Source organism: Sinohyriopsis cumingii, chromosome 5 (genome assembly GCF_028554795.1).
Source record: "Sinohyriopsis cumingii isolate HCF-2022 chromosome 5, ASM2855479v2, whole genome shotgun sequence".
In the NCBI taxonomy this organism is placed as follows: Eukaryota; Metazoa; Mollusca; class Bivalvia; order Unionida; family Unionidae; genus Sinohyriopsis; species Sinohyriopsis cumingii.
Window position 1 is genome coordinate 125,373,697 of NC_142965.1, and position 72,089 is coordinate 125,445,785.

General features: G+C 34.2%; 1 pseudogene; it reads right to left on the reverse strand.

The window, feature by feature from the left end:
• Nucleotides 1–10,283: 10,283 nt before the first annotated feature.
• Nucleotides 10,284–20,204, reverse strand: LOC149800131 (toll-like receptor 4; annotated as a pseudogene).
• Between the last annotated feature and the right edge of the window lie 51,885 nt (nt 20,205–72,089).

A 72,089-nucleotide genomic window follows, 5' to 3' on the forward strand; every position in this document is an offset into this window, starting at 1 on the left:
TGTGTTTGGCTTCTAAAATAATATTGCGCGCATCTCTGCAAAACCTCCAAATGCGACTAAAAGGAAAAGTATACAAAAATCCCAACGCGTGTTTTTAAAGTTGTATTCAACTCTATAGAAATGCAGAGCTGAAATTCCGGTTGGTATTAATGATCATGTCTTCTACATATGTGCCAACATAGCCTGTATGATTTTGAGGTCGTCTAAAATGTATATGTATCATGATCTGTATTATTGGTTGTATCCTTGATAAATGCCACAGCATGGGCATCAGAACTTGCGTAATTGTCAATGTATCTGGCAATGTTGTCAAAATTTTCAAGAATAGCTCTGATTTTCTTTCCATCGATGGAATAACGTGTACTGCCAAACAACACCATGATATCATTATTGACCAAACCAACTCGGGTATCGTCATATAATCATTATTATAGCTTTGTAATAGTTTTCTCTCAATTTCTATGAAAGCTTCACATGGAAAAAAACCTAGATGTGACCTGCAAAAATTATGTTTTTAATAGTCAGTAGTCCCTATATATATGGATGTGAATAATACTGAAAATATATTTTGGTTCAATCTATGTCAAATGCAGGATCGGATGTATCTTTGAATACAGCTATATTTAGACATTATTTGTTTTGTTTGCTACCTTTGTGGAGACTTTGCTGCTCACACTGAGGGCGAGTCCACAATTATAATCTAGTTCCCATTGTTAAATTTGAATCACTAAATTATCTATATATTTTTGAGTGGCCTCATTTGCGAATTCAGTAGTTGATGAGGGCATGGTTTCTCTTGATGGGAGAGTAATTGCCCTTTGTTCAGTCTTTGGTTGTCTAGACACTACTCGTCGTAGTTGACCTCAGACTGATTGAACCAAATGTAATCCCAGAGTTATAGACCAGTTTGCAGCAATATTTTAATTGCTATTAACGAAACGCACTGCACATTGCAATTTGTTCTCAATCAGTGCAGCACGCAAAAGCTATACTGCAAGCAGCTTTTGGTGTACATGTGAACAATCCCTGGAATAATTTTTCCCTGGACCATTTCCATGAAATGTCATGTAAACGGGTTTGCTCACTGTGATATTAAATGTCCATGTATAACTGGCATTCTTTTTAAATTTCAGGTTAATATCTAATGTAGAGTTGCATTGCGAAGATCCATAGAAGTACTGTAAAACAAACTTGTGTTAACCAGGGATTGTGGCATAGAAAGATACACTGGTTCAGCATGAGTATTCAGTATAAAAATATCACCTTGTTCCACATTTGGTGAAAACCCCAAAAGTACGTTATCTTGGAATGCTACAATCACTTTGGTAACTGCAACTCATTGTCTCAGGTTAAATTGATCTTAATCGTTGAGGTAATCCTGACAGTATCATGCGCGATACAGTATCACTTATGTAAAATTTGCTTGTCCACGGGAATCTCTTCAGAGCAAGCGATAATTATTCTTACTGACATTAATACTAACCACATATTATGTATATAATTTTCCTTTTCTAAAATAGTAATATCATTTGTAATTTGATCTTCCTGTTGAGCTTCTTGTCTTTTCTTATACAGAGTGTAAGAAATGTTTTTCTCTTATTTTGAAGAAAAGCACTTTGAAAAAATAATTGGTCTTTAATAGAGTCTCAGAAGCTGTAGTTGGTTCCAAATTGGTTACTTTGCTGTGGGTGATATATATTTGTTCAGGCACTTTTTAACTGAGTCCTTTACAAGCGCTATGTATTCTAAATCTGTCAAAAGATAATTGTAAAATTTCCAACATATTCTGTGTTTTTCTGGGTTTAAAAAAAAAGTTGGACAAGACAATGGTCTGTTCCATAAAATCGTTTAAAATTGTAAAAAAGAGTTTCTGAAATAAGGAAGAAATCTAACTTTGTCTTCTTTATGGCGTTATTCTTTCTCCAAGTGTATCGTCTTGAATCAATATTTCTGTTTTGCCAGATATCAATTAGATTACAAATCTTAATTACTGCATCTCATGTATTTAGTGAGTTGTAATTATATGTATCAAGAGCTTTTTTCATAACTAGACTTAAGTCCCCTCCAATAATTACATGCTTTTATTTTAAGTCCTCTATATCCTGCCTCACTTCAGAGTAGAAATTTTGTGTGTCAACATTTGGACCATAAATGTTTATAAGTGTGTACCTGTAGTCTTGAGGTGAAATATCTAAAACTATCTTGTTGCCATTTACATCAACTTTTACTCTATGTAAGGTACACTGAAAGTTACAGTTTAATAAAATAGCTGCTTACCTTTAATTGGATGCAAAAGAATCAAAGATACATTCATAACCCAAGATGATCTAATCTATGTCTCCTACTGTTTTATAATTACAATATTCTTGTAATAGATATATTGATTATTCCTTCCTGTTTATGTAATACCAAACATCATTTCTGCTGTGTCCCCCAACCCGTGGCAATACATATAATTAATTTTCAATGAGTCATTCATTATCTCTATTATTAAAATTCTTCATATTTTATTTGATATGTACATTACTTCTAGAATTTTCAGAGACATTCTTATCCATAACTGCAATAGTGAATGTTTGATTCATTAACCTTTGGTTACATATAAAAAGTTCATATTGTCACTAACATAGAGGGTTCAAACACTAGCTGAGTCATACCAAAGACATAAAATTGGTACGAACAGCTGCCACGCTTGGTGCTCAGCATTAAGGGGTTAGCATTAGGACTGACTGGCCTGGTAACGTGACTGTGTGGGACATCATGGTGCATGTCTGTGGAATGATGCCCCAGTGCTAGCCATCATTATAAACTGCCACACTGCAAACATTGTAGCAAATTGACTGAAAAATTATTAAACCTATGTTAAATATTAATAATCACACCACACACACTAAGAGAGAGAGAGAGAGAGAGAGAGAGAGAGAGAGAGAGAGAGAGAGAGAGAGAGAGAGAGAAGAGGAATGAGAAAGAAGTAAACAGCAACAGGTGATGTCTGAAACAAAATGTGACACAGATTGTCAAAGGTCATTCAGTATTATTCAGACAACGAGCTAAATGCTCCAGAAATCTTTCAAAAATAATAAAGCCAAACCCAGCAATTCAATAAGAGTATTTTTGTATTGTCTTGATTGTTATTTAGCTGTAAAAATATGCACCTTTTTAAGTCTTAAAAACATTGCTCTATAGAGTTTATTTAAAATATCTTTTGCCTTCAAAATGATGTAGCTTGTGTAGTATGCTTCATTGTTGTACACTACTTCAGGTCGATTATCTACATTCAATATTTTAAAACCACAGGTTAGAAAAAGAAAGAACATTCCAATACGCGAAGAAATATAGTACACAAGAACAAGGTAGGGCAGCACGTAAATAATTGGTCTACACATGTCATGAATACAAATACTTGTCAATATGCACGTCATTAGATGATGGCCACCATAAAGCGTACGATGTATCATAGCTATTCCAAAAGCACAAGAAATGGTCACATTGAGAAATTCTGCCTGATGCGGTATTCAGCTGAGATGACCAAAAAGCCCCCGATGCCTAATCAAGAATCCCTCAAAAGGACCCATACTCTACTGGCCATAAGTAATTTCCAATAATTCTATATATGATGATTTTTTCCTTTTAATGCATAGTGGTGAAACAAGATTTTCAAGAAGGTTGCTATTGAGTCAATAATCAATATTGGACCAGTGCCATTTTCCTTTAGATATTGTCATTAGTCATTTAGCAAACTCCCCATGTTAATATTACAATCAGTTCAGGAGGAGTAGCAATTACAACAGTTTCAAGATGGCCACTGTGGTGGCCTTATTGGATTTGCAAGTTGCATTCTTTTTATTCAAGACCACCTAAACATCATAACAAGTCTTCTGGTGAAACCCCATGGTAATATTACTTTTTATTCGCGAGAAGCGATGATAATTTTCACCATGTCTGCTTTGGTGGTCATATTAGACCTTAGATCAGCACCATTTTCATTTAGGACTAACTACTCATCATAATATATCATTTGGTTAAAATCTGATTCGAATATGACCATCCAATCAGGACGAAAAGAGATAAGATTTTCAAGTTGGCCACTTTGGTGGTCAAGAAGCAATAACATGATAGCAGCCATGGCTACTGTGGTGGCAATACTGGATTGTGAGATCGGAACCAATTTAATTTAAGACCGACTAGAAGTAACTTATTTAGGAAACGCCCCATGGTGATTTGACCATCTGCTCAGGAGGAGTTGTGATAAGAAATTATTCAATTTAGCAGCTGTAGCAGCCATATTGCACCTCAGATGGGGACCATTTTCAATTAGGACCAATTAGACATCATTGCAAGTCTGTGAAAACCCCATGTTGATATAACAATCCATTTAGTAGACTAGTGACAAGATTATGAAGACGGACACAGTTTCAGGACTCACGGTACTAATTCAGTTCCCATTGTAAACCTATGCAAACACCATGATATTTAACATTCAATAACTTGAAATATCTGAGTGATCTTGATCAAACTTTTATTTATCAGTATCGATGAAACCTGGATGTCGGTTTCTGTGTACAGAAAAGGATATGAGCTGCGGCATCTTCTGGACCTGCATGTGTTTGAAATATGTGCTTTCAATTCCACACCAAAGAGTCAGGTGCTAATTTCAGCAATGGGTGCTGCAAGCTCAAGACTATTAAAGGACTGAAATTCCATCAATAAAACAATGTCTCTAGTTTTTCAGTTACAACTAGCATAAGCTCTCAAAAGATTCCTTCTCCTAAAAAATAACTTACATTATTAACCTATCCTGGCCAGCCAAAACCATGTATACTCTATTTTATGTTCACCCATATCCAGGATGGTTCCCATTGTTCCATATAATTACTACCCTTTTGTCCTATATCCACCCTTGATTTTCTTTAGAGGCCTAGGAAAAGTAGTTCAATACATAGGTAAACAATGTGCATAATTCTGCCTGTCCAAGATTACATTAGTGAATATTAAATTATATTGCGCGTTCATGTTTCAGGAAATATTCAAGTATTTGAGCTTTACTTAAGAAAATCAACACAAAAAATATTAAAATAAGTTGTCGAATAAGAGTTACCTTTTCTAATATCACCATTTATCTCTCTTTAATTTGATACTGAAATATATTACCAGCCTTGTCATACTATGTAATTAATGAGTAAAAGGTAAAGGTGGCCATCTATATGTACATGTACTATTACAGAAAAGGAGATTTAAATAACAAAAATGACCTAAAATTCCCCCCAGAAGACATATAATTTAAAACTTAAGTAAGGTGGACATTAAGTCCATTTAAATACAAAATCTGAAGTGAGATGCAATGTCATGACAGGTCATCGACATTAAGCATGGTGGAAGAGACCTAAGTGATCATATCTGAAGCAATATGTTTCAAAACACAACTAGTAAATATCATATTGCTCACCATAATTACTCTATAAATGGTAAATTGTATAAACTTTATATAAGTAATTTCATAGATATAAACTAATGTGCAAAACACTCAACCTAACATAGTCAAATCTACACACTCTACACACTACAACCCCTCCACCATTTCTTGTCAACAGTTGATATTTCTTAATTTCACGTTTGCTCAGCACCAGTTCGTAAGTCATGTATAAACTAAAGTATTATTACAAGCCATGTTTTGATGTCTGAACATTGCCACAGGCTAGAGTTAATCTCTTGTACAAGTTTACAGTGACCAGAGAGAAGACTAGCATCTAGAATCGGCACAGCCATTAGATCGAGCGACTTCCCATCTGTGTTACAGCTTTGTCCAAAGATCAGAGGAACCAGCGAAGAACGGGGCGTGTTCTACATCCATCCCCACATGGACAGACAGCGAGAAGGACATTGTCCACTAAGTTTGATTGGACTGGGTCAAAGCGATAACAAGTCGGAATTGAGATAGAGGATGTCGTAACAATTTCGATCCGAATTATAACTTTTAACTAGCAAGCAAAAATTTAGTCTTGCCTAGGTAGAATCCTGAGCAATATAGAGTTACTCTGAGAGAGCAACTCGTAATATGGCGGTAAAACTTAGAGCAGAGATTCTAAGGAAAGACAAAGCTTTGTAAAGGCCAGTAAGTTTTTTGCTCGAATTTTGCAGAATATTACGGCATTGTATTTTCTCGTTGTAAATATCAGCACAACTATAATGATCAATCGCTCAACATATTTTCACTCAGCAGGTGGTTGAAGCAGGACTGGCAAGCCCTTGAATTTGCTGTCCAGCAATTGTGTGCAGAAGAAGAACTCCTGCATAAGTGATTTTCTGTATCCCAGATATAAAAAAAATTGTGTCTAAATATGTGTGATTAAGTGTTTCTGAGATCTTTGATGTGTTTAAGACATGTGCTTTCAATTCTGCACCAAAGAATCAGGTGTTAATTTCAGTAATGAGTGTTGCAAGCTCAAGACTGTTAAAGGACTGAAATTCCATCAATAAAACAATGTCTGTTTTTTTCAGTTACAACTAGGATGAGCTCTCAAAAGATTCCATTTCCTAAAAAATAACTTACATTATTAAACAATTCTCATCAGCCAAACTCATAAATACTCTATTTTATATTCACCCATTCCCAGGCTGGTTCCCATTTTTCCATATAATCAGTACCCCATGTCCTTCGGCCTTGTTGGATGTCACAGGGCCCACCATTTTCATTTATGAACAACTATGTGATGAATCTGTGTGTAAAATTTCATGGCAATCCTCCAAGTAGTTTAGGAGAAAATGTAATAACAAACATGTGGTACTGGATGGAAGACAGAGAACAGATCATCCAATACGCTCTTCTGATTTATGACCAGTAGAGCTAAAAATTGAAGTGATTTGTCATCTTTATAAGCTCGATATAATATACAGAGAACGTCATGATGCTCGACATAATAAACGTATATCGAAAATGTCATGATGAGCCATCCACTGAGTTCACAATATTTTGTATAAAACTGCAGAAAATCATGCTCCCTGGAAATATGGGCGACTAAGCTGTCAACAAAATGTAAACTTGCAATCTTTTTAGATGTACACCGAACGAGAGTAATTTTAGGATTCTGAGATGATCGCTCAACCCAACCGAATAATTATAGTGTTCTAGACTCAGTCAAATATGTTGATATCATCCTGATAAAACAAACCCCTACACATTCCGAGTCATGTGTTTTATTGCCCATAAGCACACTGTTCATTAAAGGAAATATCATTAACAGAAAATACATGGATGTACATTATATATGTCCATGTTTCTTCAGGTTTATGCAACATTGTATTTTAGTTATGTCACTTCACATGAGCACAGTAGAAATTATGCTTTGGAATTAACGTACACAGGAGTACCTTAATTACATGTGTGTAAGTATAGAAGGGTATAAATAGTTGATCAAGTCCTATGGCCGCTTTAGGAAAAGATGTTATGATGTCATCATGTTACATTCAGGTATCCCCCGAGGCACAAGTGAACAACAAATATAGTGGACTGTATACCATACCATGATGTTGTGAAAACTGACAGAGTAGCTGGAACAACATAACTAATATGAAATTTTGCTACATCACCATTATTAACATTGTCATAACCATCATCATCATAATGATGTTGCTGAAGCAGCAGATTAGTAATGTATGGGACCAACCAGTCACTTTTTTAAGGGCTCTTTGATTTTGAGAAAAATAGCTTGAATAAACTACTCTTGCTCTGACTTGTAAACGATCTAAATCCATCATATTTTCTTGGATATTTTTTTAATATATATCTTGAGGTCAAGGAAGAAAACAATATATGTGTCTGACTTGAATTATCAGTATTGGGCCATAATTGAGTTCATATATTCCTTTATGGGAAGATACCAATGTATGAGAAATAAATAGAAACAATATAAATATATCATTCTTCTCAACTTGCCAGTTTGGCTGTTGCTTTAGAAAGGGTTGTTTTAAGACTAGCCAGTGTCGTTTGCAAGCTATCTTGTGATTTGAAAACTGTTAGCTGGCTTCATGGGTTAAAGTTTGTGATAGGATCCAAGGAGATTCATTTTAATACCTGCAAAAGAAGCTCGCATTGGACAATACATATTAGAGCTTAACAGGCATGTTGCAACATTATTTCAGTGCCAAAATTTCTCAGAATGATTGTAGGCAAATTTCTTTAATCCCCCATTCTCAAGAATTCTGCTGCAGATTACAATATCATGCAACTCCTCCAATGACTCAACATCTGTGCACGTACATACAATCATCCTTTTCCACACAGTTTTGTCTCTTCATCTCATATCTACTTTATATTAAAAATAAAAATAACATTCTCTGATCATCTATTTTTTTATCGATATGCTCTTACTGCACATGATAGATGCTACATTGTGTATATTGAAAGTGATAAATACAGCTTCTCTATAGAGAGAAATGACTAGATTGTACCTCAAGTGCAGACCCGTACATAAATATACATGCCAATCCCACCGAGAGGTACAAGCGTAATTATTGCTGTTATAAGTGGCAAAAAAGGACAATTTATGCATAAAAAAGTAATCTATAAATTACACGCCAGAATTAAGGCACGTATGAAAAAGATACATTTGTACTATTAAGCTAGTTCTGCAGCTGGTAAAAATTCTTGTCACAAAGATTAAAATCCTTATGAATTAGAACCAGAATACAAACACAAAATATGCTGAAAAATTATGTATATTCATCACTCATTTCAAATAGTCTACATGTGTAACTTTCGCAGAATGATCATGAACTGGAATCCTGCAACGATCATGGTGAGGTGCTTAGTGTGCTGATTTACCTTACTCTCATATTCTTCATTGAAAGTTTGTAAAGCGGTGTTGATTTGTCCATTTTTCTGATCTGACATGTTTTGAAGCTTGAAAAGATAACATCCACAACTCACACTATAAAGCATAATTCACTTAACATCTGGTGCCATTTTATTTGAAAATATAGAATGGCTCACTAACTAGCATATCAATAAAATGAAAATGTTAGGCAAAGTTCAGTTTTGAGGAAACCCATCTGTTTTCTTGGAAAGGGTTCACATAGTCGCTATAAATAGGAAAAAAAGAAAGTGATCTTATATTATTCATATACAGCAGTTACCTTTTACGAATATTCTCAAATTTATATGAGTAGAATTAAATAGATGATAATAAAAATGACAAAAATAACTTTTATTGCTTTATTTTCATTTTATTTTTTTAAAGCAGCAGAAAAGCATAATCCATATACTGTTTAGCAGAAAATGTTATTTGGTGAAAAAAAGCATAATAATTACGATAAAAGTGTAATGGATGGCATGTATGCATAACTATGTGAAGCAAAGCCATCTTTTCTTAAAGCAACCACGGGCAATCGCAATTTTTTCCTTTTCAAAATTTCACCAAAAATTTGACAGTCCAAAAGATTCACATTTACAATGCTGAGTTTATGCATCTGTAACAGCAGTAATCTTGTGGTTTGAATAGATGAACACTATAGTGTGAAGACATATGCATATACTTGCATTTAGGTATTATAAGGGTTGTTTGAATCTAGTTGGAAATATTTTTGACTGTCATTTCCTGGTAAAAGAATCAATTGCTCGTTCTGGTGGGAGCTGCATAAGTATTTTTGTTCCTATTTGTAATTGGATTAATATAATCCAGACAGGCCCCTTAAGAGGCTGCGAGAGGTCCAGGCCACTAGAATTTGAGGCCCCTAGGTCCTGGTTATATTGAAATTTTGGAAATTAATTAAATGCCAAACAAGCATAATTTACAATCAAATGATTTAAAAGACAACTAATAAGACAATGATGTATATTTATCATTTTCAGACTTTCAAGGCCCCTTAAGGGCTGGGGCCCAAGCCATATGGCCTACCCCCTCTGATCGGGTCTGAATCTAGGTATGCCTATCAGGTAAAACTATTTACAATTTATAGTTTCTGCTGTGCACACTTAAAGTCACAAAAGTCAAAATATATTGCATGTCTCTTTATCCAAATGTGCACACTTTCAAAAGTGAATACATATGAATATGATACATTCATAAATTTAAAAAAATATGTTGAATGCTTAAAATTTTCACCTTGAGTATAAAATAATGCTTACAAAAATGTTAAATACAAATATGCATAATAAGAGAATTAGAACAAAGTTAAAAATAATAGAACCCAAGGCAAACAGACAGAGACATTACACCAATTTTCAGTATTTCATCTTTCTCTCCTCATACATACATAGTAAACACTGAAAAGAACTAGTTTTCCAACTACTCTAAAATAGCATCCTTGATTCTGCCACATATACCTGATGTATCAATTACTTGAAGATCGTGTGGAAGTTCTATGTACGTATTCCTATGGATTAAGTCCAACAACTCCAGTGGAAGCTTACTTTTGTCTATTCCTTCCTTGACAACTAGCACCATAATATCTTCTCCTCTTCTCGAATAAAGGCTTTCCATTCTAGCAATGTTTAGCTCATACATACACCAGTAGCTGCTAAGAAAGTCATCATCGAGTAGAACTACCGTCTTTCTGCTGCAATGGATAGCATTGGCAATATTAGCAGAAATTGCCTCTCCTGGCAGAAAATCGCGGTGGTGAATACACATGTGAAGTCCTTCATCCTCCAGTTTTGAAAGAAGTGTGAATCTTACCAGTCGTAAATTGGTTTCCGCATAGGACAAAAATGCATCGTATTGATAGTTGTCTGAGTCGACTTCATCAAAACTAGTATAACCTCTGTATCTTCTCTTGGTCATGTAGTAAAAATAACGAAGTTTCCACCGATGTCGGTACATTAGTCCTATTACTGTAATTATTATAAAAGAGCAAAGCAGATAGAGGCAATCAAAATGACTGCAGTGTAGTTAGCACATTTTTTATCTAAATCGTTAATGAGAATGGCTAGGTTGCGAAATGATCTAATGATTCCATTGAAATTGCAAGTGTTGTTGTAAATGTTGACAAACATTATTTGACTTTTTTCGTTATCTATCCATTTCAGAAAATCTAAGGCATCACAGTCACATTTAAGTGGATTTCCCTCCAAATAGATGGAAATATTGTTAGATTTTACATCAGAAAGGTGACTTCTTATGTTAGCTGGGATTAAACTCAGTAAGTTTTGTTGAAAGTCAAGTTGTGAAATTTTCTTCATGTGGTTGATCTCAAAATCGACTGTTTGCAGAAAATTCTTGCTGACATTAAATATCTCCAGGTTTAATAAACCCAAGAAGAACTTTGAAGGTATAAATGAAATCCTATTGTCTGATATGTCTAATCTTTTGAGAGACTTCAAGTTGTCAAAAATTTCTCCGTCAATATCCTCCTCAATTACATAGCCAAGAAGGTTATGTCCAATGAAAAGAATCTCAAGACTATTGAAGTTTTCAAAGAAATGTTTCCCAATGTCGGAACAAAGGTTGTTTGACAAATCTAATACTTGGAGATTGTTCAGACCAACTATAGGCCCTGTCCACTTGAATAGTGCATTTCCTGATAAATTTAGTGTCTGTAGCGAGTTATTCAAAAGAATTAACTCTATAATATCATATCTGAGATTTGAACTTTGGAGATAAAACTCTTGTAAGTCTGGAGGAAGACGAAAGTGGAAACCAACAGAATATATTTTTTTCAGAACTTGCAGCAGAGTCTTTTTCTTTGCCACTTGCCCGAGTACTTATTAGGCTTGAAGTCTGCTCTATGACTTGACGAAAACTGTCCCTCCTTTGTTTGTTTTTGTTCAAATGTATCTCATAAGCTTGAGTTATTGCTACATTGATAGAGAAATTATACTGAAAATTTTCCTTAAGTACAGCATCTCTTCTGAATAACATTTTTTTTCATCTGTACATAATCACTATCAGATGTGAAACTTGCATCTTCTGCATTCTTTTCCACTGCAATCATTTATCTGATGAAGAAAATGGGCTATGTGCCGTGTTCTGTTGATCCACATAAAAGATTTTCATGCCACTGCAGCTTGTTAGTTCAAATAGGTACAATCCAAAGGAAAACCTATTGTCTCGAACTGAAAATATTTCTAATGAACTGGGATAGTAGTCGGCCCAACCGTTTTCGATGATCTGAAAATTATTACTGTCCGCGTATAATTCTCTAATATTTGTATTTTGTAAGAATTTAAATATATTATTTTTTACAAACACTCCAATATGGAAAGTTGGGTAAAGTTTTCTAGCCTTCAGGATGGAAATAGAGCTATTCTGGAGTCCAAATGTTGCATTCAACAATCCATCCATACCAAGCTTTTCATTGTTAGACATATCTAGATATTCAAGTTTATGCAGTGGAAAGAATGTGCCCGGTTGAATGCTTTCAATGTGACAACCGTTGATGTCCAAATAAGTTAAAGACATTAAATGAAGAAACGTTTCATTTGAGAGGGTGTTCAGAAAACATCTTTTTGGCGTGACGTTAAGGACTCTGAGCTTTGTAAGCTTGTTGAATCCAAATCCGAACATTGGATGAGGAATTCCATCTATTTTTAATGTTGTCAGTGACGTTAAATCACCAAAGGCATCGTCTGGATATGAAAGACTCTGACTAATGTCTTTGATAATGTCTTGCATAGAAAGATGTGAAAGGTTTGTCAAATGTCGGAACACGCCCTTTGGAAATACCTGAGCTGATAAGGGAAGAATATTGCTATCAAGAATTAATTCCTGCAAGTTCTCCAAACCTTGAAATGCATCCAGTTCGATTACTCGTATGTAATTAGATACCAATATAATAACTGAGACAGGGTGGAAAAAGTTCCATTCCTCAATACTTGCAACTCATTGTGGCTGAGAATGAGAATGACTGCATTTCTGGGAAGCTCAGGGGCTTCCGTGTGCGTTGAATGTGAACAATCCACGACCAGACGTTTCTCTGAGTCCTCTGAACACTTGCATACTGTTGCATTTGATTGGTTGCATGAAGCGCCAGAAGTGGTGACATGTGAGGTCGTATGTAGCTGCTAAAATAAGGCCAACCAGCCAGTACACTGCCACTGTAATCTGCAAAAGTAGTAAAGAATTCAAAAGATATTATTATTTATATCACTCTGAGGAGTAAACATGGTAAATAGTGACATTTCCAAGTTAGATACAGCAGATTATAAAAGAAATTATACTGTAACATAATAATTAAATTTGTACCATAGTTGCAAGTCATGGGATATATTTTATGTTCCGTATCACCGTGGCCGCGTGTATGGAGATTCCCTAATTCTCAATAAATATGCATACAGCTGCTTAACCAATTACAGTAAGCGCAAGGAATCTTTGTCTCATTGTGGTCAAACATATATTCACGCTGCATGAATAAACCAATCTTTCAGTTTGTCTTCCAAGTACATTCACTTACTGATTAATCAAACTGGCACTTTTAATGCTGTGCAGGTGGTGTAATGATGTGCAGGTGGTGTAATGTTGTGCAGGTGGTGTAATGATGTGCAGGTGGTGTAAGGTGGTGTAATGATGTGCAGGTGGTGTAATGCAGTGTTGGGGATGTATATTTGTTTTATATAATGTTTACCCATGAAAAACAAGGAATCTCTGCACTGGAAGCCACAGGTGATGAAGGCATGGAGCAGATTATCAACAATGGATTGCAATGAAGAATTTATACATGTTGTAAAACCAACATTTTCTCACATTCCAAGTGTGCAAGTTGCGATGGAGTTTACACATTTGCAGACTATTCCACCATAGTTTTCATTTCAACCCTTGTCATGTAAGCACAGTTTGGCAGGAATATCAAAAGTTCACATAAAACACTGCTATTAATGTTTGGTTTTTCTACAGCATCATCATTATGTAATACTGAGTTTATATGGTTCATTAGAAAAGTGTTGTAGATAAAGGGTGATAACTCAATTTCATGGTTGTGATTCAATCATACTAAGTTGGTTCCCTTCCTAATTACCGGTGTGTACCTGACTTGGACTGACCTCCTCAGGGAGAACTCTTTGGTAAGAAAATTCAAAAGAATCTAAAATATAAAAAAATAAAAAATAAAAGAAGAAACACTTTCAGGAGTATTCATTTTATCCCTTGACCAATTAAATGTCAGCATGTATTTGTATCAAGAAAACATTGGAAATGAAGAAAACAGACAAAAAGATTTCGAGTTTGATACCAATTGCACTGTAACTGAACCCAGATTAAAGACACGTTTTAAATCCTGCTGAATATAATAATGATCATAATGAGACTTCAGCACTGCCATCATCTGGACAATGGTTACAGTACAAGTATGACTAGAACACAAACTGTTAACATTCAGCAACATGCAAATGGACAATGGTTACAATACAAGAATGACTAGAACACAAACTGTTAACATTCAGCAACCTGCAAATGGACAATGGTTACAATACAAGTATGACTAGAACACAAACTGTTAACATTCAGCAACCTGCAGTTGTAAACGAAATTGGTGAAGAAGTTCCTACATGCAGACATCGACTCCCAGTCAAAGTCTTTACTGTTCTGCAATTGAACCTGCATGTACAAGGTCCAACTCTTATATCATTTTACCCCTTACCTGATAAATCCTAGTTGTTACAGAAAGGAAAACTGAAATTTAATAGCTGAAGAAAATAATTAGTCAAAAGTTGAAGAAAAGTTATATATAAGGTTATGACAAGACTTTCAGCCCAACTCACTTTTTTGTCAGAGCAAGAAAAATGGAAAAGTACTGTATTGCTCTAAATACATATAAAACAGAAGCCCACTGATACTGATCACCAGTAGGCATCATTTGCTGCAGTTTCAACTGCATCAAGAATGTCTCAACATTAAAGTCATATTGAATATTTGCTGACAGATTAACACATTTTGGAGAATCCTCCAAGCAACATTACCGGTTAGTGCTGAATTGCCTCCATACAAGTATTGATACAGATGTCAAGGCAAGATGAAATTGATCAGGTAATGGTAATAATCAACCAGATGTAGCATACGTACATCTATTGTGATTCCAGATGAACCATTAGGCCCACGACTGTGTGCAGTTTTATAAGAAAACATTCAACTGAGATAATAGTGTGTCAGCGTGATGATTCTCATGTGATATAAACACTTCAGCATAAGTAAATGAAGATTTAAAAGAATCAGTATCACATGATAGTAATTGCATAATAAAATGGGAAAAGAATTAGTAACATTTTTGCAACAGCTTTGTTAGTCGCTGGCTGTACCATACATGTTATAGCAAAACCATTTTATGATATAAGTACATCAGACGTGGTGAGTTTTCAGTCATCAGGTACCAATGGCCAGCATGCTGGGACAGTCAGCATTCAAGTAATTTGTCATGAAAGCTCACAAGTCAAGTAGAGTGTTTGCTTAGATGCTGCTTAAGCTAGGTACTGACTAGATCTGACAACAGTATTATATTTGACTTTAGTAAAAACTAATTCATTTTCATGTTTGAAAACCAACACAAATTCTAACTTGGAATGTGTTGTTATATAAAGCAAACAACTGAGCCATAATGATGTTCAAGTTGGTATGCAAGGTGTATATCATGATCATGGAGATATTTCACCAAAAAAAAATTGATTGTGGCCTTGTTACTTGTCATCCAGTCTGAACTGTCAGTATGAAAATACTTAGCAATTGTAATGAGATTGTTTTATGTCAATAAGCATGCAATATTGACTAACATCATATTGTACAACAATTCTGTTGATGCAGATTTATACAACTGCCACATGTATAAATTATTTGAGAGAAAGAAAAGAGCACTTGCAGACCAAACAAATTGGTAAATTGTGATGATGCTCATTTAAATAAGCATAAGCTGTAATATGTTTATCTTTATATCCTCAGCTGTTATATAACAATGTAAATAAAGTTTATCATGATTGCATAAACATAAAAAATGTTTTTGTGACAGATGACAATCCTGGGCTTATGTATGCCAAATTAGTTCAAAACCAAATTCATTTAAAACCTTTGGCTATTTTAACAAACCAGCATCCATTTCATTTACCACCTGTCAAAACACATGTTTTGCATCATCAGCTACAAGACAGGATACAATCACTACTGTACCATAAATATAAGCTGTTCCGAGAACTGTCCATGTTGCAAAATCTAATAAACCCATAACAAATGTCAATAACATTAAAATAGGAATAGTTCATACAGGTTCTGTTGTGATTTCTGATTTTTAAATTCCCAAACTCAAGACTTTAGGCATGACATTCATGATGTACACCTAATTTCATAAAACATGTATCTCTAGACCATAGTTTAGTAAATAAATTTCTACAGATGGGTATTTTTCCAGGGGAAACAAAAGGCACTGAGCAAACTTGAGAGCTCAGATTTTAAGCTAGGACCCAAAAATGGTTGGTTTGCAAAATCAGAATGTTTATTTTTAGGACACTAAATTTCCTAAGCCAGTATACATCCATGCAGTGATAAGAGATTTTTCAAAACAGTATCTTGAACCACCAAATTGAAAGGAACATCAATGAGTGCTTGGGATATTTAACAAGCATCATAAATTCATTCCACATTTCAGTGCCATTAACTCTTTGTTGAAGAAAGGAGTGTCTTACAAATGGATTCGTGAGTGTGATCTAAAATTTCAGAATTTGAAATGCAGTCTAGTGAGCTCACACAATTTATCTTTTTCGTGTTTAGAATTGGAACTTTCCTTCACTGTTGATACCATTAACATATAAATAGGCTACATGCTACACTGCGTATCAAATTCATGAGGACGGAACACTAAGTAGTTCGGTTTTGGTTTTAAGGGGTTATCAAAATGGTAACAGTCTCAAAGACCAATAAAACTGTTAACAGATGGAAGTACATGTAGTTGGAAGTGTCCTCGACAGTGCATTGTACGTGCTTGACATTTCATTGCTAAATGTCGTCATTATTTTTCCTTAAAAATCAAACCTATGGTGGTACTCTATAGTTTTGCATTTTGCATAAGGTTTAATTTTTAATGGAAAAGAATTTCTCAGGTTTTCCTAATTGATTTTTCTGATTAAACTTGGCAGAAAGAAGTGTTGTAAACTTGCAGTTTTATACAAGTTTCTTTGAGATCAGTTAAATTTCAGCTCAATAGCAGCTAAACTTGTAAATGTTAACAACTTGCACATAGCAGTATTTTTAGCCATCATGAAAATCAAACTGCAGTTAAAATGTAGTGAAAATGGAAGTGAAATTTGCCGAAATATTTAAATGAGGTAACCATTTTTATGATGTCACAAAAAACTACAGTAAACTAATCACATTAATAATCCAGTTTAATGATGTCATAAAACAACACAGAAAAACTGCAAAAAATACTATTTCCAAATAAAAAATGCAGTTTAATGTCCCAGAAGACTACAGAAGAGATGTCAAATGCCTTGCAGTTTAATGAAATCATTAAATACTAGAAAAAACTGCAAGTAAAGTTAAATATGGAAAAGTCACATTTAATTAGCATGTACATTTGTGAAATGAGTTCACAAAAAGCTAAACAAATATTTAAAATATATAAATAAATTTTAAAGACCTATTCATTTATTTTTCTTCAATTAAAATAGCACACATTTAATTAACTCATTAAAAACAATATACAGTAGAAACTCAATCACTATCTTCATATCCAATGAACCTAATTTACGTTCAATATTTCATAATAAAAATAACAAATTTGGAAATGACAACTGTGTATGTGCATGTGTGTGATTTGGATTTTTCACGTAGCTTTTAAAAAATTTCAGTTATATTGCCACTATATCTGCAATGTTACAGCTTATAGTGATGTCTAGCACTGGGGCATCATGTCCTGACACCAGGCTGACCAGTCCTAACACTAACCTCTTAATGCTGAGCACCAAGCGAAGCAGCTGTTAGTACCATTTTTGTAAGTCTTTGGTATGACTCGACCGGTAATCGAACCCACGACCTCCCGCGTTAGAGGCTGACGCTCTAAACGCTAGGCCACCGAAGCGGTTGAAATGACAACTGTCTTGTATATATATCTCTGTGTGAGCGAGTGTAACTGATTTTACATTTAAAAAAATTGGAAGCAGTAATTTCACCATCGTGAAAATGAAACTTCTCAATGGTGATAGACTGATATTCAATTCAATTTTTTTTCTAAGAACACTTTGTATACAAACATGTCATTCTTGATAATATTTTCTGCGATTCAAAAGAAACAAACACACCAAAATTAACAGTTCCTTAACTGCCAGAATGCATTTCCAACTGTGTGCGACCACATGGATTGTATCCCTGGAACTGAGTCGATAAAGTAAATCTCTGGTTGTTGGATAATTTTTATGCTTGCAGTTATTAACCAAGGGAGTAAGAGAAGCTTTATGTTAAATGCTAGAGATGCTTGTGGATATAATTTATTAAGAGTCAATATTAAAGCGAAATTTTATTCCAGGCTGCAAAGCTACAATCTGTTCTAGTTGTGTATGGAGGAATTTCGTCATGCTGTTGTAAGAAAGAATACAATATGGCTCAAACATTATCTTTGTCCAAGGTTGCCTTACGTTCGCATACATAGATTGGTAATTCTAGACCAAGAATATTGATTAACACTGCCAACGACAATATGATTCGTTTTTCACATCAATGGATTTCAATTTGGTATTTACTTGTAGAAGGCAAGAAATACTCGCTTCTTGTTTGAAAATGATAGGGTCGACAGAATACTCTATTTCTTGCTGAACTCAAGAAATCGCTGTTTCCTCCTTGAGAACTAAAGACACACAGAAATTGTCCATTTTCTTGATTATACGAATTATACAAATTAAGTCAGTGCGATTGCTGCCACAATTCACACCGGTTATACTTGCTTATATATGAGTTGATCTGTCTGCCAGCATCTTTGCCAGCGAATATCAATCTGCTTTGCAGTGGATGTTTTGATATTATGTGGACGCTTCATGAGAACTGCACTGGTTTGGCTCACGGGGTTACACTCGCAAGCATACATACATCCTTTGTTTCGGGATTTAGAACTGCGAGTAGCAGGATAATAGCGGTTTGTTTGGTTACTGATGTACCCACATGCCTTTCCGCTCTCATCACAATATGTTGAGACAGATTGTGGTAACTTCGCTAAGGGGGTGGGGGAGGGGTTCGTCATGGATATTTCTCCTATACGTGACCCTGGAATTGTATTTTCGAAGACAGAACAAGCCATGACACGTGATGGCATCTACTGTTACGGGCTCGCTTGTGATGACGAGCATAGACATGGGCGTGTGGAAAGCTTTAACTTGTATCACTATACAAAATCTGAAGCTACCATTATATTAGTAATGCTTTGATTTATGAAAATAAACTTAGTAATTGAAGAGATATTCCACAAAATCCGGCAATACAGGGTTGAAAATATATTTTAAAACAGTGAAGCTGTTTAAAAGTTTGGCAGTGATAGTAAGACATACTATTCACTAAAAGCGGAATGTCGACGACCAGCGTAATAGCAAGAAACGACGTTAGCATAAAACAAAACAATCGTGATTACTAAATCGAGGAAGTCGGAAATAAATACAATTCATAAATGAAATATTCGCCATTTGCAGTATAAAAATAAAATAATAACAAAAAAATAATAACAAAATGTTGATCTTCTCAAGAAATAATGTTGTTACTTTCTCGCATTGTTCACAGGGAAAAATATTTGACAGCTATATACAACTGTTCCATTCTTTCTACAAATATTTTAACTGGGCATCGGACATGAAGCAAGTATAAATAGCATAACCTGGATTATTGCTAAATAGTGTCATATCAGACTCTGGTTTGAAAGCGTGAAACAGCAGTCGCATTACCACTCTAGACTATCACTCCGAAGCAATCGCATCTGCTATTTGGCTATTTACTACCTTGTTTTGTATATTATCCCTTGGCAGATATATAATTATCTAAAGAGTAGAACAAAATAGTTCCAAACAATTGGCCACTTTCCTTCGTTTCTTTAAGATGTCTTGCCATGGACCATCTAATATCTGTCAGATTGTAATTTGAACGAAGTTGAAATATTCGTAAACCTGTGTTTTATTTCGTACTTTACTGATATTCGAACCCAGGTTTTGCGGGAGGACGGTTCCCATCACCTTGCCTGTACACACAAGTCAGTTTACCTGCGGAGTTGGGTTCAAATCTCTGTAGAGTATGAATTAAAGGTCCTCTAATTTGTGTCATATTATTACTTGCATTAAATATTAATGATGCCTACTATTAACAAGCATACTCCCATAGCATCCAGGAATAGCACTTTTCGATCTGTTTGGTGTATATTTGTAGTTCTCTCTCCCCCCTCTCTCTCTCTCTCTCTCTCTCTCTCTCTCTCTCTCTCTATATATATATATATATATATATATATATGTATATATATATGAAGCATATATTGCTTTAAAGATGTCTAAGACGTTTTATAGATCTTTTCTCCCATATCTTGATGTCTGTATGCATGAATGTAGGTATGCATGCATGCACGCACGCACGCACGCATGTATGAAACACTCAGTCTTCAGTCAATTAAATGTACAAACCATCATAAAGAAAATATACAGGTCATGTCCAAAATCCGTGCAATATGCATTAGAGAATAAGACGTGGACAATATGCAACACATTTCTTCACATATTTGATCTCTTTCACTGGGGAATCTACATTTTCATAATTGGAACAATTAATAGACAAGCTTTATTTTTTGTGCTTGCTGTCTTTACGAGTAATATGCTCATATTGAAAAGATCTTATTCTGCACAAAATATTAGAAAGCGTTCTTCAATGTATCATCTTGTTACAGTGCTATTGTTATCCTAACGATTAATTTACGAATCCCACTTCAAGAAACTGAATGTCAAATGCTGTGATAGAACGACGGATACTATTTTTTCATGCACAGATACTGACAGAGGATTTGCAAACTGACGTGAATGATAACATATTCCATGACACCAGTCATTATGCAAAAATAATATATTTTCATTCGACAAACACACAAGACATTTTACAGACATTCCAAGGATGATCTGAACACTTTTATCTTTTATACTGATAGTGGTCAGAAGAAAGCTAGTAAAGGAATACAAAATCCTGTGTGACTAAACTGTACGACCATCACTCACTTATTCACCAAGAAAACGTCATCTCTAAACATGTTTCATTGCAGATTTGTTTTCTTTTAAATCACCTAAACCTATATTTTAAAATATCTACCATTGAAAGCTTTTCTTGGTTAGGTTAGTTTCTTCGTTTTTACTTCCTAAGGATTGCCACATTCAACTGCCATAAACAAAGTATTTGTTCCCTTTTTGAAACCAGACATTTTGTTTCCTGGAATGATATTTAAGCACTATACTCAGCCACTAGCTCCTGGGGGAAAAATGACGTTCTATAACTTTCTTCATAGTAAAGTTGGAATGACTGAATTTGCAGGACTTTTAATTTAGTTAACTAAACGATGTAGATATGGTTAGTGTCTTATCTAAATTTTGGAGTTCTGAGCTTGAAATTCATGCGATTCGAGAATTCAAAGCCAACATCACATATGCAATATGATCATGATACAGTAAACCTTCGTGTTCATAGGAATATTTGGTAATGGTGAGGAACTTGAGTATAAATCCTCTCTGAAGTCTTGATGTGGGTGTTTGCTACATATTACTGAATCTGTAATATCAAGGTTCGTTATAGCGAGGGTTTACTGTATTGATAATTTACTACTTTTACAATATTTTCATAGCCGACCGATATCATGAATTTGTGGGTCACGATGATTGTTATCACACGATATAATATCGAAGGCCAAGCAGTCATGTGATATATATTCACTATGTATCCAGATGAAAGGTTTTGTTCAAACGCGATATCGCATCACTATGATCAAACAAATGGCGAACTGATTCCAGTAGTATGCCAGCATTGCGATGTAATGGCTGACCCTGGAACAGATTCTTCACACAATTTCGACTTTGTATGTAGCTCTTTTAAAAGAATGGATAAAGTAGTCGTTTATTGACATGTGTTCTTTATATGGAATGGTTTTCTGTACCTAATAGTTTTCTTAGCTATGTTCATAACTCCTTTTTTCAAATTTGCCAGATGTTTCAATCAAAAGTCGAAGGCATTAGTAGGTGTATCATTGATTCATTCACTGAAGATGTCCAGACACTACATCTTTAACATGTACACAAATGCATAATGATGATGATGACAATGACTTTTATTTTAATGGAAACAGCATTTTTATTATCGTCATCATTGTTTTTGTTATTATTATTATTATTATTACTATTATTATTATTATTATTATTATTATTATTATTATTATTATTACTATTATTATTATTATTAAAATTCAAATACCTGTAGAATATATTAAGATGTCTACTTTAATCCGTTGAAACATACTTAGATGATACACATGTTAGGTCCATAGGTACATCTGGGACAAATATTAAAATGTCCCGTATTTAATGCGATAAGTGAAAACATAAATAGTGGAGAAGATTGGAAGATCTTAAGTAGTAGTGATATCCGTGATTTTGATAGAGCTTGTTCTTCTGTGCTTGTTGGGTGAACAGAATATTTTGGGTGATGCATTGTAAAAGTTTTGGTTTTGAAATTGTTTCAATATGTTTTTCCCTAGTAGGGTTGCCATCCGGTTTCATTATTTCTGTAAATCATTTTATTGTTTTAAACCATTCTTATCCTTTTAAAAAATGAGCTGTTATGATGACTAAAATGAATATTTTGTTGCTGATAATAATAAAAATTGTTCCATACATCAGGAATAAAAATAGAACGTATCGAATCCATTTCTATATCTTTCTAGTTTATTTAAAGTTGTTTTATCAAAGACCATAAAACAACCCGGTTCATTTGTGAGTTAATTATACTTAGTGAAAAATATTTATTTAATGATGTCTCTAGAATAACAATTAAGCAATAGAAAACATTTGGTTTTACTTTCGGCAATTCATGATACGATTCATTTATATAAAATTTGTATTTCTTCATAATAAAATGTATTCTTTAATATTGTTCACATTACAATTGTAATATTGTCATTCATGATTATTATTGTGCATATTTATCTAAATTTTCTACTGGAATAATTTGTAGCTGGAAGGGGTGGAGTAAGATACAAATTTGCATTTGTTGATAACGAAAGGTATTCTTTAATATTGTTCACATTACAGTTGTTAATATTAATATAATCATTCAGGATTATTTTATGTATACTTATCCAAATTATCTACTGGAAAAACTTGAATATTGGTATATTTTTACAATTCCATTAGAAGGTTATATAAAAAATTTATGTTGGACATCCTATCTTCAAGGTTAAGGTGAATGACTAATGTCTTAAACTTTTCATCACTTTCCATACGGGTTACAACTCCATAGCTGTTAGAGGTTAATAGATGAAACTTGGTATACTGATATAGCATCAGTAGAAAGTGTGTTCTGTAGCACACTGGTGATCCTACATTCAAGGTCAAGGTCATATATCAATATGTAATATTTTCCATCATACATTCCTTTCTACTCTATAGCTTTAAAGTCTTTTTAGTTTTAGGGATACAGCTTGAGATACTTCCTCATTATCGCTAAAAAGTGTCTTATGTACCATTTTGAGCTGGTATCAAGGTCAAAGTTAAATACTTTAAGCATTCTATCACAGTTTCCTTTCCTCTCTAGATCTGCATATGTATGGGCTGCTGATGCTCTGGCAATCACCGTGACATTGACACAATTCCAGAGAAGACATATTCATGTACGTACATCTTTTAGTCATCAATAGATGTCAAAAGTTCACTTGTTTCGATGTAACAATTAGACACTTGATCAAAGTCTTGGAATTTTAAGATCTTTTATACTGGCCAACAGACTGCAATGTGGACACATGAATTTATGGGACAATGACAGAACCAACACATACAGTTGTGGCTCTTGAAGCTATGTGCTCGTTTTTTTATGTTTATGTATTTATTCTGATAATTGTGTTGATAACTGGAAGTCAGTTTTGTTGGATGTTATTAGTGTATGGATTTTAAGGTTATTTTCTCCTTACTTGTGCATGTTAGTATGGGATATTTCTTAATATTTTATTTAGTGTTAGTTAAATATAGTATACAGTTTTCTCGATGAACGATTCCTAAGAGGAAGTGTGTGTGTGTGACATGGATTTTTAACATAACTTTAAAAAAATTTCAGTCATATCGCTATCATGTCTACAGCATGGCAGTTTAGAGTGATGTCTAACACTGGGGCATCATGCTGCAGACATGTAGGGGTCCCGAGTGGCTGAGTGGTCTAAAGCGCTCAACGTTCCGGATCACTGCCATCTCACCTCTGTGTGGGATCGAGTCCAAGGTTCGGCTAACGTGGGTACGTGGGAAAGCCTGCCAGTAGCATCTCGTGGGTCGGTGGTTCTTCCCTGGGTTTTCCAGGGTTCTTCCTCCACCAGTTATACTGGCCTCCATGTATAGCCTATCTTGTGCTGAAAAATGGCGTTAAAACCCTAGAACAACAACAACAACAGCAGACATGTATCATCATGTCTGACCCAGTCAAATTATCCTGACACCAGGCCGACCAGTCCTAATACTAACTCTTAATAGGAAATAGGAAAAAAGTAAATAAATCGTATCAAAATCATATAAATATTATTTTATTTTGCTTTATATTATCATTCAAACAAAAACAAATAATAATTTGTGTGTGGAAACCGATATATACAGAGAGTACATGTAAATGCATGTGTATTTCGGTGTGTCTTTCGGTGTATTTCGGTTTTTCAGTGTATTTTGGTGTTTCTAGTAACCACATATCAATTATATAGCATTGTAGATGAATCAAAATCATGATACTGATAATTGTTATCAGCCGGTTGTCATGAGCTTGGTAACTTAGCAAATGTCGACTAGCAGACTGGAGGGATATGGCCTGAAGCTGTTTTCATACTAGCCACAATCATGCCACTTTTAGGATCACGATGAATGTGTGTTTACGCTTCTAGTTTAAAATGCCATCAAACCAAGAAATGAAACATATCCACATTATTTCAGTGTAAGTCTGTCTCAGAGTTTTGTTTTGTTTGTAAATGTACACAACAAAACCTAGTGAAAATCTTATTACTGGCAGGTGTATATCATTTTCAGCTTATGGAGACGGTGCAGCACGCCTAGCCTCTACCAGTAACACCTTCCCAAGGACACAGCCCATAGTGTATGCATTTCACTTACACCTGCTATGTATTACAATATAAGAAGATGCTGGAAGCTAGCAGATTTTTTCGGTATTTTGCCATCTTTTTGGATTTACATGCTAAATAAGTTGTCATTACTGATGTATTTTAGTCTGAGTTATTTTTCTCTTAATTTTCAGAAGTACCCCTTCTAGCATCCATTTCCAAATGTTTAGAGTTAGTGTGTATCATTGAGGAAAAAAGAAAAATAAATACAGCCACACACAAAGAGGACAAAGGCAGCAAGATTAACGACAGATAAGTAAACAAATGTTGGGAAATAGTTCATCGAGATGAATAATAACTTAGCAATGGTCTTTGTAGATTCTTTTAAAGTGGCGTTAAAATAGAGAGCTGCATGTCAATTAGAAGGAAATCACAAATTGATCTGTATAGGCAGTTTTTCATGACTCACATTCTAATAGAAATAAGAAAATGAAAATATGTTTGTTTCGTGGAGGCAGACTAAATTCTGATGTCTTTTGCGCTCTTTAATCTACATCTCGCATTGTAAATTTTATAAGGAATAGTCAAGATAAAGAAAAGAAGCCAGCACTGCTCCCTCCTTATATTAAAGCAAATGTCTGCGAATGTCTGCGATGAAAAGCGCGAATTACAATCATTAGAAACATATGATATGATATCCGTGTTTTCAAAGAAAATACGTGCCAAAATGAACTTGGTCGCAACCGTATGTCATTCCATAGATATGCTACCCAGAAGCTGACATGTTAACCAAATCTGTATAAGTGCAGTTATTACCCACTGCAGTTAAAGAATCTTTATACATGCACTTATTAACCACTGCAGTTAGAGGATATTTATACATGTACTTATTAACCACTGCAGTTAAAGAATATTTATACATGCACTTAATAACCACTGCAGTTAAAGAATATTTATACATCTACTTATTAACCACTGCAGTTAGGGAATATTTATACATGCACTTATTAACCACAGCAGTTAAAGAATATTTATACATGTACTTATTAACCACTGCACTTAAAGAATATTTATACATGCACTTGTTAACCACTGCAGTTAAAGGATATTTATACATGTACTTATTAACCACTGCAGTTCAAGAATATTTATACATGCACTTGTTAACCACTGCAGTTAAAGGATATTTATACATGTACTTATTAACCACTGCAGTTAAAGAATACTTATACATGTACTTATTAACCACTGCAGTTAGAGAATATTTATACATGTACTTATTAACCACTGCAGTTAGAGAATATTTATACATGCACTTGTTAACCACTGCAGTTAAAGGATATTTATAAATGTACTTATTAACTACTGCAGTTAGAGAATTTTTATACATGCACTTATTAACCACTGCAGTTAGAGAATATTTATACATGCACTTGTTAACCACTGCAGTTAGAGAATATTTATACATGCACTTATTAACCACTGCAGTTAAAGAATATTTATACATGCACTTGTTAACCACTGCAGTTAAAGGATATTTATAAATGTACATATTAACTACTGCAGTTAGAGAATTTTTATACATGCACTTATTAACCACTGCATTAAGAGGATATTTATACATGTACTTATTAATCACAGCCATTAAAGAATATTTATACATATACTTGTTCACAGATAGAGAATGTGATTTTATAATTGCAGTTATTAACCACTGTAGTTAGAGAATATTTATACATGTACTTTTTAACCACTGCAGTTAGAGGAAATTTAGACATGCACTTATTAACCACAACAGATAGAGAATACAATTTTATAATTGCACTTATTAACCACTGCAGTTAGATAATATTTATACATGTACTTTTTAACCACTGCAGTTAAAGAATATTTATACATGTACTTGTTCACCACAGCAGATAGAGAATGCAGTTTTATAATTGCACTTATTAACCACTGTAGTTAGAGAATATTTATACATGTACTTTTTAACTACTGAAGTTAGAGGATATTTATCCATGCACTTATTAACCACTGCAGTTAAAGAATATTTCTACATGCACTTATTAAGCACTGCAGTTAGAGAATATTAATACATGTACTTATTATATTTATACATGCACTTATTATATTTATACATGCACTTATTAACCACTGCAGTTAGAGAATATTTATACATGTGCTTATTAACCACTGCAGTTAGAGAATATTTATACATGTACTTATTAACCACTGCAGTTAAAGAATATATAAACATGTACTTATTAACCACTTCAGTTAGACCATATTTATACATGCACTTATTAACCACTGCAGTTAGAGGATATTTATACATGCACTTATTATATTTATACATGCACTTATTAACCACTGCAGTTAAAGAATATTTATACATGTACTTATTAACCAATGCAGTTAGAGAATATTTATACATGCACTTATTAACCACTGCAGTTAGAGAATATTCATACATGCACTTATTAACCACAGCAGTTAGAGAATATTTATACATGTACTTATTAACCACAGCAGTTAGAGGATATTTATACATGTACTTATTAACCACTGCAGTTAGAGAATATTTATACATGCACTTATTAACCACTGCAGTTAGAGAATATTTATACATGCACTTATTATATTTATACATGCACTTATTAACCACTGCAGTGAAGAATATTTATACATGCACTTATTATATTTATCCATGCACTTATTAACCACTGCAGTGAAGAATATTTATACATGCACTTATTAACCACGGCAGTTAGAGAATATTTATACATGTACTTATTAACCACTGCAGTTAGAGAATATTTATACATTTACTTATTAAACACTGCAGTTAGAGAATATTTATACATGTACTTATTAAACACTGCGGTGACACAATATTTATACATGCACTTATTAACCACAGCAGTTAGAGAATATTTGTACATGTACTTATTATATTTATACATGCACTTATTAACCACTGCAGTGAAGAATATTTATACAGGTACTTTTTAACCACTGCAGTTAGAGAATATTTATACATGCACTTATTAGCCACTGCAGTTAGAGAATATTTATACATGCAGTTATTATATTTATACATGCACTTATTAAACCACTGCAGTGAAGAATATTTATACATGTACTTATTAACCACTGCAGTTAGACAATATTTATACATGCACTTATTAGCCACTGCAGTTAGAGAATATTTATACATGTACTTATTAAACACTGCGGTTAGAGAATATTTATACATGCACTTATTAACCACTGCAGTTAGAGAATATTTATACATGTACTTATTAACCAACGCAGTTAGAGAATATTTATACATGCATTTATTAACCACAGCAGTTAGAGAATATTTATACATGTGCTTATTAACCACTGCAGTTAGAGAATATTTATACATGTACTTATTAAGCACTGCAGTTAAAGGATATTTATACATGTACTTATTAACCAGAGCAGTTAGAGAATATTTATACATGTACTTATTAACCACTGTAGTTAGAGAATATTTATACATGTACTTTTTAACCAGTGCAGTTAGAGAATATTTATACATGCACTGATTAACCACAGCAGATAGAGAATACAATTTTATAACTGCATTTGTTAACCACTGCAGTTAGGTAATATTTATTCATGTACTTTTTGACCACTGCAGTTAAAGAATATTGATACATGCAATTGTTAACCACTGCAGTTAAAGGATATTTATACATGTGCTTATTAAACACTGCAGTTAGAGAATATTTATACATGCACTTATTAACCACTGCAGTTAGAGGATATTTATACATGTACTTATTAACCACAGCAAATAGAGAATGCAATTTTATAGTTGCAGTTATTGACCACTGTAGTTAGAGAATATTTATACATGTACTTTTAAACCACTGCAGTTAGAAGATATTTATACATGCACTTAGTAACCACAGCAGATAGAGAATACAATTTTATAATTGCACTTATTAACCACTGCAGTTAGATAATATTTATACATGTACTTTTTAACCACTGCAGTTAAAGAATATTTATACATGCACTTGTTAACCACTGCATTTAAAGGATATTTATATATGTACTTTTTAACCACTGCAGTTAAAGAATATTGACACATGCACTTATTAACCACTGCAATTAGAGGATATTTATACATGCACTTATTATATTTATACATGCACTTATTTATCACTGCAGTTAGAGGATATTTATACATGTACTTATTAACCACAGCAAATAGAGAATGCAATTTTATAGTTGCACTTATTGACCACTGTAGTTAGAGAATATTTATACATGTACTTTTAAACCACTGCAGTTAGAAGATATTTATACATGCACTTATTAACCACAGCAGATAGAGAATACAATTTTATAATTGCACTTATTAACCACTGCAGTTAGATAATATTTAGAAATGTTCTTATTAACCACTGCAGTTAGAGAATATTTATAAATGTACTTATTAACCACTGCAGTTAAAGAATATGTAGACATGTACTTATTAACCACTGCAGTTAGACCATATTTATACATGCACTTATTAACCACTGCAGTTAGAGGATATTTATACATGCACTTATTATATTTATACATGCACTTATTTACCACTGCAGTTAAAGAATATTTATACATGTACTTATTAACCACTGCAGTTAGAGAATATTTATACATGCACTTGTTAACCACTGCAGTTAGAGAATGTTTATACATGCACTTATTAACCACAGCTGTTAGAGAATATTTGTACATGTACTTATTAACCACGGCAGTTAGAGATTATTTATACATGCACTTATTAACCACTGCAGTTAGAGTATATTTATACATGCGCTTATTATATTTATACATGCACTTATTAACCACTGCAGTGAAGAATATTTATACATGCACTTATTATATTTATCCATGCACTTATTAACCACTGCAGTGAAGAATATTTATACATGCACTTATTAACCACGGCAGTTAGAGAATATTTATACATGTACTTATTAACCACTGCAGTTAGAGAATATTTATACATGTTCTTATTAAACACTGCGGTTAGAGAATATTTATACATGTACTTATTAAACACTGCGGTGAGAGAATATTTATACATGCACTTATTAACCACACCAGTTAGAGAATATTTGTACATGTACTTATTATATTTATACATGCACTTATTAACCACTGCAGTGAAGAATATTTATACATGTACATATTAACCACAGCAGTTAGAGAATATTTATACATGCACTTATTAGCCACTGCAGTTAGAGAATATTTATACATGCACTTATTATATTTATACATGCACTTATTAACCACTGCAGTGAAGAATATTTATACATGTACTTATTAACCGCTGCAGTTAGAGAATATTTATACATGCACTTATTAGCCACTGCAGTTAGAGAATATTTATACATGTACTTATTAAACACTGCGGTTAGAGAATATTTATACATGCACTTATTAACCACAGCAGTTTGAGAATATTTATACATGTAGTTATTAAACACTGCAGTGAGAGAATATTTATTCATGCACTTATTCAGCACTGCAGGTAGAGAATATTTATACATGCACTTATTAACCACTGCAATTAGAGAATATTTATACATGTACTTATTAACCAACGCAGTTAGAGAATATTTATACATGCACTTATTAACCACAGCAGTTAGAGAATATTTAGACATGTGCTTATTAACCACTTCAGTTAGAGAATATTTATACATGTACTTTTTAACCACTGCAGTTAGGGGATATTTATACATGTACTTATTAACCAAAGCAGTTAGAGAATATTTATACATGTACTTATTAACCACTGTAGTTAGAGAATATTTATACATGTACTTTTTAACCACTGCAGTTAGAGGATATTTATACATGCACTGATTAACCACAGCAGATAGAGAATACAATTTTATAACTGCACTTAATAACCACTGCAGTTAGGTAATATGTATTCATGTACTTTTTAACCACTGCAGTTAAAGAATATTGATACATGCAATTGTTAACCACTGCAGTTAAAGGATATTTATACATGTACTTATTAAACACTGCAGTTAGAGAATATTTATACATGCACTTATTAACCACTGCAGTTAGAGGATATTTATACATGTACTTATTAACCACAGCAAATAGAGAATGCAATTTTATAGTTGCACTTATTGACCACTTTAGTTAGAGAATATTTATACATGTACTTTTAAACCACTGCAGTTAGAAGATATTTATACATGCACTTATTAACCACAGCAGATAGAGAATACAATTTTATAATTGCACTTATTGACCACTGCAGTTAGATAATATTTATACATGTACTTTTTAACCACTGCAGTTAAAGAATATTTATACATTCGCTTGTTAACCACTGTATTTAAAGGATATTTATACATGTACTTTTTAACTACTGCAGTTAGCGGATATTTATACGTGTACTTATTAACCACTGCAGTTAGCGGATATTTATACATGTACTTATTAACTACTGCAGTTAGAGAATATTTATACATGTACTTTTTAACCACTGCAGTTAGAGGATATTTATACATGCACTTATTAACCACAGCAGATAGAGAATCCAATGTTTTAATTGCACTTATTACGCACTGCAGTTAAAGAATATTTATAATTGCTGTTATTAATCAATATGCTTGTCAATTTCTTTTACTTTAAGAGCCAACTTTAGCACCAAATGTTTAAGGCTGCCTACTTGCATTGACAATTTACATCTTCATCAGCTGAAATACATTTTTGGATTGCCTGTGTGCAATGATTGTGCGAGTTGTGGACAAAGCTGCAATCGGTTCTGGTTGTGCATGGTGGAGCTTTGTTCATACAGCTTTAAGTAAGAATGCAATATGGCTCAAACAATGAGTTGTGCAAAATGATGACATTTGTTATAAATTATTGAGATGACGATGTCTTTGGAAAACGTCTATTCATTTGGCATCAAATTAGGTAATATTAAATAAACAAAATCAACCAAATGCACAAAACAGGTATTTTAATACAATCTTCCGTAACCGGGGCCTCGACAGAGAAAGATATTCAATGAAAGATACAACAGATGATATCAATATTCTTATGTCATGCCAGTATTTAAAATACAAAGAAAACTATTGCCGGTTTATAAAAAATCGTTCCTGTTCTATAAAAAATAAACTTTTTTTTGGTAAACTATATATTTTTCTGATGACTTAGAAATATTCAGAGAACAATATATCAGTATGGCAATATATATAATTCTGACCCACACATATAGTTTTTATGGTGTCTAGGGTCCCCAAACCTCCAAATTTTCGTTCGATTTTTAAACTTATTCTTGATGTTACATAACATAGATTATTTTAAAACTGTGACCCCCAAGGGACCTGCGAAATGGATTGGAAATTATATGGGTCGCCGAGAATTATATGCATTATCCTAGGACATTTTGAATATTTACAACTATGGATACTACATTGCTTCTAAAAGTCAAATAAAAACTGACTATACTCATTGGAGGATCTATAATTGTGCATTCAAAACGTTTTGTTCTCCGTAATCTCTTGTTCAGTGTTCACATCAATCAGTGGAACTACATATCTCATCTTATTTTCATCAAACTTGGAACATTTGCATGTATTGGTATGGTCTATCAAACATCTTATATGAACAAGATTTTCTCGTATTAATAAGTTAATGTTGCATCTATAGTGCACTATTTTTACCCACTTTAAAGACTGTATTTCTGAGTTCATTTGCTTAAACGTGGTTAATTGTCTTGTTTATCAAGATCTTGGATGCATAAACTTATAAAAGAGATTCGTGCATATTAATGAAGTGATCATACATCTGATTTGCTGAGCTTATTGAAACTCAGGCACATTTAGTTTTGATATGATTTCGTCAGATTTTGTAAATAGGCTTGCGTGACCCAGATATCAAACGATTTTAAGTGAGAGCGAGATCTATGCATATTAAGGCATATCAGATTCTTATTATTCGACAGACGTTTCCTGACCCGCTTTTGGTACACAATCAAGATCTTGTATGCATTTTATCTTGTGCGAAACCTGTGCATACTAATAAGATAATCTGGCAAATGACTGACCGAATTTATTTTACCTCTTTAGGGACTATTCTTTAAAAAAAGATTTGATAAAATGTGGTAAATAGACATATATTATCAAGCTGTTGGCTAAAGTTGAATCATAAGCGAAATTCTAGAGATATTGATTATATACCTTGTATATTATTTACAGAGCTTGTTATATCTTTGAGGATCGACATTGCTGCAGTCAAGACTGGGAGATAATTTACCTAGGTTGGTATTCTGAAAATAATGCATATTATGTGATTTGGATTGGATCTTTAACGTAGGTTTAACACTTAACAGTTAGCAACTGGTGCCATGGATACACAAACAGTGAGGAATTATTTAGCTGTACGAGTGTTCATGACTATGCGAGAATTAGAGCAGCAGCAATACGTGATCTCTCTCTCTCTCTCTCTCTCTCTCTCTCTCTCTCTCTCTCTCTCTCTCTATATATATATATATATATATATATATATATATATACTCTGCATGTTAATAAGAACGAGAAAAAGAGAGTCTATAATAATGAGAGATAGGTGGAGTTGTGGACAGACTAGTCGACGGACACGAGAATTTACGGTGATCACATTGATTTGCCAATACATGGCCTGATAATATTTTTCGATCATTGAATTTTTTTTACTTTAAATCACATAATGTTTTAATAAGGAATGTACAGCCGAAGTATTGCCTGCTTTTGCAGAAACATGGAATGTAAAGAAGAAATACGAAATAAAACATCCATTTCACTGGCTCGCGTTGCGAAACAGAAAATAATATCATAGATGAATGGTTAATGTTTGGTGCACTTCAGTAGTATGATAATAGCGATTTAAGACTTCTGTTGCTTTCTCCAAGTAATATAACTTTGTCCCTCATCACACACAATCCCCGCGTGACAGCACCAAATGGGAACTTACCACGAGTCGCCCAAATACAGAGTGTTGTAAGAGGAGAATCAAGTGGAATAGAAGGATGTCACCTAGATCAGTAATCAAACAATCTGCTATTTTTATAATAGTCGTGGTCCCAAAACTAGAAGAAGACAATTATGCGCACTGGTCAAGTTCTTATGAGGAGCCCAGATACTCTGGCGAACATGCTGTCATACTGATCAATATACACTGAAAAATATTTACTTGTGTGCGGTCGTTTAAGCCCCGGTTCGTCGTTTTTGCGTGGAATCTTAGGTGATTTTTTCATTACGGTCAGCTCCATTTGAAATCATCCTTGTTAATTGCTTTTTTTCCGAATACAGCTTGGCAATGGTTCTGAGACAACTTTGTGCCGCCGTGAGATAGCGTTTATTTTGCAAACAACGCCCGCAGCACCAGTTGCTATCGACACACCTCTGACAGCAATCGTATTAGAGTACCTACGATCAGTGGTTGCGGCAGTGATTCCGCAAATAATATATACAGCCACACATACGTATTTGTATTTTTCGGTTCAAACAGTTTTCGTAGCGCATTTATCTTGCCGCTATTGTTCTGCTTTGGATAACTGAAAGAGAAAAGATGGAATCGCCCATTCAAGTAGCAATCGACATTGAACGTCAATTTTGTTTAAGGTAAAAATAATGGCATATTTTGATTTACTGTGCAGTGACCCCTTACTGACGCATGTACTAAGTCATGTAATTGGCCTTCATTTTCCGCTAGCTAGTCATTAGCACAAGCGAGAACATGTACAAAATATGACATGTATAAGTCAGGGGTCTCAAACATGATGCCCGCCAAGCCGTATCCTGTTGCTCGGAAAGTGATTGGCGTTACAAGGTGTCATGAGAGATAACAATGGTGGTGCAGCCCTTGGACCATCGAAAATGTTCTAATGCGGCTTCGGGGTGGTTTGACTTTGAGATCCCTGTATTAGACGGTTACAAAATATATCTTCCGTCAAGAAAAATCAACATATTCTTGAATGCGCTGTTAGCTTTCGAGAACGTCAAACAGGCTATTTGCATTTAATACATTCCAGTATAGGAATAAAATTAACTGTCAACTTTCCACTATTTCATTATATAATTTGTATTTATGTTGCAATTGATATAAACAGGATATAGAGTAAATAACAAATAACACCAATAAATTACCAGTAATTGTCAATTTCAGATAATTAACATCGCATCAATGCCAGTCGAATAGTAATGCCTGCCTTAGAATTAAACCATTTGCTTTAAAATTAACGTACCCCGCATTGGTGAAACACCATTAAAGTTTGAGAAATTTCAAATTATCTAATAAGGAAAACTTACTGAATGTTTCACGTTGTTTCGTGACTGCGGGGATAGTTTAATTTGTATAAATACGGAACGTTCAGCTTGGGTTTCATATGTTCCACATTCTACACGCGCAGACCCCGATGATGTCATAGCACGCGATACATATGAAAAAATACATCGTATCTTTAAAGACAAAGGTATATCTATACAACAAATACAGATCAGGTTTCAAAAAATATATTTTGGACACTTTCTGAGGGCATTAGAGAGATCAAAGTACCTCGTTCTTTCCAATACTTTGGGAAAGTTGTAAAGAAGACGACACTAATCTATAACTGTACATCAGTTACCACAGTGGTTTGTAAACATATAAATTAGCACTATGGTATGAAGACAAATTTGCATATGCTTTCATGTACATGTATAGGGGTTGTTTCAAGCAAGATGTTCTCAGCTTTCTCGTTTTCTGTCGAAATTTTAACAACTTCACAAAATTCAACTGCTTGTTTAGTGGCGAGCTGATCATATATGTATGACCAAATAGATGGCGTAAAGACCATGAAGAAAACAAAAATCTGACTTGATGTGTGATACTTCCAGTGTCTAGTATTGAACGTGAACATGGATTCAATAAACAAATTAGAATCAAAACCATGTACTACACAGAAAGTAATGTAAAGAGATGTGCCGAAAACACGGAGTTTATCTTTACCAAAGCAAGAAAAATGAATAAAATGTAAAGGTTTGGTGCGATAGTCTGCTTTTGCCTCCTAGAAAAGTTCTAAACTTTCTTTGAATTATCGTTTGAAGCATTTGACGTGTAATGATATTATAATGATGATTGTAATAAAAGTGCATCCATCGTCCATCTAGCTAGCAAGTATATATGCATCCAATCATTTCAAGCATAAATACACCACACATGAATGATACATTCATATATTGACAAAATATACATTTCTGAGACGTTTCTACTTGAAGACAATCTGTGCTTAAAACCGTTAGGTGCAATCATGCCAACAAAGTAACTGAACACAGTTAAGATAAAACAAACTAAATCACAAACGCATTTCATGTTTCACTTTACTCCCAACATTTCTTGTTCAGATCTCGCTTCTTCCATACTCTATCCAAAAGGAGGAGTGAATTATATATAAACTGACCATATCATGTCAACACAGCAAATAAAGAAAAGGAGTAAAGTGTTCAGAAATATATATATATATATATATATATATATATATATATATATATATATATATATATATATATATATATATATATATATATATATATATATCCACCGAGCTGGCAGGCATATGAATAATATAAAACAATTATGGAGTATATCATTGCAATGCAGATTCGCTTGTTTTGTAGGCATGGTGCAGAAGGGTTTCCAGTCTTCAAAATTATGCAGCAGTACTGGACAAATAAAATGTATGCAGGATCAGTAAAATGGAAATGGTAGTTGGAAATAGTTTCAAAACTACCCAGGTTTGAAAAAAATAGAGATAGTATTGTTTGTTGAAACTATTTTGCACTGCTCGTTAAACAAAGACACTAGAATAGATAATGTATTAAGACTGAGAAAGTAGCCAATGGCAAAAGATAGGTTTGCGGCTTCGTGATATCCACTTCAGAACAGGTGAAGTAAACTTTGCTTTCTCCGCGGACTTTAGTTTATCTAAATATAACAAGGAACATAAGGATAACTATCAGTTTTTATTTATATCATAACATTTAAACCTCGCGTGGAGAGTGATATCTGTATATGTCCGAACCAGATTGATCCTGAAAAGATGCCGCCAAAGATAATGCCCATAGAGGTTCAGAATTCCAGTATTCTGTATAACGTTTTGAAATATTGCACCGGGTGTAATGAAATGTCATGCACATATTATGAATTCGACTCCAACATGAACATGACTGTAAATGATTCAGATATTTAAGTGTGAATCGAATTAAGAAACATCAAGGAAAAGAAATATTTAGCGATTAGGCCACATATATTTGTTTGCATAATTCAAGATATCCATCCATTACAGATAGCTTATGCTTTCGAAGACCTAAACAGAAAATGAAAGAAAGTGCATTTCAATATTAAATTGATACAGTTTAATAAAGAGAAGGTGAATTATTTAAATGATTGGCATTCCATTTTATTCAGTATCGATCAATATTAAGTAAGTGGATCATCGCTCCGTCGACACTAGGATTTGAGTTAGAAAATACACACAGCACTTGCACCCCACCTCAAATTAGAGATAGACACCAGACAGCTTATTCGTGTGGTCCACAAGATGTTGATGCAAATTATTATTCTGTTCGAATTATATTGTAAATAAGTCCTCGAAATAGTCAGCATTCATTGTTCTGGTTAAGTGTTTTATATGGAGTTTTCAGACACTGCCAACTCACTTTCATGGTAGTTGCCAGTCGTGGCATCTAGCCACGAATCACTCGAGGAGCGTGTATTGTAGCATAAAAGTTTTCCATAGATATTCCTGACTAAACGTGTTACAGTAATTTGACTGCTCTGAATTTTTCCAAAGTATTGAGATTTCAAACTTGTTCAGCACAGAAACCACATTACAGCAGCCAAAAGTACGTTTCGCACAGGAAATTAAACAAATATCGGAAACGTATATGTCATTACCAAGCTGGTTGTTTCTTCATTGAGTAATATGAACCAGGAAACTGAAATGAAATGGTTTAAGTATTTAAAATAATTTGATGAATTGCTATTTGGCTAATTTCTAACCCGAGGCAAAGTTTAGGAATTAATATATGATCTGCTAAGAGGCATGTTTTGCTTCTGGTTTGAGTGTGTCCAACCCTCAGTTTTTAGTTTTTTTATTGCAATCTGTACCGTAAAGTCCTCTTCGAAAAGGTCCAGTCTTCCTCTCGTATTTATTTTATTGAAATACATGCTGTAAGTTCTTCTTAGTATATGTCGGGTGTGCAGTTGGTATTTATTTGATTGAAACATATGTGGGAGAAATATTAATATAAAGATATTCTTTGTATTAGAGCTATTTAAAGTAGTCTTGATTTTATGCTCCTTTGACGTTTGTCATTTGTCGTATGAAATTATCACAATGCAAAACTGGAGAAGAAAGCCATAGAAAAATGTTGTGATCTCGTCCTTCTCCCCAATCAACACCCACGGTGACTGCATCCAGGATGCGAAGCCATCATTTTAATTGTATCTTTATAAATCGTTATGCAAATATAATCACCATCCCTCGATTTGTGTCGATGAACTTTAAGTAACAAGGTGAACGAAGCCACATACTGAGTGATTCATTGAAACACGGATGGATGGATATATTTACATTACCACACTCACCATATCTTTAAAGACAGAACATGCTTAGTGCTTTCAGATTTCGTTATGTTATGTTTCATGTTTCCTAGGTGATATTTTATACTTTTTAACATCAGTAGAAGTCGCTTATTCAGTAGAGAAATGAAAAAACATAAGGCATCAGCTGCCGTATGCCTTCAGGAAGGTGGCAATTTGCTTTATACAAAGACCCAAAGCAAACACTGTGATTTGACTTTGCGTTGAATAAGAGGAAATGATGAAACAAGAAATTGCAGTATAAAACACAATATAAGAATGCTAAGAAGATCCTGGTCTATATTGTTCCTTACATTTCATTGGTCACAAACTTAAGTGGCAGAAAAGAAGTAAAACCAACAAGTTGCGTGAAACTCAACAAACACTTTATTTATCAAAGTTATAAATGAAAACATTAAGAGGATCTTAAAGTATTATAAATTGAATCCAAACTAATCAACATAATAGTCTACAAAAGTCATAAATGAAAGAAAAGTTCCTTATAAATTTAAATACCGTAAACATACTGGAACCTTATCGTTGTCAATATGGCGTTGTCCATAATTATTTCGAAAAACATATAACCGTTGAGAATAATATTATAGTCCAAATTATTAGCACTTTCTATTTTCACTAGTTAGTAAAAACAAATGTTTTTCCTCTGATACAAATATATAAGTACGATGTAAAATACATCTGAAGACTTACAATAGGAACACATTAAGTGCGAATGACTAGAAATTGGAATGAATCTGACTGATTATATTTCTGATTATGAACACTGTATTTTGGGATTGTAATTCCCAATAAACCTAGTGTCACATCATACACTGTTCATTTTGCGTCAATTAAGAATATTCACGTTTCCTCGCACAACCAATTGGAAGCTAAATAATTTATCATTATTATTAGGATTATTATTACTTGTTAACACATACGTATACATCTGTTTATAAATCTTTTTATAAATCCTACGTCATACGTAATGTAGGCCTAGGTGAACTATAGGTACAACCATGAATATTAATTATTAAAATCAGATAAATTCATGTGCCATTACTTACAAAACATGCAACTATTCATAACACCTTACGCTCAAACAGCATAGTCTCAGACTTGCTGGATCATTAGGCAAAACCAAATCAGGGTCTATTTTGCTTGCAGTTTTGTATATACGGTACTCGACAACAAAGACGACGGGCAGTCTACTCAACTAACGTAAATATTGTATCAATCAAGTTCAAATCATGCTGACTCAACATCAAATGCTAATGAAAGTATTATAACGTCTGATTCATCAAAATAAAATCGCCTATTACTCTATACAGTATCCTCCTAAACACAGATTCTATACATCAAACGGCACATGATAGGTTATATCTGGGGGCCAGAATATCTTGTCGAGGAAGAACTTGATGTAACTTTTCAGAAGTATATTATCTGCTAGGGGCGTATTTAACGTACATTTGTAGTGTGTCTGGACTGTAGCTTTATTTGGTTAAAGGTACTTAATAGAAATAATGAGAGAGAGAGAGAGAGAGAGAGAGAGAGAGAGAGAGAGAGAGAGAGAGAGAGAGAGCGGTGGAGATATGCGTGCATTCTGCACATCATATATTTTTAACAAACCCAAGAGTTTAAAACCTTAAAGTGTTTCATGCTTTTAAGAACATAGTTGGAAAATTGAAAATCCAAGAACGGATCGCATGCAAATATTAGCACATTAAAAAGAAAGCGAAACCCTCATCCAATCTTCACCTCCACCATCACCAACAGGGGCTGCATCCAGAATCGGAAATATACATTGTCATCTACCCATGCGCATGAAACATCACGCCCATATGATGGCCACTCTCCCCACTCTACATACTCGATATGTGCAAATTGTGTTCAGGGTAAACAAATAAACTGACTGAACATCAAACGGACCCACATACACACAGATCGACTGACAGACGGAGATGACCGAGCAAATTATATATGTGAAGACTTGCATGTTATAGAATGTTGATTGTTTTAGTGCAAGAAGAAAAATCAGCTCCATATATTTCCTGCAGAATTGTTACATTAGGCGTTGAATATTTTGAAAGATGAGATAAGCCAACTCCTTTTGTACCCCGTGAGTTTAGTACTTTTATCTCGATCGATACACGTGAGTCAATAAGCGAACAATCAGACAAAATTACACCAACAATCAGAAATAAAAACCAACAAAACCCAGCCACATCAATACGCTGCCACTATTAATGTAACGACTTTGAGTTCAGGCTTTGTGGTTTAATCATTTTGTTAAGGTGAACCAAATGTGAAATACATGCATTTACATTAATACTTTTACGACGAAAAATGTCACAGCGTACCTGTGGGACAAACTAAAAGACAACGTTGAAGGTCCCTTTAATATGTTTTACGAAGTACTAATCAAAAGCGTACCAGTCAGGGTAAATATCTTTCAGCCTTGTAGACAGTAATTAATGATTTCATACCTGTGAGCATCTACTATGCAAGAGAATTTTTTATAACGTGAATGAATTCTTTTATGATAATGACCATGTAATTAGCAAATACAATAAATCTTGTATCAATGAAAATCGTTACGCATAAATTAATTCGACGGCTGATTGAGCATTATAATATATGGAATCACCAGCTGGTTTTCGTAAGAATGCAAAATGTTTAGAAAATGAAGAAAGAGGTGCAATGTTATGAGTTTTGTACAAATATTATTACATGAAAAGATACAAAAGCTACGGTGTCGTTATAAAAGCAATGTAAAGCAATATACGTCATCCGATGACAGTGTACAATGGTAGGACAATTCCGAGCTGGAAATAAAATGTACCGATCAAGATGCAATGATTTTTCCAATTGTATTCAAGCACAAACTTTGTTTGATGTTACTATGTAACACAATTTTCGTTCATGGGTAGTAAGTGTTATTTCGTAATTGCTTATGCCTAAAAGGTATAGAAAATGGATGTTATTCATCACGAACTTTGCTTTTGTGACCAGGGCAGTGATATTTGAAATTTACCTATTTTCCAGAACATCCCAGATAGACTCAGTGCTGAGTAATCTTGGAGTAACTTCTAGAACTTTCTAGAACTTTCCAGTAATATAAATAGTAGTGTAAATACATGGGTCTTAAGCCCACCAGTACAAATTAGTTCCAGCTGCCTAAGTCGATACATATCTGCAATTGTATGAGATGGCATCAAGAGACTGCAAGCATCTGTTAGACGCATTTTCCTATGTCTGCTGACAATATATCAAGACAAGAGTCAAAAAAGGACTCTGTGGAAGCATCTGCTAAGATGTGCGAGGCCTACAAGTCATATTTCGCCATGCCTTTCGGGGACCAAGACAAACCCTGGGAACCTCTTTTCATCTTGCGAGCACTGAAAAAAAATAGAAAAATGCTTTACAATTTTAAATGTTATTTAAAAATATATCATATATGAAAATGTTGCGAGAATCTCATACACAATAGTCATGGGTGAAACAAAATGGATTTCTGTAGGATGGTACAGAGGAAAAGAGATCCGTGAAGTTCCCTATCCCAAGAATTTGGCAGGAACCCACTAACCACTCAAGCAACTGCTACTTCTGCATGGTGAACCCTTCCAAACGTCGGACTGGCAAGAATGCACCTGCTATCACGTATCCTGACCTTCTTTCATCCATCGCCCCAAGCTCAAGCAGTGGATCCTGTGGGATGAAAGTGTGCAAATCGCATATCAGAGGAAGCGTCACCAAGCTTTCTCCAGCTTCTTCACCCATCAAGATGGGATCTGCTTCTACCACAATGTGACCAGTATGTTCGAGGCAATCGGAATCGCCTGTAACCAGAATGAGTGGCGCGTCTTCACTGACAACTCATCCAGGAGCCTCAAAGCCGTGCTCCTCCATAATTGGAACAAGTACCCGTCGCTTCCCCTGGCTCACTCGATGCACCTCAAAGAGGATTACAATGACATCAATACCTTGATGGATGCCTTGAACTATGATGAGTACGGCTGGGTCATCGGAGACTTCAAAATGGTGGCATAATTGATATAATAAATATCATGTTAAAATATTTCCATGCAGACGTTGCCTGCATTTTTGACTGCAAAACAACTGTCTAATGCCCATGCTTTTTAATGTGGTAGAATCAGTGAAAACTCGCAATGTTTAATCACTCAAGAACCCGATAAGAATGTGCTGAAATTCACAGCGGTCCAAACTAAATTGAAAATTTTGAAAATTTACTAGGACTTTGAATAATTGAATGTTTTCATAATAAGCACTACTTTCCCAGCTGAAGTTTCTAATGATGCCTAGGCGAAGACAACTGAAGTTGCTTCACAATTTTCGATGATGATTGTGTAAGCTACAGTAAGACTTGATGGAGTAACTGAACCACTAATGGTTTTTTTCGTAGACAAGACGCACTTTAGATGTTTCTTAAATCGCTAGGGGATTACTACGAAATGGTCTTGAATCGAAAATCACTTGTCCATACTGTGGTGCTAGCGATGGAACGTTGGGTGCGTTCACATGCTTTGGAGCCTATCCCTAGGCTGTATGTGCGATTGGAACAACTTTGCTGAATGAATCTCAGGTACAACCGATCGAGGCATTTCATTCATGCACTTTATCGCAAAGGTATTTCCCAGAACGACAATGCACTTGCAAACAATGTCTGGTTTGCGTTTGGTTCTCAAAACCTTGGAGATGGTGACTATCATATTAGGCAGCTAAGTGTTTCTGCCCGCAGGTAAGGACATGTCGTGACACTGCCAAGCTTGTGTACAATCTGGATCATGTGTACTACCTTTCGTCACCGGGAATTGCATGGGATGCGTTGCTGTCAAAACGTTTGGTTGAGCTGAAATGGGCAATACATGAGTAATGTTTGTGTGATCAACACAAATTCGCATACGCAACAAATCAGATTCGGTAAACAAAATATCGTGTAGGTATACATTTGCACTAGAGTGAGCTTGTCACCTCTTGGCACCATGTAATAGATATTTCCGACGGAATCACCACTTATGCGTACGGATACCAAGCGATTGTTAATCGGCCTACGATTGATGCGCTTTAGCATTAAAATAGAACTCGGTGCTAAGTCTGTGTGACTATCGATTTTTCTAGCACAAATGCTCTAATCGGTGATTGGACTGCACAGTGGTCTGTAGGCGACAAATAATAACGTGTAGCATGTCATTAGAAATCAACATGATCCGAGATTGTAAATACATCTGTGGAACATACCGAGTCAGATGCAGAACGTTTCATGCCTTCAGTTTTCTCTCGTGCATACAGATACAAAACGAAATTGTTACCGAGTAGGTCCAACGGCGGTGGTTGTAAAGTCATTTTATATGTACAGGTGACAGCCTTCTGCGCACGTCGTTTCATTCTAGAACATACAAGAACGAATAAATGTTTCCAAACTCAGTTCCTGCTTTTATTATGGTTGTCTCCCGCACCCCAAATAAGCGTTTTTTTGGTAGTGTCAACCTGGAATGATATTGAACTTTCCGCTAGAGAGTACAACATGGATTTCATCAATGAAGAGATGCAATGGAGAATTTCCTTACACACTGATATAGACTCAGAACTGTTTACACGCGAATATGAGCCCACACTCAGCTCAGTCGTATATGCATGGTACGCGGTTGATATAAGAACAATTCTCGATTGACCTTAAAAGATTCACGTGGAAAGTTTAAGTAAGGGACAGCACATCACGTCTGATATTGACAGGATTAATTCACGATTCAGATCAATTTAAAATGTGAGGATGTCACGCTGTCTTTTCCCGAGCGTACTAAAGACACCCACCCGGTATCCTACATGCAAAGACAATTACAAATGGCAAACACGTTCCAATGTCGTGTTACTGCACTAAAACATTAATCATGTCGTTAGAAAATGCGATTCTAAATGGTGACCAAACCGAAAGCAAGATGATATTTGACTATGTAATAGTGACATAAGTTTGTCTGCTGTTAAACAGTCTTCAGAAACCCTCTAAAATGTTTGATTGACTTTAAAGACAATCAAGTCGCACGTGCATAGCAAAATCCGTAGTTTGAAATGGACCTACATCAAAATGTTGATATGTGTCTGTAGATTTCCCTGTACGACATCAGTTCATTTTACCGATTTACTACTTTTCATTGGAACACCAAGAGTTACTCACAGTGTTTTGGCTGGAATGTAATGTACGTGAAGGTACTGTTCCACCTGGTGGTTACAGATGTTTCGCTGCGATTATCACTGACAAGACGGTTGTTGGGGGGCGTTGAGTGAGGATTAATGATGCGCGAATATAACATCTATATAATCGTAATAATAATGTCCTATCTCTCAGTTAAATTTAGTGTTAGTGCAACGCAACGCATCGAAATAAGATGAGAAATAATAAATGATTGCGAGGTAACTCTGAGATAACTCTTTGTGCTTGGCTCAAACAAAAGCTACCCAAAGATAAAAACCTCGCTGACGATACAGTTAGCAAAGTCTAAGGTGAATAAAGTGAAAAATAAAATGACTGAATATTTCCTTTGCACGCGCTATTTCAGTTTTGTAAGCTGCCACGTCTCTGTGCTTGGAAAAGCCGTTAAGTACTATGGAGCTGTATCAGGGACGGCTTTGACAAGGCACATTGAGGCAGCATAATTAGAGATAGTTGACTGTCCAGAACAACTCGCGGTGTAACCTCTGGCAGAGGTCTTCGAAACCTCTGTACGATTTGCAACAACTGATCTTAGCTTGCGATCGATGATAAAGAATGCCAAGGATATCTAAGGATATTTAAGGTGTCTTGGTGCGAAATTAACTTGCGTCAATGATTCCTCATTGATGAAAAATAGGTATCGTCAAACTGCATTTAACAACATGACCTGGGACTCACTGGGTTGCATGCGATGTGACATACTCGTCGTTTGTATTTTGGCTCGTATCGGCTTGTATCTGCAATCGAAGTAGCTGATTATTTAACCCATGGCGGACAAAATAGTTTGCCAGTGTTTTGTTCAATTCTACCATTACAAACTAGGCAAATCTGTGGATAGCTTGTTGCTAAAGCATTGTCTGCTATTGAGCACTCAGCAATGCCGCAAGCACTTATTGTTTTTACCTCGGCTCTGACCAAATTTGCCACCAAAAAGGATTAGACTGAGTTTATAGAGCCGAGTTGTACTGACGTTGACTTGGGCGAGCTTTATCTTTTCCATGATCAAAGTGGTAAATTTTAAACGTTTAAAGTGGATATTCAAAATATTCTCTGTGGCTGTGAGGCTCCGTCTCAAATAACCAGGCGGAATCAGTAAAATCGGGGATATTAAATTACGTCCATCAAGCACTACGCCGCTATATTAAATATATTGGCGATAAAATGACTTGTTGCATTTTTATGAACGTAAACCGAATTCAGCTGGTTCAAGACCCCATCGATTGCGTTATAATGAGGCAATACGTTGATATAAAGATCACTGAGGTATCCCCGCCTCAAGACGTAACCTCATGGAGCTTATTTAAAGCAATATTAACGAAAGATGTACAAAACATGTACTGTCGTATCAAGAAGCCGAAATGTCTTCAGTTTCTTGGCAATGCTTGTGATAGACCTGATCATCACATTTTAAAAATGTGCGAGTCCGGATAATAACTATGCATCATAACCGGAAATAATGTTCGCAATTTTCAAATGGTGATGATGTGCGGAATCGTTATTTCCTGTGATGTATATTACATATCTACAAAACCGGCATTGATGTTCTATACGATTGTACGCAAACACAGTATCGAAAGGAAAGGAAATGGTGTTCATCGACCCTCTTGGACACCAAACATATAATCTTGCTAAGCATCAGAGAGAACATGACAGTTGGGACCACCTTAACGTGCAAATGCCAACTCGAAACCACTTTGCAATTATTGCGTTAGCACTTGAAAAGACTCAGCCCAGAGTACAGCAAGAGGCATGACAGCACTCTAGGATTGTTTCTACAACGATAAAAGTGGGATTCAACCACATATCCACTCCGGCGGCATTCCCGTTGATTGTTTCATCAACATTGACCAAGATAAAGAAAAATACTCTCCAGTGTTATTCGCCAAAGTTGCACATGTTCAGATAGGAGTGTTTGGACAAAGCCTAGAAAAGTAGTTTCAAACAACTTTTAAATGTATAATGTTTATGTGGTTTAAATGATTTGTTTCTATATCAATGCTGAGCTGGAACTTCAAAACTCAAAATCGCCGTAGATAAACATTTCTCAGACAAATATTTTCTAGTATTGTTCAACTGTATTACCAAAAAGAGACGAAAATGTGTTCGAAGTGCGTGTCCGTGTTGCATCTGATCAAAGCCAACTGTCGACGAATTATATACTTCGCGATCACATTATTAACAGAAGAACTGTGATAGACCCTCACTATTACCGACGTGAGAAAATTGTCGAAACGGAACAACCAACAAGTACAAGATGAAATCACCAAGAAAACCGGGACGCTCGTTTAATACAAACGTGTATGTATGGTTGTGGAACTATAGTCATGTAGCCGTTGAAGATAAACCATTGCCATAGGAAAGTTCGAGACCGTATTAGAGGAAATAGAAAACCACCGTCGACTTTGTGTACCGAGACGTTAGCACACAAAAACAGGTAACTGACCTACAGACAGCGAAAATAGAGCAAACATGGTTTACGATGCCAATGTTGTCTAATACTTATTCTCACTGGTAAGCTGTGAACTTTTTTAGTCCGTCAGCATTACTAAGGCTGCCCGCTACGATGTCTTTTACTTGGTCCGATTGTTAAGCTGTAAACCTTTTACTTGATAAAAATTATTAAAGTACACGACTGCAATTCACTGTTGGCCCAACGTAACAAACCAATGAAATCACAGCAACTGAGTTGACGTGAACTGAAATACAAGTGGCATCGTATTCATATCACTGGTATGGTTTTTTTTTTGTCAGACTGTTGACGTGTTTGTTTTGTATATGATTGTATGTTTATTTCCTCATAGCGGATGAACTCACGTATACTGATTGGGGTAAAGGTAGTGAACTCATGGTGCATAAAAGAAGCCGGTTTGTATAAAGGTCTAAAATGCCAAATTTAACACTACTTTTGCTGTTGCAAACTATTATAATCACTGAGGAAAAGTAATGACAACCATTCTTCTGCTTCTATGTAGCGTAAGGATAATGCAACAGATTGCTTAACCACAAGGATGATGGACAGTTTACTCAGTGAAGTCAAAATATAAAATGTAACTGTGTCAGTGGGACAACGTGCTTTTGGTTTTAAAGGTCCACATACACCTGCCCAGTGTTCGTATCATATATAAATTATGCACACCCACACGTATTACTTACACGAGACAATGTCACTTGAAACGTCTTCACATCTAAAATAATGACTGAGACATGGAGTTATTGTATACTATATCGAATTTAATTTTCCAGTTGTTAGAGATCGAAACAGCTCACAAGCTTTTACGGAAATAAAAATTTATGTATCCGGAGATTATTTTATTTTGTTTTCAAGCTGAGATGGTGAAAAAGCGTATTCAACGTTATTTTAACAAAGGAGAGAACATAACTGTCAGTTTGTTGGTATCATTCATTGAAAAGTTATCGTACGATGTTACAAATATTTTTTACGACAATCATAGTCCACCTGCCGAAACCAGAAAGAATGGTATACAGCGACAAATAAAGGAATACAAAGCAAAATAAAACACAGCAAATTAAAGGAATAGTTAACAGGAAAATATAAATTATTGAGCAAAGAGAAGCGATGAATCTTTTGCATGGAATGGTGTTCGACATGGACACAATCTGTAACTGGCAAACAAAGTTCATACGCAACGAAACAGAAACAAAACAGACAAAAGGATTAGAATACATTCTGCTAGAGTTAGTTTTTGTCAATATACATGGGCTTATAAAGCAAACTAAGAAAGGAAAGATTGCATAAACAATGATTTCTTCGGGCATCTTTAAAGAACAAACTTTCTGAACTGACACCTTGATAAAGGAAAACACTCGTTCAGCAAAAGTGGAATTGTTTGATAGAAAAATGAACCATCTGAATAATTCTCAACTTACTCTAAGAAAATGAAAAGGAAACAGTTGTTCAAAGATTCAACTGAACCTTGAAATCTAAAAGGAGGAGAGACTTTACACGAAACAAGACGAGAAGATGTTTAGACGTTTTATCTAAATTAATAAAGGAAGACAACAACACATATTAAAGATGAATAGACATAATTGTAGTTCAAGCAAGCAATCAAAATAAATGCAAAGCTTAGATCAATCTATCCTGTACGCTCGAAGAAATGTCTTTGGTACACATTAATTTCAAAGCTGTTAAAACAATAAGGATTCTAACATAAATATAAATCATTGGAAAAAGGTACCCTTCCACATTTTAATAAAAAGATTTGTAAAAGTGAGACGATGACTATTAGGTGATCCGGTAGTATACAAATGCAACCAATCTATCCCTTCCCCTCAAGCAAAACATGACTGGGGAAAGTTGCTACTTGTAAAATGGAAAACAAATTATGATAATTCTTTAACCACATGGAAACCCTTTGAAAGAAATGTTTCTTTAATACAAATGTTTGAAGAAAAATAATAGAAGTTGCATGGAACATGCATAGATTTAAACTTACCTTATTCTAAAATGTGAAAGATTTCAAAAGAATGATCCAGTACGCGAGAAAAAATAAGTAAAGAGATAAATGATTTGAAAGTTTGTAATATCCAATCCCCTAGAAAAAAGGTGCATTCCACAATATCAGAGGTAAATACCGTTTCGGTAAACAAGCAAAACACAGAAAGGTGACTGCTATATACATACTCATCTAATAAGAAAATAAACAATATAGCAACAAATATTACATTAGATGACATTTAAGCATAATAAATTGATTATAACTGAATCTCTGTAAAGCACCCCGAAACCCGATAAAAACATGTATCCCACAAAGAAATAACAAACAAACAACTAAAAAGGCAACAAAGAAAACCACCCGAGAAAAAAAAAACATATACAATGTTCAAGACTGCTAGTTTAGTCATACAGTAAAATGAAACCAGACAAAAACAAGCATCGCTCCTTACCAGAATCCTGCAAATAAGTTCATTGTCGTTGTTGTCGATTTGTGGGGTTAAACGCCATTTCTCAGCGCAAGATAAGGAATACATGTCGGCCAGTATAACGGGTGGAGGATGAACTTAAGGAAACCAACACACGGTAAGCTCCTGCTAAGCTTTCTTGCATAAACACATTGGCTGAGTCCAAGGACAACGGTGAGATGGCTGTGATCAGTAAAGGTGAGTGCTTTAGACCACTGGACCAACCGGAGCCCGTATAGAAGTTCAACTCTACAGTTAGCCAAAAACATAGGAAATGTATTTTGCTAGATTAAAACCTATTGCTCAGAAACGTAAGTTTGCCTTATACAAACTATTAAAGAAATTTCATCACAATACATTGAAATTTGGCGAGACAATAATGGTTTCATAAACATGTATAGGGTATAATGTTACATGGAATAGTTTGCAAAATCAACTAAATGACAGTATGGATGGTATGAACAGGTTTTTGAATTTCATATTGTTATTATCAGATATCGGTCTTTTATGAGCTAGCAAAGTCAGCCTATATTAGATTCACATTTACTTTCAGATACCGAAAGTGCTATTTAAAAAAAAATAATAGCAATATCATTGTATAGCCAACAAACTCTTAACACTTATAAGATTAACTTGTCAGAAAATAAAAAATAGATATTTTCTAAAATACCTTTAAAATCCTGATCCTGGTTGGAGATACATCAAACGAAACAAACCTAATACTTGAGAAATAATGAAAAAGAAGAACGTTGGGAAACCTACAATTGCTAATGCATTAGTAGCTTACATACGTCATTGCAACAATTGAGTAATTAGTGTTGGATGCTAAATGTTTTCAGAGATGAAGCCCATGACTCATCGCCCATCCCGCATAAAATTAGTACTTCGTATGAAATCAAAATGTTTGTTATATCTGGACAAAATAAAGTCATCATTAGACACATTTGAACTAATACGTGCCTCAGTTAGCTAGCTCCAAATCCCTTAATTCATTATCAATGTAATTCAGTTCATTATACATACCGATCATATTTTAAAGTGAATTATAAATCAGCACTTTGCAACGTCAGCAGATCTGGCCCATTCGTATGTATTAATCTCAGATCCAAAGATAGATAGGACTGCTTAAGAATTCATTTGGATGCGACTACCTAACAATATTAAAATATCATCAAGGTGTATGCAAGGAAAACCATCATTGTTATATTCAGCGTAGCTAATCTATTCAGTGCCTTCTGTGTGAAACATATGCATTCAGTCACTGCTTTATAAGTTTATAAAGTCTGTGTGACTTATGCAAAACTAATTAACAAATTAAAAGATATATAGCAACAGTTAGACTTAACATAAAAAAGAGATTAAAACGAATACGTGTTTGCATTTCAAACGTTTCTTCACAAGAAAGTCTTTTGGTTCAGAGACGAAAAGACCAATGCTCTTTCCGTATAAAAAGTAGTGCTCACTCAGTTAGGATAAGAAGTTAGAGTTTTCACACAAATCTGTATTATATGTCACCCTGGGGTAATATTGCCGCAGTTTTGCGCAATAAAATCAAGGCTGTCAATATATGTGGCCTTTTCATTGGCTGATTTTCTTAAGGTGGGTTTACTCCTCAACCTCGTTCAAAATCATTTCCAGCTCAGTTAAATATGCACAACGTTGAATACCATATACAATCATCTTAAGACCATTAGAAGAACTTCACTTCGATTTATTTAATTCAAAAGGAAGGAAAAAAGGTATGGTATGTTTTTGCGTTAATTCAATAATCTAGACTCTCTGCCGTCAAAAAATTAAATTTCCCAATTTGAAAGTAAACAATATATATATATATATATATATATATATATATATATATATATATATATATATATATATATATATATATATATATATATAGTCCTGAAAATATGAATCATTGTACTGGGAATTAAATTCGGTTACATTTGTAAGAAAGTTAAAGCTTTGTTTTAAATTACAGATGTGTAGCTTGGGTTATGTTTTTTTTAAAATGAGCAACATGTTTTGAATGAAATCCCTTGCATAGTCTTCGATGAAGCATATTGTCCTAATAAACACATTAAAACGTATTTTGAAGGTATTCGACTCACTCAGTAAATTATAATATATGTTTGTCAATATTATCTAAACATTTCTCTATATTACGAAATTGGTAAGTAACATCTTGCTCAATGAAGATGAAATAAACAGCCATATAAAATAAACTGCCATAAATAATCAACAACAAATTATTTAACTGACCTCATTATCAGCTGCAAAATTCCAAATTAGAGTGGATAGTTTTCAGGCATTCTCCTTATGGCTGACTCTGGAATTGTGCTTCCGATAGTTGACTCTGGAATTGTACTTTTGAGGGCAGAAATAGCCATGAAACTTACGTTACCTCAGACCTAATTACGACCCGTCATAGACAATGCATCAGGTCGCATCAACCCTAGGCACGATCTAAACAAACTTAATAAAACAATGACAATATGACTATAATTCTGGCAACATTGCCATCAGAATGAAAATTTCAGCTTGTTAACACTTGTGGCTAACTATGAATCTGTATGCATGTATTGTTGTTCATAATGGGTTAAGCAGAAATACATACACACCCGCACAAAATAAACATGGCATGTTAGGCCTAACTAAAAACGTATCAAATCCATAAAGTATTATATCCACAATAAAAGATATCGATAATCATATCAACATTGATCACATTTATGGACATAAAAACTTCTCCCAAATTTCGAATAGAAATGGTATAGTTACGTTGCCATAAACAATGCATTTTGACTACAAATATCTTTATCATTATGGTCACGTTTATTCCTATAACATTCAATCACAAAGAATTAAAACAAATTAAACCAAAACCATTTGATAGGGGAGGAGCTTCTGCACTATGTTGAAGAATGAAAATCTGTAACACATTTTACGATATGGAGATATGCAGGACTTTCATTTCATATCCAGTATCAACTGTAATTATAGTACAAGAATATATGTCGTCTGAGTCGCTGAACAGCGTGGCTTTCATTGGGGGAGCTAACGGTGTGATAGTGAAATAGGAACAATCAGTGGAAAATATTGCGAATGCAACAGACAAACAGCCAATATAGGAATTCGAAAAACCAAACGATAAAGACTGTGGGATATAAAAAGATTTAAACTGACATAACAGTAGATGAAATTGCAATATTAGAAAGATATATCAACAATTTTAAGATGTAAATTTTGGACAATAGTCAAATGGGAATTAATGCATTGTCACAAGCAAAGCAAATTATCCACTAATTTTCAAACTTAAAAGCAATATCAATTAGGTTTATTATTTATGAAATAGTAATAATTACAAAATAAACGCATAAAACCCAATTACAACCAAGTATCGGTACTTACCATAGTCCTCCTAAAAGTTCAACTCTAACGTTACGAATCTACAGTCACAAACTAAGTAACAGATAAATAGCAAAACCAACAAGTTTTGTAAAACATAAGAAACAGTTTAATTAGCAAAGTTATTAATGCAAATGTGAAAGGAACTTACATTATTATGAAATGAATGCAAACAAACTAGTCATTATAAAGGTCTTTGAAAGTCCGAATTGAATGAAATAATCGGAAATTTACTAGTTCTCCAAGATGCGTAGTCCAGAATTCCTTTGAATAATTTATAACAGTTGCAGAATATTATTATAGCCCAAACAGTGAGCACTTTCTATCTCCACTAAAGAGTCCATACAAATGTTTTTCCTCATGAATAATATTTAAGTACAGCATAAAACACGTCTACAGACTTAACAACAGGAACACTATAAGTGGTAAACGACTCAAATCGGAACAAACTGATTGCTTAGTTCTTTCCTTATATACAAAAATTTTGTTTCGCTTTGGCCTATTCGTGTGACCTAGCCTATCATACAAACTATAAAATAATTTTCATTCCTATCCACTGAAATGTGACTAGATAATAATGATTTAATAAGCAGATGCAAAGCAATATAGGAAAGGAAAGTTTGGCTAAATTAACTGAGAGTATGGATGGTAAAAACTGGTTTTCGGACTTTATATTGGTATGTAACAGGTCTAAATCTTATCTGGGCTTGTGAAATCACTGTTTAGAAGATTCACATTTACTGTCATATACAAACAAGTGCTATTTTAAAATTAGTGATACCTGTTATGATGGAAAAGCTCTTAAATCTAATAAAACCAACATGTCAAAAACGTCATTACAAAAGTGGAGAAAGTATTGGATGAAAACCTAAGAGCATTGATGTCTGACGCAATTAACTCAAATACAACACGTGATGCGAAAACTGGATATTCAAGTGAGCTAGATTTAAAATTGTCCATATGTTTTCGTAGCTTGCTATCAGTATTTACTTTGCCTAAACTTTAAGATGCTGACGCGATTTCTTACTCCTGTACAATTGGTATAAAGATGCAGACTCACTCTCTTAATAGTAGATCTAATATAAAAAGAGATTAGCACAGATAATATTTCGGAGTTCATACGCTTCTGCATAGAAAGTCCTCTGGCTCAAAAGACATAAAGACCATTACAACAACTATATAAATGTGATACTCACTCACTTAGGATAAGGAAATGAGGAAATAATTATAGGTTACCAAGTTCTATTTTCACATGAATCATCTTAAGTTGGCGTCAGTTTACCCGAGGGATTTTATCTACAACGTTTACTTTGTGCGTGCTAACGGCGGTCATCGAAATGGGTTTTCTTCCTTCTCAGTATTAGCTTAGATTTTGATATCATGCTTAATAGTCTTAATGGTTCAAGTTCATTTCAACTTCTGTCAAATATAGACAGCCTTGAATACCGTATGCTTTCATCTTAAAATCTGAGGAGGACTTCACCTGGATTATCTTAATTCAAAAGAAGAAGAAAATGTAGATAAGAATATCTTTATTTTTACATTGAATTAATAATCAAAAATATTTTGTCATAAAAATTTCAAATTAATAATAAGATGTGGGGAAATATATTTATATATATATATATATATATATATATATATATATATATATATATATATATATATATATATATATATATATATATATGTATTCCTCATGGAGTAATAAATAGCTGCCCTGGGAAAAAGTTATTTTGCATTTATCCAAAAGTATAACTTTATTTTAAAGAAAATATGTATGTCAGATATTTGTTCATTTTTATTAATAATATCATGCTAAATCTTTGAAGAAATGTGTCTTCTAATGTAACAGTCTTCTCACTGTTCTATTCACATAGTAAGTTGTAATTTGTTTTTCAATATTGTACTCTGTCAAGTGATATCTACCATAGCCATAATTATGATACGCTTAGCATACACTGGTAAAAATGCCGTCAAAACATTGAAGTTTGTAGCACTTATTTGGATAGCTACGAACCTGTATTGGAAGCATTTTAGTTTAATTATTCAAGATAGGTTAAAGTACATACAGACATCTACAAAATGAAATCTATGGAAATTCTCTTTCACCCTCGTGTTTGTGCCTTTTTGGTGATCGTTTCCACAATATGCCACCATCAAGTTTTCCTTGTAAAGGTAAACAAGAAAATCAATTGAAAACTCTTGTTCCTAACAGGATATAGTATTTTCACCTTCCGAAAATGGTGTAACATGCCTATTATATACCATCAGAGAGAATGCATTTCATTTACAGTGCTATGTGTGTTTTATGATATAATAATATACTGCAGTCTAGAAGATATTTTTTTATTTTGATGTATAATTTGTAGTTACAAGCAAATTAGTTTGTCATTACTCATGATTGCAACTACTGTAGTTGACTTTGAGAAGCAGTACTATTAAAATTAATTTATACTCCTAACAGCGTCGATTTTCAGAACGTTGAGTCAACAAGAATTTGTGAGGAAACATAGACACACACAAACTGGACAGAAGTCGCACTATGTACGGCATACATTCTAATCCAATTTGGGAAAACAGCGAATCTTCAAGAATTGGAAATTGTTATGGGTCTTCTTAGATTCTTTTGAAAGTCGTCTTACAATAGTGTTCTGTGACTTAATTAGAAGTAAACCACGAATTCGGCTATATAGAGATTGTTTACACAATAAGATTGATTTAATTTTGTTAAATTTCTAATCTGTTAAAAATAATTGTATTAATTATTTCATTATATTGTTATTGTTCGCCATAATCACGATTTTGCTCTCTTATATTTGTTACTTTGTAATCTAAATTATATTAAATAACATTGTGTTCTTAATTAAGATATTAAATGCTAATGAGACAGAGGTGACGTCATGGAAGGACAAGTACAAGAACAGTTTACACACTGACAAGATAATCTAAGGAGATCGCGTAAATATATCGATACAATGAGCATATACTTTTAACAGGATGATTTAGTTCCTAACTGGAACTGATTAGAACATGTATTTAAAACGAGAAATCAAACAAGAATAAAAGTATAGAACTTATCAACAAATATGACTGTGCTCCACTCCAGTGGTCTTAGACTACGTAATAGATGGAAACAAATCAACAAGTTTCGTAAAGTCAAGAAATAATTTATTCCTCAAGAATACCAAATGCAAACTCAGAAAACACAGTATTGTGAAATAAATCCCGAATAATTCTAAATGTTCTTTCAAAGGTCTAAAGTATAGAATGTTCCAAATAATAAGTCTTAAATGTTTTGATGTACCACAATCATATAATCTAGAATGTATCTTAATGAGTCTTCTTTAATCCGAAAGCAGTGATTTGTTAAATAAAAACTCATTCAACACTTTTTAATTTAAATGAATAATTTAAATAACCTATCAAGCAATAATATTTTCTGGAAAGCTTCACTAAGACGTAATTATGTCTGGTTTTGAACTTATACTTTAGAACACAACATGACACAAATCAGGTAGGTGCAACCCTCAGTAATGACAGTAGTCAAATAGACCAAGAATCTATCTTCAATCACGGACAAATGTCACGGAGGTCATGGGTGATCAATGTTTAGAACATAAACACAAGAGTGAACAATGTTTCATCTATCATCAAGATTATCGAAGTATAGTATTTGCACAACAATAAATAATGTATTATTATTATGTTACTTAGGATGAACAAGGTAAGAATTTATACAAAACTATGAATAATGCTTAATCCACAAGTAGGATATTTAGATATTGTTCATTTACTCGTACAGTGGTACTGAATAATTGATATAAATTGTAAAGTGATATTGAAAATTGATTTAACGGAGCACATGAAACTCGTGTTGTCCAGTTGACAATCACAACATATTTCCGGCATGGAACGTATAATTGAATTCATTTTGTATGTCCAGCTTCAAAACGGTTAACTTGAAACAGACTATAGTCAAATAGCATGGCGTTATATGACATACATCTGACTGTCTGTAAAATTTGGGGGAAATACTGGAACATCCAATAAATCACACAATTCTAGCACATAACACATATAGTGGAATGTTTATGTTTCACATTCCTCTACAGTTGAGGATTCCTTCCATAAAGCTTATTTTTGCATGTCTTTTTCAATGCAAATTTAATACCTGTATTGGTTGGGCAGAGCCCGCTGAAAGGTATTTTGCCTTACAGTCTTCTTCTTTGTTCAGGACGCCGTCCATAGAGTGAAAAGCTTCCTGAATAAACATTAAATAAACGCAATTCAATGACAAAACTATTGTCCACATTATTGAAAATGTTTACTTTAAATCACATAATCTGTGAAAAAGATTTCTACTACCGACGTTTTGCATGTTCTGGCAGCACATAGAGCGTAAAAGAAAAAGAAGGAAGAAACAACACCCAGACAGTTCACTTCATGCCATGCAAGCAAACGGTCTCCAAAGAAACACCCATATTGATATAAAAGCACCCATGTTTATATAAGTGCTTGCTTCAGTTATAATTCTACTGTGTTGCAAGACTGCCCCTCGAAGGGTCACAGAAGGCGTCACGATATCACAGAAAGAAGGTCTGTGAAATTATATTTCGCTTTTTCTCGTTGAGCTATTCGCATATATCTCACATGCAAACTTTTGGAAAGGATTAAATTGTACATTTATAGATTCTGATTTGCCCATAATTCGATAATAGCATTGATATGGGAAGAAACATAACTATATGAGTTGTATACATGAGATAATATTTTCAGTAGTATACAGATTTAATTATGAACCGATAATATTGAGATTTAGTACAATACAACTATTTCCCTCGTTTAGTCTTAAAACTGAAGTACACATTTACTATTATGTCAACAAGAGCATTAAACCAATCAAAACTAGCTATTAGCTGCTAAACATTTCTTGCTAATTTAAAACACGAACTCTCCAACACAACCGACATCCGTCAGACATGAATACTTTGTTCTGTCCTGTTAACTTTAGACTCATCGTTTGGAACATATTGTTTCTATTATCCCTAAGTCGAAATGCAACACTTTATCTGAAAGGTTTATAAATACAAGAGGACCATGAATTACAACAATCGAACAATAACTGTTATATATGCATGTTGTATTTACATTTTTGATAAATATATAGGAACTCAGAATGTTAAAAGGTTCTTGTATTACGAAATGACAGTAGTGTAAGTTAGAAAGTTAAGACGAAGATATTGTCATTTACATGGATATCCAATATTCGAGGAAATTATGTTTAGATTTCATTGTATGAAAAAAAGAAATTTTACTAGAATGTGAAATGAAATATGGATTTAGAAAATATTATGATTGATTATTGCGAATCTCCAGCAATTTATTTTCGGTAATGGCTGGTTGTTTTTCGATCAATAAGAAGTAGTAACAACTTTAAATCAAAGCCGAAATGAAACGTACTTTTTAGACTCCGCCTGTTTTTATTTGAATAACGAATGCATTATCATCCAACACTTAAATCTGGTTTGTTACCAATACGTTTAACAATTAAATTTATATAGTTACCCAAGTTTCAAGTTACCTTCGGAGTGTCTGGTGTCCGTTTCCTCAACGTAATACAGTTTGATCCATATGTAGTTCCAGTTCTTAAAGAGGTAAAATTTTGAAAATAAAATTTTTAACAGAAGAGTTTGAACAGTGCAAAGATATCAAATCATAACATAATATGGGGAAAAGCAATCACTGAAACAGATCCAAGGTATGGTTGTTTTAGCTGTTATACTTTGTTCACGGAAGTTATATATGTCATAGCCTCATACCATCGTAAAAAACTGATTCTTATGTTCTTATATTTAAGATCATCAAAATATTCTTTCAAATCCATTAATAGTTCCCAGATATCCTTCTGGACTTTACTACCATTGCAAATTTTAAACAGATGAATTTCTCCTCTGACGTCACAAGTGCCCTGTGCATATCGTTAGAAATATGTTTAGGTTTATGCCTAGACTGAGAGTATCACGTGGCAGGGGCTCCAGCAGAATTGTTTGCTGGTGTGGAGGTGGGTAAACATGTAGTGGTCAGCTATTAACTTTTACGGATGTACGCCAAATCATGTTTAGAGGTGAAATCCCGGGGGGGGGGGGCAAGTGTAGAATAGAACAGCAGCTATCGGCAAGTCATCCGTTATTAGATGTCTAGTCACTTCCTTCTTTAAATGTTTAATCACATATCTTTAACTTACGGGCTAGACTGGGTTTTACCTCTGTTTCCCGTTAGTTGAAACATTCACTTTAATTGATTTTATGATTTATCTTGCTTAAAAATTCTCCAATTGTGTTATCATAAAGTTCTCCATATTACAATTTATGTATCACAATGATTTAATCCAGAATGTCTTTGAATGAGTCCAAAATAATCCGAAAGTAGTCTTTGATTCCAAAATAATATCTAGCACGGTGTACTTCTAATGAATAATTTAAATAAATAATTCATCTCATATTATATCTGAACACAACTAAAAATTATTCCGCAGAATGATCTTATGGATGGAATGAAGACTTTTATTTTCCAAAACTTTATGTACATACCTACTTGATCTATATGATATCGCAATAGCGTTTCTGAAAATCTAATCAAAAGTTCCAAACTGGTAAATAAAATTAGTCCTTCAACTGATTCTGTATCAAATATCTGAAGAAACATGACACGGCAGTACAAAGCTCTACCCTCAATCACGGACAAGGTTCAAGCACACAATATATATTGAATATAAATAACAATATTTATTCTTGCTCTCGCTAGGTCTCCGCTTGCGATTTGAACAACTAAAATCGGAGGTTGGAATCTGGTAGCAAATTCCATCGTTTCTGCTGACTCCACTTCGTCGGATAATGCCACAACGTTCAACAATTTAACCCTGAAGAACGGAGTCATATTTGAGACATCCGGAAACAATAGAGAGTTTCTACCCGGAAGCTTAATGCAGTTCATCATCCCTCTTCTCCTAGTGGCTTTTGGACATTTGTGGTTTCTGGATCGTAAGATTGAACATAATATTCATATTCGTATTATTTATAGCAAGCAAACCTTGAAAATAATGTTCTCACTTCCATTCTTGCCTATTTGCTCTCGTTTTAATCTAAACAAGGCATCGTCAAAAAAGTCATATTATATTGATTTGATTTGTTGTATCAACGCATGTGTGGACTATGTGTTAATGCCTATTATTCAAAATCGTATCGTTAAACCATAAGTTAATGTTGAGCATGCTTTTTAACAATATTATTTTGTAAAGTATGATTTTTAAATACCCTGTACATCTTAAAGATGGGATATACCAGAATTATTTAAAATAGATTCGATGATTTATATTTTCAGGCTTTTAAAGGACAACAAGGATATGAAGAGGTTAGTAATAAACTATTTACATCACTTTATCTGTTTCCAGATATATATATTTCCATGCGAGTGTATGAGAAAATCGTTCTTTTCATGTGTTCAACGAAAATAATAAGGTGCATACAATGTTTTATATGCCTGTGGATATGTGAGACAGAAACAAATTTAACACGTAATATCAATCATGATAGCTACATGTGTGTGTGTGTGTGGGGGGTGATTTGGATTTTTTACGTAGCTTTAACAATTTTTCAGTCATATCGCTACGATGTCTGCAGTGTGGCAGTTTAAAGTGATGTCTAGCACTGGGGCAGACAAGTAGCATGATGTCCCACCCAATCACATTATCCTGATACCAGGCCGACCAGTCCTAACACTAACATCTTAATGCTACATACATGCATACATGAATATTACATATATAGATATATGCTGGTAAGATGAAAGAGATATCGGAAATATCATTTTAAATTTTAAACGTGATTCTTGTTAAGAGTGATCACCTCTTTTTATACAGCTCACGTTTACAAGACAGACAGACAGACAACAGACAGACAGGCAAGTTCCTCAAGCACATAAACTTGTGCCTCGAAACATTTAGCTAATGAATGACAGAACAGATGTTATTATAATGAGTACTTTCTTTAAGTTGTGATAATTCCTCTTCTTTGCTTCACAGATACGACACCATGGATACATGACTTGTTCGAAGTGAATTCAACTTTAGAGAAAACATGCCACGCCGGAATTATGTTGAGAAACTAAGTGTACAATATCCGTGGAAAATTGTTCTGTTCTGGCTGATTGTCTATCAGAATAAAATGCATATACTTATGTAAATAATGTCTGGGGATTTCTTTCTCTCTGTGTCTTTCTGTCTATCTCTATCTCTCTCTTTCTCTCTTTCTGTCTCTTTCTCTCTCTCTCTCTCTCTCTCTCGCTTGATGTATGCATGTATATATGTATGTATGTATGCGTGTATGTGTGTATGTATGAAAGTATGTATGTATGTATGTATGTATGTATGTATGTATGTATGTATGTATGTATGTAAGTGTGTGTGTGTATGTATGTATGTATGTATGTATGAAAGTGTGTGTGTATGTATGTATATATGTATGTATGTATGTATGTATGTATGTATGTATGTATTTATGTATGTGTGAGTCAGATAGTCAGCGAACCATTTGCTGTACAAACCATCTTTAAAGAAAATGTACAAATTATTACTCCAAAATGAAAAATGAATTTGACTTTATGAGTTTAAAAAAAATAGGTTATCTTAATGACATTTAAAATTCATGATGATATAGGTGACATAGGGTGTAATATTTGCAAAATATATGATAACGGTCAGTTTATAAATATGCAACTGCTCATACCAAATAGAAAATGTATATTTTAAAATAATTCTCATTCAATAGACGAAAATATTTAAATATAAATAGAGATTTGCTGCTAAAACTCAAGATGAAGGCATTTTTAATGAATGATTTAATGGCAAAACATTCAGAAAATATTAAAATTAGAAAAATAGTACAGTTAGAAAAATATTACAAGACCGTTTGATATGCCTTTTGACTAGAAGACATGTAGGAATAGGTGAAAATTAAGAGGAACTTTCTTTAAAATATTAATTGAGGAGAAATTTTTATTGCGTACAGAATTTACTCCAGCAGCATTCAAATTTTGTACAATTATTCTATGAAATTCAATTCTATTTGAAGATCATATTCGAAAATCATCGGGTTGTTAGACTTCAGAATTTATTTACTGGAGGTGTCGCGAGACACAGATAAACAAACTTCATCTGCATCATGTAGTGTTCATAAAACTGTAATTGTTTTTGACCATTAGACACTTTATTTCCCATTCGCTTTTTGATACAACTATTAGGACAGAATTTTGTAGTTAAAGAATTAAATTTTCTCTAAATTATTTTTTTCCCACTAATTTATATTGAAAGTAATTTTCTATTAAAATGTGTTGAGATTAATCCATTTATTTCGGTATTACAATTATATACTATTTAATAAAGATGAGCAAAATGCCTCTTTTTACATTTCCCTTGTTTCATAAGTCAGCAAAACAATACAGTCGGTAAGTTGTGAAGATAGATAAACTAGACAAATTCTAAAGATTCTTTCCAAATGGGTAAATAAGCTAATCTGGCAAAATTGTCTACTTAATGACGTAAATAGACCCAAACGATAGTCTGTAAGAAACAATGCAGCCTCACTTTGAGATTCTGGCGTAACACAAAAACTAGACGTATGACCATATTTGCCTACTTCTTCAGAATCTGGTATAAAAGGCGTCGGACTTGCAGATGCTGCAGTCCATTCGTCGGTATCACAGAGAGGCTTGTGTCGTTACATGTAAGATTATCGTCCATGTACGATTTTTTTATATAGTATAATGATTTTTAGTGTTAAGATGTTAATCTACGATCGGTACGTTGCTACATTGGATTATTTTAATATTTATTAAATATTCTTTAATATAATGTATTGGAAAGTTTAAATGTTTGAAGAACTTATATTTACTTGTAATTATATTATTGACTATAGTAAAATTAACAACGTTCTCTACCAACCTCATACTCAGTAATAGGTAATTTAGAAATAAAATACCTTTTAACTAATAGAGATTAATATGTTGCCATTTTAGATTAAGTTCAGTAAAATATATTTATAAATTAAATGATTGCGGTATTAGTCTGAAATATTGAATTTTAGATTCTTTCTGTCGTAGTTTTATAAGTATCTCTTTTATGGGGAGTATTTCAATAAAATAAGTTCATTCCTCGGAATCTCAAAGAGGCTTGTGTCGTTACAGCATCTCGTACCACCCGCAACGAAATTTCCCCAAGATGTAGCCGTATCTACACCGTAAAAAGTGACCCCGCTTTCAAGAGATCCCGGAGCTCTTTCTTCTCTCCAGCTCTCTCTCTCTCTCTCTCTCTCTCTCTCTCTCTCTCCATGGGTAAAGACATTTCTTAACTGATGAGTAATTCCTTCTGATAGCAAGAAATGAGAAGAAGGTTATGAGAAAAATCTATTTCATAACACAACAACCCGCAGAGACTACTGACGCTTTATTCGTTAAAGACACTTTATGTAATAAACTGGATTAAAAGAATTACCTTTGTATACATACTATTCACATTTATTCAAGATGCAAGATTCAGACAGGATATACTGCATTAAACTGAATATGCAGTAATCACTTAGATTCAGGGAAAAAGTAATTACGGTGGAAATGCCAACATCATTTCTGACATTCTGGCATTTTTCTTGTACGGTTGATTTTTATCGTTGCTTGCCGTCATTGATATGCAGGCGAAAATATTGCCAGCTTTCTGTATATGTGTGATTTGACTCCTACTTAGTTTATTGTTGCTCACTGACTGTGGAAAGGGGAGGGGGGTCTACTATTGAGAAGATTCTCTTGATTCATATAATATACAACCTTCGGCAGGACACGACTTTATCATTTAGAATTCTCGTAGATAATATTAACTGGAGTTAATAAGACTGCAATAGATAAGGGGAGGCAACTTGTCATGTGACTATTTCCAACAAAAAAGTGTTGTGTCCGTTAAACAGCATCCTAACTGCCGACTGCTTATGTTGGATGTGGTATCGGGAGAAAGATTATGTTCTCCCGATGAACGCAAATAAGCTCATTTGATCGAGACTTTCTGTCTAAGAAATTGTTATATTTTAAGAAAAGAATACACATTCAATGATCACATTTGCATTTTAGAATTAAATAGGTGCAATATGAGGAGATAATTATTTTCATCTAATGATGACCCAATCTTCACAAGTAAATGCGTGATATGTGAAAAGAACATGAGCTCATTCAATGACCACTCACAATTAATATTAACAAAAGTGTGGTATGTGAAGAGAAATTGGATTAATTCAACGACCACACACAATTAATATGAATGGGGAGATATGTGGTGATATAACGTCACCAAAGATCATCCAAACGAAGTTTGATAACTGCGATGTATACCGACGCGATGGCGGTCTCTTTTACATTTATACAACTGGCATTTGCAAAAAATTCTTCCCAAAGAAAAGAAACTAAATGGCACAAATATAAATGTCTCAAACGAATGGAAATGGATCCTAGATGCTATCTTAGAAGTGAAGAACCTGTTTTTTAGAATAACAAGAGAAAGTGAAGCTCTAGATTAAATACTGAAATTACAGCATTAGTCATAAGTATCTTAAATTCTTTAACTTGCGAAATCCTTAATGTGATAAATTAAATCCAAAATATATAATAAATGAACAATAGAAGTAACTAATCTTAAAGTAGACACTCATTTCTTGCTATATTGACTCTTAAAACCTGGTACGTGCTGCTGTACATAACCAACATATTTTAGGCTTCTGACAGACTGTTGCCTCCGTGTTTGTGCAGCGGCTTTCAGGCTATCGATTCGAACTTTCCAGGACCTCAAATACCGTATAGCTGGAATTTTCCTGGGAAACCGTTCAAAGTTGGAAGTCTGCTGGAAAAGTGTTGGATGATGTAGAACTTGGAAAATAGTTGGAAAATCCAAACTCGTCTTAAGACTATATATATATATATATATATATATATATATATATATATATATATATATATATATATATATATATGTTCAAATTATCATCATTGGAAATACATCATTGAAGTTTTTTTTAAATATTCCATTGAAGAACTTTTTTTGAAACTTATTTCACCCTTTATACCAATATATTAAGGACGATACGGAACTTTTAAGTCTTTCCGTTATTTTGGATCCATTAACTATTATCTAAGAATGGTAACACACTTTTGACGAATTTAGGCATCTCTGCATGAAATATTAAAATTAGGTGCTGCTCATTATTATCGTGATCCAGGCTTATCACATAATGATGCAAGTTGAAACAGATCAGGTATGTACATTAAAGTTGTAACAGATAATGACATCTTACCACTCCTTGAACATGTGGATACGCAAAAGGAAATGACGAATGCTACCTGGACAAATATTACTATGTAATATATTGCGAACAAGATCTATGCGGAGGAGACAAGTCACACACACAAAAGATCGATACCGATTGGATTTTAAATGTGGATCTTGAATCTCCACTGAATAAGCATGACTATTTCAAGAATCCCCATTGAATAAGCATGACTATTTCAAGAATCCCCATTGAATAAGCATGACTATTTCAAGAATCCCCATTGAATAAGCATGACTATTTCAAGAATTCCCATTGAATAAGCATGACTATTTCAAGAATCACCAATGAATAAGCATGACTATTTCAAGAATCCCCATTGGATAAGCATGACTATTTCAAAAATTACCACTGAAATTAACTCACATTGGACATGAATGAATTCTAGGAGTTACAGAAGTTGGTTAATGATGCAAAATCAATAGCAACAAATTGCCATGTCATTTAACCATTAAGAGAAATATGTCATTACAAAAGAAGTGTAATGCTTGCGTTTAGCTGAATTAATGTTTTAGGCAAAAGCAACATATGATTTGGAGAAAGATTTTTTTCCAAATGGACGAATGACAGTGCGGTTGTTAAACAAAGGGAAAATATTAAGATGGAGCAGTGGTAAAAAATATGTGTTGATGAAAAGACACTTTTCAAACCGAAAAATGAAGGATTCACGAGAAAAACAATTATAGACTACCAATATTATTAATCAGTCTGCAACACAAAGAAAGTAAAATTAGTAACAACAAATTTACCATCGATTTACAGCGTTATTGTTCTCCAAATTATTATTGCACCAATTCTAGTACAGCATGTTAAATATCAGACACTGTGATAGAATAACTGATACGATTTCTTTATAAGTTGATGTTGGGACAGACGATTTTTCCACCAATGTGAAAGACAACATGGATTTTACGACAACAGTAACTCTGCAAAGGATGACATAGTTTGTTTACCACAAATGAATAAGTTACATATTTTTCAACGATGAGCTGAATGGCAGTTAAGTTAGAGAGTTATGCGTATTGAAAACAACCCTCTAATCATATACGACTGATAATAGTCAGAAGAACGCTGATAAAGGAATTTTAAAGCCTGTTTAATTAACACATTTTAAACTAAAAATGGAAAGATTTCACTTTCTTAGTTACCAAGCAAATTACCGTCTCTACAATCTTTCATTACCAGTTTGTTTTCTTTCACAATCGCCTAAACCTGTATTTCAAAATGTCTACTACTAACACTCTTGGGAGAGTTCGATTTCTTGGTTCTTTTTTAATTTTAGACAGTGCCACATTCACCTACCATATACAAAGTATTGGTTCCTTGATAGATATATCGATACACCAGTAACTATAAGTACGGGTCCACTTTATTTCAGGATAGATAACTTTCACAACTCATCCTTGCATAACGGCTTCTGATGTAAGTCATGTTGAACGGAAACGGTACACTGCGCATAATGATGTAGCAAATAATTGTGTTTGCATTTAGATTATATGCAAATGTAGTCTTTTATTTTTGTCATACTGTAAATCTCGCTCAAATACAATTAGGCATGCAAGCAACATACGTAATACTTCCTGAATATTTTGAATCTTTACCTGTGCATCTGACACCAAATATTGATACATTTTATGAAAATCTGTGTTTACATTTATCGTGATTTCTGAGTGAATATATTGTTGAACGTTAGCTACTTTGGGTCCATTATCATTAAGAGTACTCCAAAATTCGATAAAAATACGACAATTGCTAGTGCAAAAATCGTTAACACTTTCTGTATGATTTTGCTATTCATTGAAAAAATACTTAGTAGTTTCTGTAAACTAATGTTTAAATTCAAAGCATTGCAAATAAGTCATATTTGGCAGGTTATCTGTATTCAGTGCATTTTTTTGTTAATGAGTTGAGGACCTTTCCTATATCACTTTCGAACAAGGGATATAACAAGGTATCCAACTTATATTTGATGTTCCGGACACACACACCCGCCGTCGTTAGCTAGAAAGAAAATATTGCTTCTTTTGTGCATATCAATAAGCAACTCGAAGTTGTTTTCTAAGTTACTTCAACTTTTCAACCTTGCGCAACTACTGTTGTAATCATTTTTGAAAAGATATATTGGAGAGTTGATACAGCCTGTCATGTCCCTAAAAATGGTGCTAAATGCGCAAAGCATAACCATTGTCATGGCCTAAGGAGCCATTCTTTCGTAACATCAATGAGATCTAATGTTTTGATCATAGCAGGGGTTAACATTTTCATATTGGATTTTTTGCTTGAAGTTTTATTAACTACATCTTAAGCCACTTCACTTCATTTTAAACCACCTCATTATTGACTAGGTTATGTCTATTGTGCTAAAAGGTAACAAACTCTCATCAGAACTACAGTGCAGACCAAATACCATGAGTCTAAATCAATCAATCAAATTCAATCCACATTTCCTGTACATTTTGTTTTCTATGTGTTAACTTCAAATAACTTATTCATGATACTATTCAAGAATCTAGTTGTTTGCGTTCGTTTAGAGGGCTACAGCATGTTGCCATTAATCTCTCTTAGTCCCCAAGATTAACATTATACAATAAGACCAGTGTAGTATTGTATGTGTGTTTAATAATAGGATGGAAGCGATTCTGTCTCTTAAGCTTTATAACGTTTATGTAAGGCATGCACAGTCATATATCGCTCCAAATTATAACAAGCATATTTGAGGTAATGAAAGGTCAAAATCAATATTATTGCATATTTTTGTCCTGACCGTATTCAGTACAAACTTTATTGCAAATACAACAATTAGTGTATTCATTGATTTCAAAATTACCTGGCATTGTAACCTATATTACTCAATTTGATAAATATTAATTAATGAGTGCAAAGTGACAAATCAATTATAGCATCTGATCAATCTGTTTTAAGAATGTTTTTCTCATCTCACAAACTTTTACTATATTTTAATCCGCATTGACAGAGCAAGAAATATTATAAAGTGGTGGGAGGTTGCTTTCATGGTATATTTAATTCGGTATTAGCTATAGTATGCAGAATATACGGGAGTTCTGGTGCCTTTCCTAAGTTAACAACAAGGCAGCCAACAGCAGGAGAGCTGGGTGGACATCTGTAGTGATGATTCCGGTTGGCAGGAATTTTGATGATTTGTGTCAAATTCAGTATTTAGACAAAATTAAATTTTATGAAAGTATCAGGCATTAAATCTTAATAATAGACTACACACACTATGCCGGAGGATTCTATAGCCCAAAATCACACACCAATCTCACTAAGTGTGATGACACAGCGTGTCTGTACACATTATCAAAAGATGATGTTTAGAGTTCAAGATACCACCCCCTTCAAGGGTGCGGACAAGATAGTAAAGGAAGTAAACTCATGGTTGTGAGAAAGAAGCAGCTTATAACTTTAGAAGAACTTATTAATTATCTTCAACTTTATCCTTTCCTGAAATATATTGTAAATGATATAGTCTAAACTAATTTAGATTCAAATGACATATAAATAAAATATAATTGGTTTCATGATCAATGATTAAGTAATCTTTAATGTTATACAATTTCAAAACAGACAATAAATTCTGAAATTTGTATATGCAGTTTACATCCAAATAATATGTTTGCCCATGCATATCTATATTCAATAAAAATTTTAACCTCTAATAGTTGATATCAGGAAATTGCATGCATCATAATGAAAACAAATATACCAATAAATATCGGTTTCTTCTTTAAATACATTACCCAAAAGGAGAATAGGTAAAACGTGGAGGCAGACACATCTTACCCCAGAGATACAATCTCCAGTCCCCTAAAGTATACGAGACAGATTCGTGGTAACCCAAATGGTAGGGACTCCATCTGTCAGGGAGCGGTTTCAAATAGCAAACATTTCCTCCACTCCCCTCCGCAAATCCAACGGATGTCGTGAAGCTGTCTATCGACCTGAAAAGGTGAGCTGTTGAGCCGCCGATATATGTCCCACCAGACTGAACTGAGTCCCTTGTGATGGCAGATCTCGAGAAAGAAAAGCTAGGGTATCAGGATTCCGATCTGAATAATGTTGGCTAGTAAACAGTTTCGGTCAAATGATATGCTGGTGATAAGTGCCATATCCTCGTGAGCCGAAATGCGTAATAAGGTCATTTGAACTGAGGTTATTTCTCGATATGCAGAGCGTACAACCCACTTAATCCAGGACGAAATAGCCTGTGCTTATATTTCTTCACGTTTTCTCCCTCCACGCACCGCTGTTCTTTTAAGATACCAAGTCAAAGCCCAAATTTGGTCTTGCAGGAGGCCTTGATCTGAAGTGTCCAGACTAGACAGTGATTTTATAATAAAAGTCTGGAAGCTTGTTCTTGGCGATGAAAGAGAATGTCATCATGAGTGAAAATTATCCGTCTTGTCGGAACTATATGTAATTCGGGTCTGCTGGTAGGATTTGTATTTCGCTGATTCAGCCAGCCGTCGCTAATGCCATGAGCAAGCAGGTCTTGTATGAAAGGTAAGTCAGAGATGCTCTTGAAAGTTGTTCAGACGGTATCTTGTTCAGCTAGATTAGTGCCCAAGATAGGTCCCACTTTGGGCAAAGAGCCAAAGTTTCGGCTGTATACGCTTAAAAGTGAAGAAAAGGTCTGAGAAGTTTTTCTTTTGTCCGATATCCTCTCTACCTTGATGATGAAAGGTGTCAGCAATCGTGGAACGGTAACGATTTATCTTATTCGGGTTTAACTTTATCTCTTCCAATTTCCAGATCAGAAAATTAGCTATGTGTGAAAGTTTGCCATTTGCCTTCGTATGCTCTCAGAGTGGAATGTCTTCTTGCTTGAGCGATTCTCTCCACGACTGGTTGGGAGAACTATTTATCTATGAAAGCTTGTTTAATATGATCAAGATGTGCATGATCGGTAGATTTCTGTATGGATGAAACAACTGATGTCGTGATTGTTGAGTAGATGAGGGAAAAATCCCAGTTTGCTGTATAGTTTCCATTGCGAGATTGATCAGTTTGTTGATACATAACTGAGTGAAGCAATGAGGATGAGGAGACAATATGGGTATCTTGCTTTCTGTATCACGTTTGTAATCAAATGTGTTGGAGAGTAGACGTACGCGTACAAGCAGTTCCAATCATATAGATAGAGCGTTGACTGCCCATTCTTTTACATCCGTATTCCACCTTGTCACAAACAGGTCCACCAACGGTCGATCTGATCGGCAGATCTCTAAGTGAAAACCGACGGATCGAGAGACCATTGCATCCGTGCATTAGTTGATTGTTTCGGGACAATAAATTCGGCTAGTGTGTTTAACCGTCCAGGACTATAACCAATTTGTACGTGGATTTTTGTTCACGACACCACTTAAAACGTTCCACGCTTGGACGCAACCGTCTGGGCACTTGGTTCCGCCAAGCCGTTTGAGATAAATCATCACCGTAGATTTGTCGGCTAGAATGAGGAGTCCTTTTCCATTTAAATATTCATGCCATAAAAGGATTTCAAAATGGCCTTCATATCCAGGATATTGATAAGAAGGTGCATTTCCTGTGGAGACTGTGTACCACTGGCTTCCCGAAAGGATTGTAGTAGGTGTGATTTCCAGCCTTATGTACTTGTAAACGTACAGGCTCTGACATCTGGAGTTGTACTTGCAGAGGTATACCCGCCGTGAGCCAGACTAGGTTTCCCTAATTCAGCAGATGGTATCTCGCTTATGCCAAGATGGTGAGGGATTGGTCCAGTTATCAAAATGTTGGCCTCCATTGGGCCAAATGAATCATTTGTAATGGGCGCATACAAAAATGACTTAAGACGATGCGATCCGTTGAGCAAATATAGGTGGCCAAAGAAATCCCTTGGCTATAGAGTTTTCCTCGAACGTGAAGAAGTCGCCATGTTTTATCCACACAACCGGTTCGTGTATCTGCCGAGTAAGAGGGGTCGTTTGGTTGTTTGTTTAGCTCTTTCTTTCACTTTTCTGCAATATATATATATATATATATATATATATATATATATATATATATTGGAAAATTGCTGGAAGATTCTAACCCGTCTTTAAACTATCTATCTATCTATCTATCTATCTATATAGAAGTGGTTAGGCTGATAGCAGTCGCTAATACTGAAAAGTGCTCTGATGGTGGCTTGGATGCCGAAATTGTCTCGTATCATGTATATATCCCGTGCATTATAGCTGAAGGGTCCTTAGTTGACT